We start from the raw sequence: 71,865 nt of genomic DNA on the forward strand, positions 1-71,865 counted from the left end.
TAAACATACCTACTTTACAATCTTACTGATTGTAGAGTCAGCTTTCTATGAGTCATTTTGGTGTGCCAGGTAGGAGACACTCTGCTCGGCTGCAACATTGGCTGCAGAGTGGACGCCGCTAGGTGCACCCTGAGTGTCTTACTCGGAAGGGACTCTACTCTCAGCTGCTCACCGCAGGAGCAGACAAAGACCTCCTGAAGCTGCGGACAAATGGTATGTTTTCAGCTGCTGGAGGGATACTAACTGGAGTGTTAATAATTGTATGTCTTATTCTTAAATGTCCAGGTATTTTGTGTTGAAAGTATTTGTGTAAGTGTAAGGGTTTGAAACAAAGTGGAATAAGTCACTCCACGAAGAACACAGTCAGAAACAATACTTGTTTGGTTGCTTATCATTCTAAACTATATTCTTGTGGTATGAATGAGATGTGCTAGAGGTCTCTCTGTGTGATTGCATGATTGTGCTGTGTGAGTGAGATGCAGCGTCGCTGTGAAGCGAGTGCGGTTTACCGATCCATGGTTCCATATTCTCTGTGAGGGGAGCGGCCGGAGACGAATGAAGTGCGTGACAGATGGAAAAGAAGTGCTGTTTTATCCAAGTTTTGATTGGTGGTGCCCAATATATGGGCCTGGAGGTGTATCTTGTGATCCTATTTTTGCTCTTAAATGCTTTGAATGTGACAAGAAAAAAGGCGGGAGCATTATCTAAGTAACTAACAGTTGAGAAATATTGGTGAATTTGCTGTGGCGTTTGGTCGGTTTCCCAAGTACTGGCGGGGAGGGGGCTGACATTACCAAAGCAGTAGAACGGAGAGAGTCATTTCTTTTGTGGTTTGTATACGTATAGGCGTACTGGATTTTAGTAAGTTATGGAACTTAAAGGATTGTTTGTTACCTTTCCTGATTGTACACATGTATAGGCATACTCGGGTTTAGTATGTAAAGCAATGTTCTGTATATTTAGAATGTTTGATGTTCGTGTGTGCATGTTGGAGTGTGGACTCCCCGCACACCCAGCGCTGTTTACTTGCCCTTAATACCTTTTAGAAATATTTATTTTATAAATATTACAAAATTCAGATTGAGTTGAGACCTCATTTATAACAGGAAAGGTAACAAACAATCCTCTAAGTTCCATGACTTAACAGTCTCCATTTTCCATTCCTTTTGAACAATATGTCTTGCTTTAAGATGTCAAGCAACTCGGTCTTCAGGCCTTACGTATCCTGTTCTTCCCAGATTGAAGAAAAGCATATCCATCTCCTTTTCAAGGCCAATAGGGCCTGGGTCAAAAGGCAAGTTCAGGTCAGCTGGGGGTGTAACAGCAAAAGCCTTCGATGGCTGTAGCAGCAGAGGGGCCCATGGCATAGCAGTCAGATCAGTGAAGGAGCCTGCAGCTCCCTCACTGTGGCAAACCACACGTTTGTGACTGTGGTCCCACATGGCCTCAGAGATTGCTCGCCAGGTGCCGAGCAATCCCACTGCAACCTTGTCATTTTTAGTTGCAGAGTCCCACACCTTGACCCCAGTCTGGTTCCATGTTTCAGGATCATATACTGTCCGATTGTTAATAAGGAGAATAAGCTGTAAGGTTACCAGGACAGTCTTTGTTTCTAAGGACGTAGGGTTCCCCATGTTATATATGAAGTGGTAATTTGTGTCGAGAAAATGGTTGATATTAATAAAGAAGGGGGAGATTTGGGAGTGTGGCCATGGGGGTTGGAAAGCCCCATGGTTGAAATAACATCAGACTCTTAACGATGAGGCCATCAGGAGTGTAAAAGAGTTTAGAGGGAACAAAGAAGGGTGATTCAGGAGACTCCATGCAGTGTGGGGTTGCTTGTTCTCCAGCCATTAAGGCATGGAAGTTTTTGGGTGTTTGCTGTTGTTATATTCAAAGTTGTTTGGCCAATGAAAAGTTGTTTTGAAAAGAACTGCTGTGCAGAGAAGGGTATAAGAGGGGTGGCTGCCCTCAAGATAAAAAAAAAAAAAAAAAGAGGCAACAATGTGATGAAGTTATGTCATCAGTAAAGAAGCAGAAAGAAGGAATGAAAAGGAACAGGCTGGCAGAATGGAGACCACAACAGGAACAGGCACATTGATCACCTTATGAAGATAGGTTCAGCAAGACTCAGCAAGCCGCTCAGAGAAGCTCATAGAGTCACTGGAAACAGGCGCACTGGAGCTGGGAAGAAGCTCAAGCTGAGAGAAGCGGTCCCGCACACACAACTGCCTCTTGCTGGTAAGCAGCTGTGCATTATGGGGAATCATATGTCCTTAAAAACAAAGACTGTCCTGGTAACTTTTGTAGTGGGTTTACATGGCAAGGTTTTGGAAGCAGGGGTCCATAGGGGTGGTGTCTGTGAGAAGGATCTAGAAGCTGCCCCATGTTAGGTAAGGGCCCCACTGCTGACCAGAGCCGAGCCAGTAAGCGATGTTGTTTTGTGCCTCTGTGAGAGCATATTTAAGACAGGGCAAAAAAAACGCTGTGCCAAACAGCAGCTGGGAGAGAGAGAGGAGTGAGGAACAGCCTTGCAGGCGCCAAGGTCAGTGAAGAAGGAGGGGGAGAGGTGCTCCAGGCGCCAGAGCAGAAGTCCCCTGCGGCCTGTGGTGAGGACCATGGTGAAGCAGGATGTCCCCCTGCAGCCCGTGGAGTACCACGGTGGAGCAGGGTTCCACACTGCAGCCTGTGGAGGAGACCACGGTGGAGCAGGTGGACCTGCACCGACGGAGGGTGACACCTATGGAAGACCCCTGCCGGAGCAGATTCCGGGCCGGACCTGTAGCCTGTGGAGAGGAGACCACGCAGGAGCAGGTGACCTGGCAGGAGCTGCTGCCCGGGGGGGACCCAGGTTGGAGCAGTTTTCTCCTGAGGGATGGACCCTGTGGTACAGACCCATATCTGGAGCAGCTCTGGAAGAGCTGCTGCCTGTGGGAAGCCCACGCCAGATCAGTTCATCAAGGACTGTATCCCGTGGGTGGGACCCCATAGCACAGGGAATGAGAGTGATTGAGAAGGAGCGGCAGAGAAGAAGCGCTGTAGACTGACCATAACCCCCATTCCCCTGTTGCCCTGCGCCACTCGGGGGGAGGAGGTGTAAGAGGGTGGATGGGGGGGAAGGTGCTTTTGGTTTCTTTCCTTTGTTTCTCACTTCTCTAGCTTGTTAGTAATAAGCAATAAAACATACTATCTCCTTCTGCCAAGTCTGTTTTGCCCGTTACAATAATTACTGCGTGATCTTCTTGACCTTATCTAAACCTTTGAGCCCTTTTCATCATATTTTCTCCCTGTTCCTCTTTGAGGAGGGGAAGTGAGAGAGCGGCTGTGGTGGAGCTTGGCTTCCCACTGGAGCGGAACCACGACAACCTTACAGCTTATTCTCCTTATTAATAATCAGACAGTTTATGATCCTGAAATATGGGACCAGACTGGGGTCAAGGTGTGGGACTCTGCAACTAAAAATGACAAGGTTGCAGTGGGATTGCTCGGCACCTGGCGAGCAATCTCTGAGGCCATGTGGGACCACAGTCACAAACGTGTGGTTTGCCACAGTGAGGGAGCTGCAGGCTCCTTTACTGATCTGACTGCTATGCCATGGGCCCCTCTGCTGCTACAGCCATCGAAGGCTTTTGCTGTTACACCCCCAGCTGACCTGGACATGCCTTTTGACCTAGGCCCTATTGGCCTTGAAAAGGAGATGGATATGCTTTTCTTTGATCTGGGAAGAATGGGATACATAAGGCACGAAGACTGAGTTGCTCGAGAACTTAAAGGGAGACATATTGTTCAAAAGGAATGGAAAATGGAGACCGTTGTTTGTAATCAGGAAAATGGAGACTGTTAAGTCATGGAACTTAGAGGATTGTTTGTTACCTTTTCTGATTGTATAACTTAAAGGATTGTTTTTTACCTTTCCTGATTGTACGTATGTATAGGCATACTCAGGTTTAGTATGTAAAGCAAAGTTCTATGTATTTAGAATGTTTGATGTCTGTGTGTGTGTGTTGGTGGAGCGTAGACTCCCCACACACCCAGCGCTGTTTACTTGCCTTTTATACCTTTTATAAGTATAAATATTACTAAATTCATATTGAGTTGAGACTTCATTTATAACAGCATGCACAAACACATTGGGGTACAAAGGCGTTAAGTGATCATTTTTCTAAAACAATTTGGTTGCATTGGGGTTTTTTAAGTAGCAAAGCAAATTAGACAACGTTGCTTAACTTATGAGAAGATAAATAAGAAAGTGTTTCGACAAGCAGCCATGGGAGGGAGAAAAAACAGCTTATAGGCCTTTTGAGAAAGTACAATTTGATTTAACTGAATTGCCCGTGGTAGGGAGGATAAAATATCTATTGGTAATAGTAGATCATTTAACACAATGGGTAGAAGCTTATCCCGTAGCACGAGCTACAGCACAAATGGTGGTAAAAATTCTATTAGAACAGCTGATAACCTAGATATGGGATAATCCAGTACATTGATTCTGATCAGGGCACATACCTTACTTCTAAAATAATAAAATTATTATGTCAATCATTAGGTATTCAGTGGGAATACCATACTCCGTGGCACCCACAAAGCTCAGGGAAAGTAGAAAGACTGAATCAAACAATAAAACAACAATTGGCTAAATTAATGATCGAGACACAAATGTCCCAGACAAAATGCTTACCATTGGCACTTTTAAACATAAAAACTAAACCACACAGTGAGACTGGATTATTGCCATATGAAATGTTATATGGTATGCCTTATTCTCAAGAGATGACTCTAGGGAATAATGTAGTTGAGGATTGTAGCATCCAGAAATATATAATTACTATTGGAAGGAGATTACAAGAGCTAAGAGAAATTAGAATGATGGCTCAAACACCACCTTTAGGATTTGCTATTCATAACATACAAGCAGGAGACAAGGTCTTAATAAAAACCTGGAGGAAAGAATCATTGAACCCCCGATGGGAGGGACCGTGCATTGTTTTACTTACTACTGAAACAGCTGTGAGAACAGCAGAAAGGGGTTGGACCCATGCATCCAGAATAAAAGGACCGGTAACTACTGAAACTTGGAGGGTTGAGTCCACTCCTGGGGAACTGAAACTAAAGCTAAAGAAGAACTAATATTCTGGCAACGAGGCTCTGCATGAATTAAGGATGCCAAATAAAGGGGACAAGCCTGAAGGGAGGAAAGGGAGAAGGCAAGACTGGCGCAGGACCCTCCACTGCGGTGTGTATGGTCTACCGAGGTAGGCAACCCCTATGGGTATTGTCTGCCGAGTGAGAGGGCCTCAACCGGACTTCTCCCGCATTCAGGTCAGGTTGTCCCGAGAAAATAACATAAGAAACTTTTTTTTTTTTAAACCCATATAAAATTGTGATTTGTTTTCCAGGAGCTGGATCACCCTGACAGGCTGAACAGTAACATAAGCCTGAATCGACCCTGAAAGTGGGCCCAACCCCTTGATTGATGGCGTTTGCCTCTTATGATCCAGCTATGTGGGCAGAAGACGGATCCTGGGGCTATAGGACCCTGAGATATATATGCTTAATAGAATAATTAGGTTACAAGCTGTAATAGAAATAGTTGTAAATAAAACCGGAGATGCACTTGGATTAATTGCAAAGCAAAATACCAAGATGAGGACTGCTTTATATCAAAATTGCTTAGCTTTGGATTATTTACTAGCACAAGAAGAAGTCTGTGGAAATTTTAACTTTAGTAATTGCTGTTTAGAGATTGATAATGAGTGTGTTTCTTCCTAGTAGCTGGTAGAATGCTATGTTTTGGCTTAGGATAAGAAGAGTGCTGATAACATGCTGATGTTTTAATAGTTGCAGAGCAGTGCTTACACCAAACCATGGACGTTTCAGCTTCTCACTCTGTCCTGCCAGCGGGCAGGCTGGGGGTGCAAGAGCTGGGAGGAGGGCCGGACTGCTCAGGGTTAGGCTGGGCATCGGTCAGCGGGTGGTGAGCAATTGCATTGTGCCCATTATTAGTAGTAGTACTATTATCATCATTACTGTCATTATTATTATTGGTATTATTATTTTATTGTCTTTATCTCAACTCATAGGCTTCACTTTCCTGTTTCTGTCTCCCATCCCAGAGGGGGAGGGAGGTGGGCGAGCAGCTGTGTGGTGTTTAGCTGCCAGCTGGGTTAAACCACAACAGAAAGAAAAGCTGTAAATGAACTTGTAAAAAGAAATGAAGAAAATTGCACATGTCCCAGTTCAAATTTGGAATGGAATCGATCTAAGAGGATTATGGGAGGGGGCTTTATGGGCGGTGATTGGTTTGCTAAAATAACGGTGATTGTACTGGGGATATGTAAAGGATTGTTAATAATTCCATGTTTAATACCTTGTATTACCAGACTAATACACTCAGTTATACAAGGAATGCAAATATCTGTGGTACCTGTTGACCCAGAACCAGGGAAAGTGAAAACCCATTCCCTGATGATAATAAAAACAAAGATCCAAAATTGGTATCAATTGGTATCAATTTGGCAAGTATTGACTTGATTAGAAAGGAAAACGCGAATCAACGGCATGAAAAAGGAGATGGGTGATTGTGAAATATGTTCATGTGATTCGTGTCAGTATGGAACGAGGGCTGCATGGTATGATGAATGTGACCTTCTGTCTTACATACCCTTGTATAAGCACAAGTCTAAGAAAAACAGAGTGGTTAATGTATATAGTTCTTGTATCTTGCAAAGGAATGTTTTAGCAATTCATGTCAACAGAGAGCTTGAAGGGAAATGTATTTGTAGGCTTTTCCTTGAAGTCTCTGATATCTGGGGGGGGTGGGGGGGGGTGTCAGAGTAACTGCTATTACAACTATTGCATGGGACACTATGCAAGTCTCTGATATCTGGCCAGATTAAGAAGGGGAAAGCTGAGGGACAACTAAAAGACAAAGCATGCAGGGGATGCTGCACAAGTCTCTGACATATAGCCAAGTAGGACAAAGGAGAAGGACAAGAGGGAGGAAGACTATGAGCCTTCAGCACGAGACCCCCAGAGGGACCACCGGAGACTGACAGGCATGATCCAGTAGCAGGGTTTGGATTCTGGAAACTAATTATAATAACCCTGTTTTTTTTCAGAAGTAGTAATGAATATGTATTAGCCTAGGAGCATAAAAATCAGCTGCTTGATGTAACTGGTGTGTGTCTTGGTGGAGCAGAGACTCCCAGTGCACCCAGTGCTGTTTGCTTACCTCTATTCATTTAATAAATTGTAAACATTGATTGTAACCCTATTTGGCACTTAGCCATTTATTACAGGCTATAACAAAAGCACATACAACCCAGCACCCGTACACTAACACCCGTGAAGCCAGGCAGCACACACTGGCATCCCCAACGGTCTTATCTCCCATGGCAGGCAGGTGTTTCAAAACGGGGAAGGGAGGCCACACGAGATGACATCGTGGTACGACTGCACCGTCTGCAGCTGACAGGAGGGCAACGGGGGGACAGGCTGGAAGCTCCGGGAGGACGAGGAGAGCCGTGAGGAGGGCGGCTCCGGGGGCTGCAGGTACCTCCGACGGAAGGAACGGAAACAGAGGCACAGCACCACGCGGGCGCGTGAGAAGATGGCGGCGGTGAGGCGCTTCCCCGGGGGGCTGCCTGTGGAGGGCGGGCCGCTGCCGGAGAGGTGTGACCGCTGGGCGTGCCCGTAACGCGGCACCACCTCCCCTCTGCCGTCATCCTGGCCCTTCCACTGATCCTGGCAGCCGGGAGAGGGACCCCGGCCCCGAGAGAGCTGAGACCGACCCGGCGCCATGCCAGCCGCCGCGCCGCCCCCGCTGCACGCCGCGGCGGGCTCGTGCTGCCCCTACGGCCGCTGCGCGGGTGAGTGGGCTCTCCGTCGCCCCCGGACGGTGGTGTGTTAGGACGGGAGTGTCTTGGGGGTCCTGGTGATCGTCCGGGGGGTGCAGGTGAAGGGGGAGGCTGAAGGAAGGCTGAGGTGCTCGGGTGGGCGTTGTTACAGGCGGCAGCCAAGCCACGTCGGGGTACAACGCCGGCTGTGTCCCTGGCTTCTGCACTTGGTCAAGTAGGTTTAACAGCAGAACAGGTATTTATAGGAAAAGTGCTTCATAACTTTGTGCTCTGCAGTATTATCTCCTGCCTTCCTTCGGGGACATTCAGTAGGTGATGGCAGTAAGGCTGGGTGGGCTGCTGATTGGAGCTAAAGGAACAATTTACAGGTTGCAAGACACCGAGCTGGGAAACAACCCCATAAACTAAAACTTTTGCTGCACTGTGTACTGAAAAGTTTAGTTAAAAGGAAAAAATAAGACCTCACACCAGTGTAACAAAACTCTGGCTCCTTCCTCTGAGCATTTTTACTGTAACGTTTTTGTGTGAGAGGATAATCGGAGTTTATTACCAAATCTCTTAGTTCATCTTGCATGCTTTTGCTACGAGCTTTATACAGACATAAAAATAAGCGCATGTCTGCATGTGAGTTTTTCTTCCCAGCTCCTCCTCGACTTTTTCTTCAGCCTCCCCTTTCTTCTCTTGGCATGTTTTTTATCCAGTTTAGGTGTGGTTTTGACTTTGAAATGTTGAGAACCAGCAAAGAGTCACAAGACAGTCAGCAAACCTAACAGTGTTTATAAAACATATTACAGCTACTCTGTAGAATTTTGTTTCTATGTGGAATTGTGTTATTATGACAACTCTGTCATGGTCTTCTCAAGAGGTGGCTGTGTTTTCTAGCTAAGGAAGCTGTCCTGTGGCTCTTTGGATAGAACTGATGCTGCAGAGTTTCTTTCTTGAGGTGTAACAGGTGTGAATCTCCTGAAATGGCATGACTATGAAAGCTTGTTGTAGGATGCTAGGACATCTCATCTGAGAGTTAGCTTCTGGTTAGCTTCCAATCTCCATTAACCTGAATTGGTTACTTGATCTTAAACTGTCAGCAAAGATAACTTAGTTTTAATTCAAGTTATTGGCAGCTGTTCAAGACTCTGAATTTGAGCTGTGCAGAAGTTATCTCTTCTCTGTTGTGTTGTTGTTGTTGTTGTTGTTGTTGTTGTTGTTTTTTTCTGTAAACTCAAGTAATTACCTTGGGCATGTTAAGCTGTGTTTTAAATGTATTTAGTAGCATCACTATATACTTTGTATATGTCTGCACTGCTGCTTTTTCTAGTAGTATTCTGCAGAGCCTCACATTTTTGGCATCTGTGGGGCTCTCAGCTTGTGGTGTCTATGGGAAGTTGTGTGGGATTTATTTCCCATTTCTAAGATCGCTTAGCTTAGTTTCTGTTTCTACAGAAACATGTATAGTTCTGTAGAAATCAGAGAGGCTGATTGTCCTTCCTTCTTTTCCAACAGCTCTAGGGCTGATTGAGTCAGTGTATGTTGCTGATTTTGCCCTTTTGCTTTGACTTGATTCCTAAATGCTTAAAAGCTTTTGAAGTCAGTGTTGTATAGATTTATTTGTACGTGCAATTAGCGTCAGAACATTACGGTGACTCCAGCAGTCTCACTTAGCTCTGATACCGCTCTCACTGAAGGTAATGTGAATCTTTTAATTAGCTTCAGTGTAACTTGGATTAGAGCTGAAAACGTAGTAGTTGAAAGAGGTGAATATGATGTTTCTGTTAACTTTGCTTCTTAAAGGTATACTGTTTTCCAGGTTTTTCTTGGTTTTAGGGTATGTGGTCTGTCCTTTTGGAAAGAATCCATTCAATAACTGGAAATAGTGAAAAATGGGCAGTAGAGCTACTGCCTTGATTGATTCTCAAGCAGATTTGAGGTTTTAGTAATGTTTGCAATTTGTTCATCTTGCATCACAGTAATTTGCATTCACTGCAAGTGAAAGACTAATTCACCAACTTTCTTCTGTTGCTAGTGTAGTTTACTCAGTCTAGTTATTGTTAGAATGCAAAACAATTGCCTATGTCATGCATTCTTAGAGGAAGCTCCCAGTCATCGTTCTGAAAACACTACCTCCTGCTCAATCAGTATTGCTAGCCTGTATGTATACTTTTTTTTTTCAGTTTTCTTGTCACCTCAAATAAGGTACTTAATAGAAATACTGGATATTGTCTGGCAGTGTGAAAATCCTCATTTTTGTGCTTATCATCATACTTTTAAGTATAATTAACACTGGCTTAGAGTTTTGTCTGAGAAACCCATTTTCTTTTAGAAGCGTTGTGAAACAATTTGTTTTGCAGTGTTAACTTCAGTGTATGTCTCTCTTCTGAAAATGTGTTTCTGTAGTAATGGGGTAGAAATTCTACAATTATATGGGAATTAATCTCTCTTAAATGTGCTAGATTTCCAAGCAAAATGTTGTGGTAATGGCCCCTTTTGCAAACCAGATAGAGAATCAGGCTCTGGCTGGGTCTTTCCTTTAGTTATACAATGAGATTATTGGTAATACAGAATCTGGAAGCCTAATTAAACCCTCAGTGACACCTCTGCAAGCTCTCTTATTTTTACTGGATTTGCTCAGTTGCAACTGAGTAGTCATCAAGTTGAGATTTAGGAAGCAATGGAAGTAAAATCCCACACCTAAGAAACAGATTGCTGCTCCTTTGGCTGAGACAATGCTGGCTAACAGGATTAAGAAGAAATGAAAGCTTGCTTTTGATGAAACATGAATAATTAATTTAAAATACATGGCAGTTTAGGGGGTCAAGAGCATCAACATGAAAGCAAAACTGCCTGTACTTTGAGAAATACACAGAGGACTTTGCCAGATGGATCCTGGCAAATCTTGCAGTCGTGTAAGGTGTTTTTGTTTCTCTCTGTCAGTTCTGTCCTCCCCTGGAATATTCCTGATGGAAGGCCCTGGACTGCAGAGCTCACGTCCCTGGTTACTGGGGCAGACCCTAAACTTGTCAAACTTAAGAAAGCAGGCATGGCTGATCCTAATAAAATACACAGCCTGTCATCTTTGAAAGAAATGAACAGTTTCATAAAGTTCTTTTTTTGGTTTTGTGCAGGGTTTTAAGTTAAACTGAGCCTCAACCTCTAAATGCACTGATTTATTTCACATGTAGTGCACTAAGTCTTTACAGATTATGCATCTGTATTCTTCTTTAAAGGGCTTTTTTTATGATCACTTCTTAATTTGCTACCCTTAAAATGTCAGAAAGGAAAAGTAATGAAAGTGGGGGTTTTGCTCTTAAAAAAAAAAAAAAAGAAAGAAAAACAACATAAAAATGATGGCACTTGTGACTCATTACCAGGCTACATGCAATCTTTACCTTCATCTGCTCCTCTGGGGGTGACTCAGCTCAGTTTAACACTAACACATGGCAATAGCCATCTGTGTTTGCTGTAAATATTTTATTTTTTTTTGTTAACAAATGGCTTGATTTAGATCTTAAACTGTATGTTGGAGTTGCTGTGGGCCTGCAGGGGGAGCAGGTGAGTGTCTAGAAAGGTAACTTTTGCCCATCGACCGTGACCGATGAGGAAAGGGAATGTAAAACCATCGGAGCAAACCAGGCTGCCCTGCAGGAGTCTCGGTCTCTGGGTTGGGAGGAGCAAGATGGGAGGGGACCAGGGTAGACTGCAAAGAGGCTCAGAGCATTTAGGGAAAGAGCAGGGAAGATGAGAGAAAGAGGAAAGCAAAACTGAATTCATCTTCTTTGAGGTGAAAGAAGGAAGGCTGGCTGTTAAATGTCATTTATCCCTCACGATTCTCAAATACAGTAAATATGGTCACATGTTCCTGCATGCTGAGCCTCCTACATGTGTTTCATTGCAGGTTGGCACCCACACTGGGCTGTTGGTGACACAGAGGCAGCATCTGTCCTCAGAGTGGAAAAATCCAGAGATCATAGTGAAGGATCCAGTGTGAGCATCCCACAGGCTTCCTCCCTTGGCTAGAGTCCAGCCAGCTGCAGGGTTTTTCATCCAGGCACTCCCTCCAGACAGACCTTCCCATCTGAGGAGCTCTCTTGCTATGTTTGCCTGCTTTTTAGCTTCTCTGGTACTCTTTGTCCTCTGTGATCTACCGTAAAGTCAGGGGTCTGTGTCCCAAAACTGGCAGTGAAGTGACAATGAAAGAACTGGGCAGGGAGAAGGGACTAGAGTAAATGCGTGAAATGGGCATTTATGGGACTGAAAGGTTTGGAGGTCTCTAGATTCTGGTTTGCATGATAGAGTATTTTATTCTTAAAATCAAAAGCTTATTTTTCTTATGTGCTGTCTGTGTATATGTAGAAGATTGGCTGTATGTGAGGTGCAAATGTTTTATTGCCTTCTTGGGGCTTATGAGACCAGGGAGTAGATACAAAGGTGTGTGTGTCTCAAACTTTTGTACTCCAGGATTAGTACTGAGGATGTTTTCTTTCCTCACGGCTGACACTTTGGCAGTCACTTAATGGGACCAGACATAATTTGCCCAGGAGAAGCTTTAGTTCTGTTGGTGATGTGTGGGAAAGGAGGAGTCCGATTTGACATGCAGCTGAATTTGCAGGGCTGACAGTTACAGGAAAAATAATACTGCATGTGAACTTAAGCAAGCTTGATGTGAAATTATGAAATACGATGAAGTTGAAGTCCCATCATATTAATTTTGTAGGACCTTTTAGGGCTAAATATGTATATTTGAAACAGATATTATTGTGCTTTGTCCTTTTTGTAGAAAAGCCCAAATTAGTTTTACTTCAGTGAAATTAGAATACTGCCTGAGCTGCCGGGGACTTTAGTTTTCTGCAAATTAGGTTAGACTGGGTCAGCAATTGATCTGTTACAGTAGTGCAAACTGAACGTGAATGTACTGACATGAGTATGACTGGAGATGACCATTAGGGTAGCAGAAGTAATGTTACAGAAATTAAACTAATTCCCTTTTTTTGATTGAGACAATATTAAAACTGTTCTTGAAAGAGTCCAGCTGATAAGTGGTGTTTGTAAGATTGAATGTATTTTTGTTTAACTTCCGTACTAATACAGACAGAAGTTCATGGAAATACCATGATTTGTTGATTTCTGATATCATCTGATTAAAAAACAAAACAAAACACATTGGTTATCTGAATGCACTTAGATTATGCTTGCTTTATTTAGTTTTGTAAACCATGTTTATGATACAGTATGATTTACAGTAATTCTTCATTGCACAGCGTGTTTTACAACAGTTTTACCATCAAATATATTTTGAACATATATCATTGCCCAATGCACTTCCACCAGGCTGATACATTATTCTGGTTACAAAGTCAAGCCTTTATGACTTGTTGAGCAGTGTTACCCACCTTCCACCCCCCGTTCCTGTGCATCATGATATAAACAACAATAAAATTATCAGATGCTCCTTTTTTCCCCCCAGGGTCTTTGGCTCCATCAGCGCATGGGATGGACAAAGCTTGCCTAACGAGCATCTACATGCTGTCTATCCTGGCTGTTCCTGCCTTTCACTGTGTGCTTTTTGGACCCTGCTTGTTAGTACTTGTGAGCTCTTCTGTCATGATTATTGTTGCAGTAGCAAACATGGACTAGTGTTTTTGTGAAACCTCTAAACAGGGGGCATTAACTGTGTTTTGTTCAGCTGGAGTCAAGACACAAAATACTCAATTCTTTAATGTAGGCAAGAATGCTGTTTGAGGTGCGCAGGACCAAGACGTTTAGATGGCTTAGTGTTATGCATGTGTTGTGTTATGTATTGCTTTGTTTTTGAAGTACAGCTTCCAGCAAATTTTCTTGCAAGTGAGAGCACTGAGGACTTTTGCAGACTGGGTCTCGGTGTATTGTTTTGGGCACCAGAATGTAATCCTCTCTGAAAAATTTAGATCAATTTGATTGCTCTGAAACTTTTATTTTATGGAATTGCTTGAGATACAATCCAGTTCTCCAGAGCTGTATTTCTGTAGGCAAAGAAACTATTCTTCCTGTATTCTTTCACTATACTCTAATTACAGATGTAAAGTTTCTGTAGACAACACTTTATGACCATACAGTCCTGATTCCGGTTCATCTGTAAAAGAGTAAAGCATAAAGTGACAACAGAAGGAGGTGGATATCCTTTATGAAAAATCACAGAGGAGGGACGTGAGGACAGTTCTCCTACAGCTCCCAGTCTTGTCCCTTTGCCAAAGTTCAGTATCCAACCTGACTTCCCAGCCTGCTCATATTCTCACCCTCACGTTTTACTGCTTCCCAATTACATTCTCCATCTGCTTCCTCTGGGTCATCAAAGTTTATAGAAATTGCAGTCAGCGGGTATGTAACTGTGGCCCTATTTGCCATGTTCCCTGCAGCCTTTCCCCATCCCTACTTGTGACTTCTTGGTCCTCTTTTATCTTCCCAGTCCAGATATACACCAGGTTTCCTTTTCTAGCTTCAGACTCTGGCCCTGCTACATCCAGGCTGGCTTCTGGACGGTGATACCAGAGGAGCAGTGTCCCCTCCAGTTCCCTCTCTTGTTCCCAGCTTTCTTGTTCTCTTCCTGCAAGCTTCAGCTCTTACTGCATTTTGTCTTTTGTCTGCATTTCCTCAATCAGATACCACTTTTAATCCCTTTGTCAGGGCTCCTCATCCCATGTTTTATAATTCCTAATCTTGTCTCTTTGCTGGGAGTAATTCATCTTCCACAGCACGTGGGAGTCCTGAGTGACTCCCCTTCTCCTTTAGTCCTGTGTATCTGTCTCTGTACATGTCTGTCTATAGACCTAGTCTCCTTTGGTAGCTAAATCCCTGTACTCCATGCCTTCTTCCAGGCTCCTACATTACGAGCCATTTCCAGTCTTCTCTGCTTCCCTTACTGACTGTCTCCTTCTGAGATGTTTCAGCCACATTTACTCAGTCCCAGGCTTTTGACCAACTGTTCATCTCCCACTCTTTTCTTATTAACAAAACAGTCTCAGCCTGATAGCTGGTGGGATATTTGAAAGCAGCCAGACACTGAACTTCCATTGAACTGGCTTGCAGATTATCTGAAAATGTGGTGTTTGGAGGTATTTCTTTCCTCCTTCCTCTGCTGCTGTCCACTGTTGTTTGAGTTATAGAATCACAGAATCATCTAGGTTGGAAGAGACCTCCAAGATCACCTAGTCCAACCTCTGACCTAACACTAACAAGTCCTCCACTAAACCATATCACTAAGCTCTACATCTAAACATCTTTTAAAGACCTCCAGGGATGGTGACTCAACCACGTCCCTGGGCAGCCTGTTCCAATGCCTAACAACCCTTTCGGTAAAGAAGTTCTTCCTAATATCCAACCTAAAACACCCCTGGCACAACTTTAGCCTGTTCCCCCTTGTCCTGTCACCAGGCACATGGGAGAATAGACCAACCCCCACCTCGCTACAGCCTCCTTTAAGGTATCCATAGAGTGCAATAAGGTCGCCCCTGAGACTCCTCTTCTCCAGGCTGAACAAGCCCAGCTCCCTCAGCCACACCTCATAAGGCTTGTTCTCCAGACCCCTCATCAGCTTTATTGCCCTTCTCTGGACTCGCTTAAGGACCTCGATGTCCTTCTTTTAGCGAGGGGCCCAAAACTGAACACAGTACTTGAGGTGTGGCCTCATCAGAGCTGAGTAAAGGGGGACAATCACTTCCCTAGCCCTGCTGGCCACACTCTTTCTTATGCAAGCCAGGATGCTGTTGGCCTTCTTGGCCACCTGAGCACACTGCAATGGCTGGCACCCCACAAACAGGAGCATGCCTACTAGTTCCAAAACACAGTTTACATACCTTTTGATGACAGGACCCTCCCCTGTTTCTCCACTGAGTGGGTAATCCAGGTTCACAATGTATCTGATGTTTCACATACAATACCTTCAGTTGCTAGCCTGTTAAATTTCAAATTTCTTTTGACGTTTTCACTGTTTGAAGTGGTAATGTTTCTTCACTGATCTGACTTGACCTGACAGTGTGACGTTCTCCTAATTGTTCTAAGGAGTCTGTTTGTCTTCATTTTACAAGGTCGCCTCCTAAGATTTCTTACAAGCATATCTAAATACCACATTCTTTACCTTTAAACAGTGTAACTGCAAAAACAACATTCTTATTCCCACAGTATTCAGCTGACTATCAACCAACACTCCCAGGTCCTTCTCTGCCAGGCAGCTTTCTAACCACTCATCTCCCAGCCTGTAGCGCTGCTTGGGGTTGTTGTGCCCCAGGTGCAGGACCCGGCACTTGGCCTTGTTAAACTTCATTCAGTTGGTCTCAGCCCATGGCTCCAGCCTATCCAGATCCTCCTGCAGAGCCTTCCTACCCTTGAGCAGATCGACACACGCACCTAACTTGGTGTCATCTGCAAACTTACTGAGGGTGCACTCGATCCCCTCATCCAGATCATCAATAAAGATATTAAAGAGAACTGGCCCTAGTACTGAGCCCTGGGGGATGCCACTAGTGACCGGCCTCCAACTGGACTTGACTCCATTTAACCATGACTCTTTGGGCCCGGCTATCCAGCCAGTTTCTAACCCAACGAAGCGTGCGCTAGTCCAAGCCAAGAGCAGCCAGTTTCTTGAGGAGAGTGCTGTGGGAGACGGTGTCAAAAGCCTTGCTGAAGTCAAGGTAGACCACATCCACAGCCTTTCCCTCGTCCACCCAGCGCGTCACTCTGTCATAGAAGGAGATCAGGTTCGTCAAGCAGGACCTGCCTTTCGTAAACCCATGCTGACTGGGCCTGATCACCTGGTTGCTCTACACGTGCCGCATGATGGCGCTCAAAAAAATCTGCTCCACGAGCTTCCCTGGCACTGAGTTCAAACTTAACAGGCCTATAGTTTCCCGGGTCTACCCTCCGGCCCTTCTTGTAGATAGGTGTCACATTTGCTAGTCGCCAGTCGACTGGGACCTTCCCTGATAGCCAGGACTGCCGATACATGATGGGAAGTGGCTTGGCCAATTCTTCTGCCAGTTCTCTCAGCACCCTTGGGTAGATCCCATCTGGCTCCATTGACTTGTGTACATCCAAGTACTGCAACAGGTCACCAACCTTTTCCTCGTTGATTGTGAGGGCCACATCCTGCTCCCCATCCCCTTCCACCAGCTCAGGGTACTGGGTATCCAGAGAACAACTGGTCTTGCTGCTAACGACCGAGGCAAAGAAGGCATTAAGCACCTCAGCCTTTTCCTCATCTCTCGTCACTAAGTTCCCTCCCGCATCCAGTAAAGGATGGAGATTCTCCTTTCTCCTCCTTTTTGTCTTAATGTATTTATAAAAACATTTTCTGTTGTCTTTAACAGCAGTAGCCAGATTGAGCTCCAGATGAGCTTTGGCCTTTCTAATTTTGTCCCTACACATCCCTACAACATCCTTATAATCCTTCTGAGTGGCCCACCCTCTTTTCCAAAGACCACAGACCCTCTTTTTTCTTTTTTTCCGTAAGCTCTAGCCACAACTCTCCATTCAGCCAGGCCAGTCTTCTTCCACGCCAGCTTGTCTTTGGGCATGTGGGGACCATAATGGCTCCTGAGCCATTAACATTTCCTTCTTGAGGAGTGCCCAGCCTTCCCAGACTCCTCTGCCCTTCAGAAGTGCCTCCCAAGGGACTCTGCCAACCAGTGTCCTGAACAGCTCAAAGTCTGCCCTCCGGAAGTCTAAGACAGCAGTTTTACTGATCCCCCTACTGAATTTGCCAAAAATAGAGAACTCTACCATTTTGTGGTCACTCTGCCCAAGACAGCTCCCAACCACCACATCTCCCACCAGTCCTTCTCTGTGTGTGAACAGAAGGTCCAGCGGGGCACCTCCCCTGGGAGGCTCACTAACCAGCTGCATCAGGAAACTATCTTCCACGCTCTCCAGAAACCTCCTAGACTGCTTCCTCTGAGCTGTATTGCATGTCCAGGATATGGCCGGGAAGTTGAAGTCCCCCACACAGACAAGAACCGACGATTTTGCAACTTTTGCTGGCTGCCTGTAGAATTCCTCATCCCCTCATCCCTGTTTGATAGTCTGTAAGAGCCCCCCACCAGGATGCTTGCCTCATTGGCCTTCCCGCTAATCCTAACCCACAGGGAATCAGCCTTATCATTCCCAGTCTCAGCCTCAAGTTCCACAACATCAAAACACTCTATCGTATAGAGAGCCGCACACCACCCATTCTGTGCTGCCTGTCCCTTCTGAAGAGCCTATAGCCAACCATTGCAGCACTCCAGTCATGGGAGCAGTCCCATCGCATTTCAGTGATAGCAACCAAGTCATAGCTTGCCTGCTGCACAATGGCTTCCAGCTCCTTCTGTTTGTTGCCCATGCTGCATGCATTGGTGTAGATGCACTTCAGCTGGGCCATTGCTTTCTCCCCCAGCCCTGACATTGGTTTCCCTGGCACACCTCTAACAAGCCTTATTCCCTCCCCATCCCCCTTCCTACCTAGTTTAAAGCCCTGTCAATGAGAGCCCTGCCAGCTCCTGGGCTGGTGTCTGTTTTCCCCTTTGAGACAGGTGGGACCCACCTGCAGTTAGCAGGCTGGGTACTGAGTAAAGCATCCTGTGGTCAAAAAAAAATAAAAATAATTCCTGTGTTGGCACCTGTTTATTAGGTGGCCTTTCCAGATCCTCTGTGCACCCCTCCCTGCCACTGTAGGGATGGAGGAAAACATGACCTGTACTCCTGCTCCATCTACTAATAATCTCAGTCCCCTAAAGTCCCGTTTGATGGTCTTCAGGCTTCTGTCTTCACTATCATCTCTGCCAGCCTGGACTGTTGAAAATAGAATAGTAGTCAGAGGGATGAACCAGGTTAGGAAGTTTTCTGGCAATGTCCCTGGTCCTGGCCCCAGGGAGGAAGCAGACTGCCCTATGGGTAGGGTCAGGTCAACAAATAGGGCCCTCTGTTCCCCTGAGAAGGGAGTCGCCTACAACAATCACCCTTCTTTCTGTCTTCATGGAGGCAGTCCTGAGGCATGGAGTCAACTTCCTCGCCCTAGGCATCCTTCTGGGTAGACTTTCTACCTCTTCCTCAGCTACTGGTCTCTCAAGCTCCAGGACCTCCAACCTGTTGTGTAAGGGCATCTGGGGAGGCAGAACCGGTAGGAAGGGGCATTGCCTGTTATGTCAAGCAGGGACCTGCTTCCATTCCTCCTCATTTCCTAGGTCCCTTCCCTCTGCTTGACAGGGACAGGGCAGGGGCTCCACCACTGTTTGGGGTGTCTCACCCTGGTGCCTTTCCTTCAGGCCTTGCAGGGAGTTGCTCCACGGGTCTATCTCCTGCTCACACTCCCTGATAGCCCTCAACCTCTCCACCTCCACCTTGAGCTGTGCCACCAGGCTGACCAGGTCATCCACCTGCTCACAACTCTCACACGCAGGGTCTCTGCTGCCCTCAGAGGGGAGCAACAAGTTCAGGCACTCTGTGCATCCAGAGACGTGAAGTGCCGCATTTTTGAGCTGGCACTCAGTCTGGGTGGCCACAGACTTTCTAAAAAGAGCTGTCTGGTTAGTGATGACCATGGTGGTTTACCTATAGGTAGGCGGCTGGTAGATGAGTTGTTCTTGTGAATAGGGCTGAACACTCTGCCCTGCCTACGGGCGCCCTGTCTGCACGAACCGCCACACCTGGCCCTGTTTGCCCGTCCTGGTCACTGCGCTCCCCAGGGGCAGCTTTTGAATGGCCTGGGAGGGGGCGCTGCTGGCTCCACCTACTCATCAGCCTCCCACGCGAGGGCCTCCAGGTCCTGGTGGTTCCAGCAGCTGCTTTGATTGGCTTCGATGCCACAAAAAAGCTCTGCCCGCCTCGATTCCCTGCTCCGCCTCAGAAAGTGTCTCCATGCTAAGGAGCAAGATGGGTTTGTCAGAACATTGGAAAGAAAGTAATTTACCTCAGTTCTACTATCTGACCACCGTCCTCTAATATTTACTGAAGTAGCTGTTACAGGGGAAAAAGACACTTGAAACTCAGGCTGAGGAATGCTCGAGTCCTAAAGGCCCACCATAGCTCTCAGCAGTGTGAGTGTTTTGAGCTTGCTCATACTGGAACTAGCTGGGATCATTTTGCTGTATGACACTGTGTTTATCCAGACCTTGTGAGATTAGACTTCCCTTCCTATGTAAGATGTTGTTTGGGCAAAACTGACACAGGGTGACTGCCTTTTGTCATTGCTGAAATAAATGCCAGTCCTGACTCAAAATCTCTGCTTTAAAATGCTATAAAGCAAGCAGAGAGACAAGGATGAGCAGGAGGGAAGAAAAGTTGGTATGCTACAGCTATGGCTATTTAGAGGAAAAATCACCAATAATGTTTCCAGTAGCAGGGCTGTAAATAATGCCTATGTAAAATTTACTTGAGGTAAAAAGATGTCTGTGATCATATTTTGTTTCCATGTAACTAATTTAGTACCTTAAGACTGGTTGTACTAATTCTTCAGCCTCAGACACTAACAGCATGCACTAGCTCTGAAAGTTGTGACGTTTAATAATTTACAGCAAGAAAAGGAGTTTAAGATAGCATGCTTCCAGAGGACTTGCATTGCATCCTGCAGGTGGCTGCTAATGCTCGCTGGTATGTGACCTATGTACTTGGCTGCTCTGAGTTAAAGGCCAGAGAGATTCTTTATTGCCTATTACTTTGAGATGCTTCTTGATACTTTGACATAAATGAAAAGTTGGGTTCTGATTAAGATTACATTTTTTTTTCTTGTGGTCTTTGTTCTGTGTATCCTCAACAGGAATTGCTGGAGTTTAAGGAGAATCATTTTTAGTGCTGCTCTTTCTCTTCCCATATGAAAGAACATCTTGTTTATGCTGTTTTTGGACTAATACATCAAAATCACTCCCGATACACAATTTCTGTTATGTGCAACTTCACTTGTGTGAGTAATCCTACTAATGTTTTCAGTAGCTTTCACAATTACTTTTGTGAGCAAAGGCTCTTGTATTGATCCAAGGCTCTAATATAAATTTCAGGGCTTAAGCGGCAACATCTTAGTGATGCCCATAACTAGATCCTACTTCAGTGTTTCCTTCTGTTTTTAATTGTGTCGTAATGGTCCTTGTAAAAATTTAATTGCATTGCAACCTGTGACTTGATAGCAGAATTAGCTACTGGGTAAAAGCATTCAGTTAATTATTGAAACTGTGATCTCCAACTGGAGAGCTTAAAAGGAAAGTAAGATGAGTGGAAATGTTTTAATTAATGAACAAAAACTTAGACTGGTCAAGGGAAGGGATAACTTTTGAAGGAAAAATAGCAGCAATAAATTTTTAATTGTGATGGTTGATGACCTTTGGCAAACCCCATTACGTTGCTGTTGGGGGAGAGGAGGCGTTGCCAGGCAATTCATTAAGATATTGTGGTTGAAACTCTGTATATGCATGTTATGCAGAGCTTAGGTGGTCTGAATTTATTTTATTTTATACCACTTCCAGAGTATGAACCAAGCGTCTGCCAGGAAATGTCTGGTAGAAGCTTTGTGCTTTCCTCACCCTGTACTCTACACCTGGAGGATTGACTGTAGCTTTCACAAATGCTTTGTGAACTGGCTTTTAAGAATGAGAAGCTGTGCTCCATGCAGCAACCTCTTTTTCAAGCTGACCTGTGCTGTGGTCAGCAGATGGCTAAACTTCTTATGCCTGCAACCAACTTGGGCTCCCATTTGTGTTGATATTTGGTGATACACAAGTGTATATTGAGGGGAAAAAAGGCTTGTTTGCATGAATTCATACATATTAAAATTTGCAAGAAATATATGTATTTTATAACCATTAGCTCTCACTATGACACTAAAAGGAAAACCACGTTTTATTCTCAGATGCATCAGTTGCCAGCACTCAGACTCCAATTGAAGTGTTTTTGATCCCTCTTCCTTCCTCTCCCACTTCTGTATAAATATGGAAACAAGATTTTGAAGCAGTATGAATTATAGTTATAGGAGTCATGCGTGACCTTTGAAGGCTTTCTAGAAAAGCTCGTTACTGCCTTGTGTGTGCACTTTCCTGAAAGATTGGAGCTTGCTTCATATCTATCAATTAAAGTAAATTTAGCATAACTGGAAAATAAGTAAAATGTGTAGCTGTAACAGGCAGTTGAAATTAATTTTAGATTTTGTAATACATAGATTAGTCATTGCAACCACTTTGACAAAATTTGGCACTTCCCCCTTTTCTCAGAAAACAGTAGGAGGTACCTTTGTGTTCATTTAGACGCTCAAGTAACTTCTTTCTTCCTGTTAGAAAAAGATGTGATATTATTCTTAATCCTAAAATGTTTTTTTTTTTAATTGAGTAAAACTTTTAATTCATTAGTTATAGAATAAAAAGTAAATCGGATTTCCCTTTAAAGTGTAGCTGACTTAGTGAAGAAAGGGAAGGTTATCGATATTTGGGTAACTGAAACAATGCAGCCAGGCACTTAAAATAAATGGTTTGCAGAAAGGTGTGATAATAGCAGCATGGCTGGGAGAAACATATATCTGTGGCAAAAGTCATTATTAGTGCAGCATTGTTTTTATGTTGTACAGCGATTATAAGCCATAAAAATGTCACGCACTGTTCCTATAAGCAAAGTAGCACTTTGGGTACACAGGAATCTGGAAATGTTGATTAAATTCAGAGCTTCGGCAGTTCCTGGTAACCAATATGTGCTAGTGTAATTACAGCTGAAACACCCCCAATTCACAGTCAGCTTTATTCTGGGTAGAATGTAAATATCTGATTGCTGGAAACCTGCTAGCACATATGTTGTCATCTTTTGGTAACAAGAGATCATCCTTAAAAAGTAGAATGAAGACAGAAATAACCTGTGCAACCACCAAGCATTAGTCATATAGCTCTTATATAATGCTTACGTCTTCAATCAGCATGCTGACAGCTGGGCTTCTTTGTAATATTTATCTGGTTCTCCAGTATCTGTCTCATTTGGAAGAGGGAAGGAAATGGATCCAAGTGCTAAGGAGCATGCTGAGGTACACGCAGCACTTAGTTTTGAGAGTATTGCAACAAAGGAGCATCCTCTATCGCAGCACTGGACAAGGCAGTAGCAGAATGGAGGTCTGTAGCAGCTTCTCCCCATGTGCTCCCCAGTGAAGGTGGCAGTGCTTGGCATAGTTTTCCTTTTCCTCATCCTAGGTAAGGAGGTGTATTTCCTCTGCACTTAGTTTTTTTGCCTTGATGGAAGGGACAAATTAAAATATATAGCTTGAAATACTGAAAATGGCATTTCAGCAGTTGAAAGCCAACATGTGGTAGACTTCAGCTTGCCAGAGCTCTTGAACGTGCATCTCTTAGACCTAGCCCCAAGAGGAGTGCTCATATACATAGATTTTCCTTTGCGGATTTTCACATTGCTACTTGGCTATGGCTATGTAGTCATAATAATGCATAAAAAAGAGTGGGATTCTCTGGGAGATAAGCCATTTTTATATAGGAATTACCTTGTAATGGTTCAGTAATCATTGTGGCTACTCTTAGCTTGATCTAGGATCAAATGTTTTTTAGTTCAAATGTATTGGATGTCTGTTCTCTATTGAACTGTAAAACTACTAACAGGAGTTGGAAGTACTCTGTGATGTCATTATGAAAGGTTACTTGTTGAGGCTGAAAAGAATTGTGTGGTAATCAAGTTTTAATAAGTACAAGAGATCTGTGTACTTTAAGGTAACATTATTCTTAGCTTATTCTTGTCTTTACAGACTGAATTTCGTGATAGCTTGGCCGTAACCATGTATTACATTTTTATCTTTTCCTTTTTAGAAATACATGCAAAAAATGGTGCTGCTTTCTTTGTTGATTGGTGTCCTACACTGAAATACTGGAGGAAAAATAGTTATTGTCCCTGGAGGATATTTATGACCTCCTGATTTTACATAAGCTTCTAGTGTAAAAAAGTCAAACCAAAATATCAAACAGAACTAAGATGCCTTTCTTTAAGGAAAAGCTAAAAGCACAACAAAAATCGCTATAAAATTGCATAAGTAATACTTCTTTTTTTTTTTTTTTTTTTTTAAAAAAAGCATCTTATTTACTTAAGTTGTTATAGAAACCTAGAAACTTAATGAATGGCCTAGGGAACACGAAGGGGAGGTAATTATTTATAAGAATATAAGGTTGCACACACCCATCTGGTAGCAATTTAAAACCAGGATTAATTAATTTATCTTGATTCATGCAATATAATTGTGGAACTTGATGCTGCAGAGTTTAGTGACGCCAAAATTATAATTGGGATCAGAAAGGTATCAAGTGAGTTCATGGAAGGTAGGTTTGTGCCAGGATGTCAAACAATCTGGATGCAGTCCTAGTCCAAGTAACCCCATTTTTTCTGAGATGACTAACAGATGAAGGCAGTTAGGAGAAAAATCTGTTTCCAGTGTATTTTTTTGAATAACATCTCTTTTTCACTAACTACTTACTTATTTTCTTTCAAACCTAAGTATGTATTTCCTCACCATGTTTGTAGTTGCATGAATATGGAGATACTCTTTAAGGACAGTTAAAGTTCTTTGAAAGTACCCTTACTCCCTGAGTTCATGTACTGATACACAGAAAACTATTACTCTGAAAGATCTGATGATGGACAACGAATAACGTGCCTGCTCTTTCTTTGCTTTAGGACACCGAAGCATGTTTGACCACTCATCTCACAGTGCAAGCTCAAAAGTAACAGAGAGGAAACTACATGGGACTTGTCCTCCAGTTGGTCGTGGAAACTGTGGAAAACAATGTGTGAATGTGAGCAGCTATAGGTCTTCATTTTTTAATCCCTGGAATGGTTTTCATACGATACATTCAGAGCACAGTTCTCTGAAGCCAACGATTATTACAGTGGTGAAACCCAGCAGGCATACACTCAAAAAGATAACCTTGCTTCTGAACAGGAGATCTGTCCAGACCTTTGAGCAGCTGGTGGCTGACATTTCAGAAGCTCTGGGATTTCCACGCTGGAAGAATGATCATGTGAGAAAGCTTTACAGTCTGAGAGGCAGAGAAATCCGAAGTGTTTCTGATTTCTTCAGGGAAGGCAATGCATTCATAGCTATGGGGAGGGAGCCCCTTACGTTGAAGAACTTGGAAGTGGCAATACAAGAACTTTGTCCTGAAAATCCTTATGCTGTCAGTGCAATTCAGCAAGATGAGGAGCAGTCCCAAAAACTGAAGAGCAGGCTGTATGACGAAGCATCAAAAGTGGACAGTGGATTTGATGAGGTAGAGATTGCCAAGAATTGCGGTGATGTTATGTCTCCCACACTGGTAGCTAGAAAAAGTCAAGCCAAGACAAAGCAAGAAGAGAAAATGAGAACAAAAAAAAAGTGGACTAGAGAGAGTTGGGATGGTGAGCAAGGAGTGAGGCCTTCTAGAAAAAATCGAGAAAGTGAGAGGTACCTTAAGCAAGAGAGGAGCCCTGAGAAGGGATTAGAAGAGATTACAGTGGAAGTAGTGAGGTGTGAGAAGTGTGAACAGGAAAGGCAGGCGAGGCAAAAGTTACAAAGGGAAAGGCATGCTGAGTCTTCATTTGAGAACACAGACCTGGACGCAGGTGCATGTCAGAAGTATCAGTTAGAAAGAAATGCAAAAATCAGGAATAGCCGAAAATCTTCTGAAATTCCTCTAGAAGGTGAAGAAGTTGGCTGGAAAGAGAATGGCTGCAGAAAGACCTGGAAACCTCTACATAGGAATGTTAATGAAGGGCTGGAAAAGCAAAAAAAGAGCATTGAGATAGAAAGAAATCCAGACAAACATGAAAACCACGAGAAAGAAGTGGTGAAAATCAAGAAGAATGCTGTGGAAAGGCTGCAAATAACTCATGAAGTGAAGGAAGAAAATGGAAGTAGCTGTGTAACTAATCAAAATGGTTGGCTAACGAAAGACACTCCAAGAGATGCTGAGAAACCATCTAAAGTACATAGGGACAGCAGAGAGGGTCAAAGGGCTAAAGAGGAGGGTGCCAGGAGAGAGAGAAATATACATAGAGAGAATGACGTGACTCGACGAGAGAAAGCAGGAGAGCGTAGAATGAATAAAGAAGAAAACAAGGCTCTGGGACTGGAAAACACAAGCCGGAGGCATGCCATTAAAAACAGAACTGATGTGGAAAACCACTATGAGATTGGCAGGACTATTGGGGATGGGAATTTTGCAGTGGTGAAGGAATGTCGCCACTGCAACTCTAATCAGATCTATGCCATGAAGATTGTGGATAAATCCAAGCTGAAGGGGAAAGAGGACATGATGGAAAGTGAAATTCTGATCATTAGGAGTCTTTCTCATCCCAATATAGTAAGCTTAATTGAAGTGTATGAGACGGAAGCTGAGATCTACCTAATCCTGGAGTATGTCCCAGGAGGGGACTTATTTGATGCAATCATAGAAAGTGTGAAGTTCACAGAGCATGATGCTGCTGTCATGATCACTGACCTGTTTGAAGCCCTGGTGTATATTCACAGCAAGAACATCGTCCACAGAGACCTCAAACCAGAGAACCTTTTGGTAAGTATGGGCAAACACACTCTATATTTGCAGAAGTGGGATTTATTTTCATTTTTGTTATGGTTCTTTGAATAGTTTTAAGCAAATAATATGTGAAGAGAATGTACTGTGGCAATACTGTTTGGAAAAATGAATATGATCTTGACATTAGCATGACAGTCTACTCTGTGTAGATCTGCTCTAGGCTGTAGATCACAGTGCTTGCAAACAGAAATTCAAATGAAAATGACCTGGCTTTCAGGGGCAGTGAGCATTTGTATTCTGGGAATCAGGCATGCTATTTATCATCTGACTTCTTGGTACACAGGTTTGAATGTTTTGCACTGAATCATCAGGTGTTTTCCTTGCAGACCAAAATTTATTAAAATTGCTAATTCCGCTTATTTGATGGACTTCTTGTCCACTACCGACCACTGTGGCAATCCTCTACTGTAGTGATTTCAATTCTGTGACAATTTTACTTTCTTAGGAGCAGAAGTACAATGCATTTATCTGAAATAAGCTGATGGCGATATACAGACGTTTTGGTGAAATATAACACCAAGCACTAAAGTTAACTCATACTCACATTGTGCTAAGGAGTTCTCTTTTCCAACACATTTCTGAGGCTATATTCCTTGCATCCAGCACTGAAGTCAGTAAAGTTACTCACGTGTAAGATAGGGTAGAAGTGTTTCCAATATTGACTCTTGGTTAGCACACCGATTATAACAGGGTGAAAGTAAGCAATTGTCCCTTGCCAATCATTTGTTATGCTCTTCTCCTAGTGCTCCAAATTTCTGAGCAGAGTTACCAAATATCTGCCTGACTCTAACAGACCTAATTTCTTCTGTTGGTGGAAGATCATAACCAAAAAATTGTTAACAGATTATTAGACCTATGTGTCATTCAGTTCTTTAAGGCAATTAACTCTGGGGAAAAAAAAATAAATCTGTATTTCTGGAGAAAGGACATACAGAGGTTGAGCAAAGCTGGGTCTGAAGAATTTGCATCCAAACCTTTTGACTAACCAATGGACCTATACTAGGTCCTGCTATGCATTCTGCCTAGTCTGATGAAAATCCTTGGTATGTGGTGTGTTTGTATAAATAAAAGATGGGGAATGCAAGTGGTTCTGGGTCCTGCCATGCCTTGTTTTGCTGTTTGAGCAAAACTTCACTCAGAACTGAAGGGATTTCTACCAGAAGCTAATTTTCCACTGTAAGCCAGGCTTTGCTCCTTCCTCTTGACTGAAAATAAATTGCTGTATATGAAACACCTGAGACCAGATGCTTTGTTTCTCTGCATAATATGTAATCTTTTCAGTGCTGCAGTTAAGTGAAAAGAGAGATATGATCCAGGTCTCACCTGATGGTTTTCACATGTAGTTCGCAGCACTGCAGAACATACTGGTGAGCAAAGTTTTGTAACACTGAAGAAATTGTGTTGCCTGCTCTGGCTGAATTACAGAAACATAGAACAGCATTACCAGAACTAACAAGAAAAAGATACCTCTTCTGGTTTCACCTTGCTTGTTAAATGACTGAATTCCATGTTTATGCACTGTTTATGTGATGCTTCTTTTTGAAAAGTTACTGTGTTCAACAAGCTATGTGAGCTTGTAAGTTGTTGATACTATTGAATAGCTCATCTGCTATCTAATAATCATCCCTAAAAATACAGGTGAGCTTTCTGAAATTTTATTATGCTTTCTCTGACTCCTTAGAGTGACTGGAGCAGTAATAGCAGAACAATGTGGACAGCTGCCGCTAATTTAGTGTTGGCCAGATCTACACAGTACCAAACGTTACTGAAGCAAGTTTATGGGCTCATCCACTGTTGGTGGGCCGGGGGCTTGGAGAAGCCTACTGGAAATGTTGGCATCCTGTGGTGTCTCCACTTTGTCCTTTGTTGTGGGATAGCTACCTACTGCTTCACTTCACATTCCTATACCACAGATGTTTGTCTGAATTAGTCTCCCTAGGCTGTCTTTGATCAGAGGACAGAAACAGGCTCATACTTTTTCATAGAACCATAGACCTATTTAGGTTGGAAAAAACCTTCCAGATCATCCTAACCAAGTCCACCACCAAACCATGTCCCAAAGTGCCACATCCACATATTTCTTAAATACTTACAGGGATGGTGACTCCACAATTTCCCAGGTCAGCCTGTTCCAATGCCTACCCACCTGGTCTGGGAAGAAAGTCTTCATAATATCCAATCTAATCGGTTTTTGGCTGTTGACTCATTTGGAATACTTTGGGGTCTTTTGGTCCGGTGAATCCTGTCCTTTCTCTTTCTTGTCAACCATTTTTTTCCATATTTCTTAAACCTTCCCAGCAAATGGAGACTGGCAGAGAAAGGATCCTTAGCCTGTTTTCCTAAGGGAATATGTTTTGTCTACTGTAAGTCTAGACAAAGACTTTCCTATTTTCTGTGGGAATCTAGGCTTGCTCCTAATGACTTGAACTTACTGGAAAATAAGCAGCTGGGGAAAGAAGGGAAACCATGTTTCTGTCTCTACAGAGGATAAGGTGGAAAGATACTTTGATGTCTAGTGAGTTATTTACGCAGAGCTGAAAATCTAGTTTTGTTAGTTTGCTCATGTGGCGCTGTCCTCTAGTTACAGACTTGTGTAGCAGCCCACCGTTAAATCCTTTTTGCCTTTCATCTGCCTCTCCCAATTTCATTACTGTGCCTGGCCACAACTTTCAGACTCCTTGCAGTGTAGCTATGAGGCAGAAGACTTGCACTACCAAAACAAAATTCGTTTGACAGGTGGCGTGAAGACAGCTGCTCTGAAGTCCCTTTCCACTAATGGAATCAACTGGCATAGTATGAGGTGTTTAGCGAGGTAACCTTTGCTACCAAGGCTGAGTGATGTGGTATATTTGCCCCACAGAAGAAGCTGGTCACTACTTTAATGCTAGCTGGAAGAGCATAGGAGGAGTAGAATTTGCCACCAAGGTTTTTAGTTAAGGGACTGTTTAATTCCACAGGTGGTGGCATTTCTGTGAGTCAGAAATTAATTTCAAACCGTAGAGGCTATTCTTCCAGGTTATAGCAGTAAAAGATGCAGAGTCACATCCTTCTCCCCTTTTTTTTCATGGTGTAGATTTTCGTATTTGTGATTGTGAACTCATTTTCTTGTATTCTACCCCAAAATGCTAATATGGTAACTGGGCTTTATAAGTGTTGCAGCTTTTTATGCATTTGAGTTTTTTCCTTTCCTTTTTCCTTTCTCGTTTCTTTCAAGTTTTCAAATGTGTATGAGAACTTCAAGTGTTGCTGTTTTATCAATAAACTTTGGTTTTGTGACCCTATTTACAAATAGATAAAGTGCTGTTGAAGGTCTCCAAGTGCATTTCAGTTAAAATTCTATTTAACCAGTTACCTATCAGTATGTTAAACCTATGCAGGTTATTTTCTGTAAGATTTCTTTTATAGAGAGATTGTTCTAGCTACTATCCATCAAGGGATGTCTGAAACTCAAATGTAGAAGCAGTGCTTTCTTTCTATCTCTGCTTTTAATATGCAAAAAGTTGCATGGGCTAGCTTGATATCATTATGTCTGTATGTAGAATCTGTACTTCCATACATACATGCATAAAGAGGAATATTAATGCTATAAAACATCTTAAACACATTGGATTTCACAATGTGGATATGAAAACAAGAACTTCGGAGTCATCAACAGACAGAAAAAAAAGACCAGTTTATCCCTTTTTGAAGATGAACTTGTCTTTGTATTAGTATATTATAATCTTTCAGGTGTATGGCTGCAATAGCTAGAAATCCATAAACAGTATTTGGGTATCCTGCTATCAATTCTGACTATCCTGCAAACAATTCTGACTGTCCTGGTTCAGGACTACCAGATGCTGGCTTCCCTTACAGATGATGCATGCAATTAGCTGTATGGCTTAAATTGGGTGTCTACAGACAAAATCTGCTGGATGGATGCTGCTCTTCTTCGTGGTAGTTAGCTCTGTAGGCAGGTAAGGGCAGCTCTTTTGGAATGAACTTTTAGAACCAATCTTTGTAGTCTTGAATGCAGATGCTATAACAGGTGTCATGATAAAGCTGGGATGATCCTCTAGCGTTACTATTTTTTGCTTTGTTTGTCCCATTTCAAAGTATGTGGGATATGTCAAAGGCTAGATTTCTCTTGGGAAGATTGTAGATTTCTGTGATACTGCTGTGAGTAAAAGCTCTGGCCTCAGGAGGGAATACAAGCAACCTGAGCGGCTTTTCTTTCTGTAATGCATATTTGCCTGCTATTTTTGCTGCCAGGTGATGGAAAGGTGGACTGGAAATTGCAAAGTTTGGGATGAAGGGAATGGAATGCTTGCTTGATCTGAGCTGACTTTGAGTTGTTAGTGAAGAGGCTGAGGAGATCTGGGCTGAGGTTTTCAGGCATGTCGACAGGTTACACACTGGCTTTGAAATGGTTGTCACAGGGCTGTAAAAATACACCCATGTTGCATACTGTTCCTACCTGTTCAAATGTCAAGTAAACTGAAAACTAAGTGGTTTTATCCTCAAGAACACATGGTGCAGTATTGCTACCTTGTGCTCTGATGAGAGGTTAGGACTTTGGCTTCTATGTGAAAAGTACACCAGTGTGTTTCATCAAGCAAAATGACCAGACATTTCCTAATGGCTTTCGTGGGTTGGGATTAAGACCAGGATTTCTCCCTTCACTAGTTTCTTTAACGTAAATAAATTATTTTTTTTAAAAAGAGTGTTTCAATTAGAGGTTTTGTAGCATTCTACCACTGTTAACCATATAGTTAGAATAGAAATCTTGTGGATAGATGCAGTTCTAGAAAATAACTGTTACTTTTGTCATTTTTCATTTTGTCAGCTGTTGAGTCCATAGTGAATGATGACAACAAATCCTCATGAAGTTGACTAATGCAATAGAAGAGAAGATAGCTATGGCCTTTTAGTTTTCTCCTACAGAATTTTTGTCCGTGTGGTCATAGGAAACTTTTACTTTCAATTTCATGGTGGCAAACACATTTTTCTCAAAACAGGGGGAAAAAAATCACAAAACTCTCGCTTAATCAAATCTGGATGAGTGCTTGTAGTTTTCATAAAGAAGAAAAACGGGAAGTAGTTGGCTGTAATGTAGGTGAGCAAATCTTGTCCCATCTGTGTTCTTAGTTGTCTTGTAATAGAGACCATCTTGAATTTTTGGCTGTCTCAAGCACTGCCTGATGGCAAAGAATGAGGTGTTAAAGAGTGAAGTATGCCTGTCACCTCATTCTGGCTTGTCTGCTCAAAAACCAAGTGCAGATTTTCTTGGTTTCCCTATATTCATGTTAGATGCTGGTCTGTTCCCCACAGTTAGAGACAGATAATTTCGCATTAGAAGCAAGTTTATGACATTTTTTACTTAAAGAATATCTGAGTATCAGTCACCAGTTTTAAGAATAGTAATGTGTTTAATTACCCTGTTATCTTATTAATGACTTGACCTTTCAATATTTTTTCTTAAAATAATGTTTCATTAGCTGCATTACAAATTAATGCTAAAGACGTGTATACAACATTAGAATGGGAACAAGTGTTTTGATTACCTTACACACAAATGCAGGGGATAGGAACTGATGGAAAGGCACACTTACAAGGATGATTTGTTGGATTCATTTCTCCAACTTGTACTGTGTGATTTCTGCAATTCATTTATTTTCAGAGCAGCAGGTAGAGTGGCAAAATAATTTGCAAAGAAAATAAAGCCCTTTTCTTTTCTTTTCTTTTCTTTTTTTTTTTTTTTTTTTGGACCTTTGTGATGGAGTTACACTCTTCAAGTGACACTGTAAAGTCAGTGGCATACGTGGCAATATCAATTACCATAAAATCATAGGATCATCTAGGTTGGAAAAGACTTTCAAGACAACAAAGTCCAGACATGAACTTGACCTAACAATTCCTATCATTAAACCATGTCCCTTAGTGCTGTGTCCACACATCTCCTAAATACTTCCAGGGGTATTTAGGGGTAGTACTCTACCACTCCCCTGGGCAGCCCCTTCCAATATCTGACCACCCTCCCCACGAAGAATTTCTTTCTAATGTCCAGTCTAAACCTCCCTATGCACAAGTTGAGGCCCGTAACATTCTCCTTTGCTTTCCTAAGGTGAAAAATAAATGTTTAATTCACTCTCACTTATTTTTGGTCTTCCTCCTTTTTGTTTCTTTGAAATTAGTGTGCCAGAGTTTGAAGAGCAAAATTTTCTTTTTTCATTATTACTTTTCCCTCTTATATACATGTGCTGTCTTGGTACATGGAGAAGAGTAAACTTTCTGAATACTGTTTATCAAAATATGTTTTCCATTTCATTTTGTTTTGGTTGATGGTACCATTATTAGAACCTCTTCCTCTGGCATCGCTAGTAGGTCAAGGGAGGTGATTGTCCCTCTCTACTCTGCGCTGGTGAGGCCTCACCTCGAGTACTGTGTGCAGTTCTGGGCACCACAGTATAAAAAGGACATGAAACTGTTGGAGAGTGTCCAGAGGAGGGCTACGAAGATGGTGAAAGGCCTGGAGGGGAAGACGTACGAGGAACGGCTGAGGGCACTGGGCCTGTTCAGCCTGGAGCAGAGGAGGCTGAGGGGAGACCTCATCGCAGTCTACAACTTCCTCGTAAGGGGGTGTCGAGAGGCAGGAGACCTTTTCTCCATTAACACCAGTGACAGGACCCGCGGGAACGGAGTTAAGCTGAGGCAGGGGAAGTTTAGGCTTGACATCAGGAGGGGGTTCTTCACAGAGAGGGTGGTTGCACACTGGAACAGGCTCCCCAGGGAAGTGGTCACTGCACCGAGCCTGTCTGAATTTAAGAAGACATTGGACTGTGCACTTAGTCACATGGTCTGAACTTTTGGGTAGACCTGTGCGGTGTCAAGAGTTGGACTTGATGATCCTTAAGGGTCCCTTCCAACTCAGGATATTCTATGATTCTATGATTCTCTGTATTACTAACTATTTCATTTATCTTTTGCAATCTAAAAATGCATGTGGACTAAATATATATTTCATCGAATGTAGGTTCAGCACAATGCAGATAAATCTACTACACTGAAACTAGCAGATTTTGGCCTTGCAAAGCTGGTTACAAAACCTATATTTACTGTTTGTGGAACACCAACGTATGTTGCACCTGAGATACTTGCTGAGAAGGGTGAGTGTATACATCTATAATTTCTAGTAAATCATCCAATTGCTCTTAACTTTCTAATCATGGACATATTCCATAATGTTTCAACCTACTGATATGTCTGTACAGGGTAGGAGGTTGGCTAGCAGCAAAATCAGTGAAAGGAAAGAAAACCTCTTAGCTTTTGACAAACACAAGCATGATATCAGTCATATTTACATTATTGTCTATGTGATATAATTGTGATTTCCAAGCAGGCAACTTACTAAATTACCATAGAAAATAATTGCTGAAGTGATGAAATAAGCAAGTTTGTCTTGCAACCTCAGGATAGTCACCCCCATTTTGTGACTGTAAACCAAACAACTTTCCAAGGCCCTCTGATGCAAGAAGATGGTGAACATGTATGCTAAATACATGTAACAAGCCAAAGCATCATTCACATCAGAGAGAATTTTGTTGATTTCGTATCCAAAAAGACTCAGACCTGGAAAGGAGTAAGATTTTGATGACTCAAGAAAAGCTATTTCTGTGTCTTGTTCTGTAGAGCTGGGTTGAACATCTCCAGTTATAGTCAACTTCAATGGAAACTTGGCACTCTTAGTACTTTTTTTTTTTAAAAAGAGAAACTTTTAGAAATATGCCTCATATTTTCTCAATTAGTCTCCTGTTGACATTGGCCTCGTAAGACAGACAGTGATTGTGAAACGTGTTGAAGAAGAGAGGCACTGTGTGAGAGCTGTGAGTATTAACAGAGCAGATCCACTTGCAGAAGTGGTGTACCAGCCACTTACTCTTCTGCTGACCTTGTCTTTCTAAGAAGCTAAACAAAGCTTCTCTGTTTCGTAGAGAATAAAATGAAAAAAGAAACAGCTCCTACCAGTCATGAGTTGTGTTTTTTGTTGTTGATGCTGCTGTTTGTTTTTGTTTATTTTCTAAAACAAGACTTAGTAAAAGATGTTTAGCCATGGTTTGTATTTTCTTCCTTAGGCTATGGGCTCGAAGTAGATATGTGGGCAGCTGGTGTGATCCTTTACATTTTGCTCTGCGGTTTTCCTCCGTTTCGCAGTCAGGAACGTGATCAAGAAGAGCTGTTTCAAATCATACAGCTGGGTCACTATGAGTTCCTTTCCCCATACTGGGACAATATTTCTGCAGGTAAGTGTGGTGGTTTTACTCGGGTGGGCAGCCGAGCTCCACCACAACCTCTCTCTCATTCCCTCCCCTCCTCAAAGAGGAAGGGGGAGAAAATACAACACAAAGAGCTCGAAGTTTGAGATGAGAATGATTTAATTAAAGGGAAAGGGAATGGGGAGAAAAAGAAACAAAAGAAACTATAAGGCCGCATAGAAGCACAGAGAGAAAGAAAAAGTTACTCTCTACTTCCCATCAACAAGTGATGTTTGGCCATGTCCTGGGAAGCAGGACCTCAAAATACATAGCGGTTGTTCAGGAGGACAGCCCCATCCCCAAAAAAAGCCCCCCTTTTTATTCTTGAGTGTTACATCAGGTGTTATAGAATATCCCTTTGGTTGGTTTAGGTCAGCTGCCCTGGCAATGTTCCCTCCCCATCACTTGCCCACCCCCAGCCTGCTGGCTCTTGGGGACTTGGAGGGAGTCCTGATGCTGTGCCAGCACTATGCAGCAATAGACACAACACTGGAGTGATATCAGTGCTGTTCCTGCTACGAGTGCAGAGCACAGCACTGTGTGGGCTGCTGCAGGGAAAGGTGACTCCATCCCAGACAGACCCAACACAGTAAGATTCAACATGTATACCAGCTCTAAGAAGCTCTTCCCTGGAGTGGCTTGGACACAGAGAAGCCTCCTTTTGTTCATGACAGAGATGTCCGTCAACTTTGGGGTGTCTTACAGGTCTGTTTTATATGATGATTCTGTATTTGCTTTAGATGTCAATTTAGTCCTCTGGTGGTATCAGTCATGGTGAATCTGAATATCAGGACTAATTGATGTAACTGTTCCTTTTCTAAGGCAAGAAAAAAATTTTGCTCAGCTGACTTGTAAGAATTATCTCTGTAGGAAAAAAGGCACCAAAATTACCTCCAATGTTATGTTACCTTTCTGTAAAGATGTGTTTAAAAAAATCTCAAGAGATGAAAATTAATTCTTTTCTCTGCAGAATGCAGTGTGAATTTTCTATTGAGATCAATGGGGTCATTTCTTCCCTCTTGTAGGCTAGTAGTATCTTTTCTGCAGTCTTCAAAATCAGACAGTAAAACCCTTGTCTCCTTATAAGATCTTTTAAAGAGCATACTCAACAGAGTTCTATGACTGTTGTGCTCTGAGGTATAAGATTCCCATTGCTAGTTCCTGTGAATCAGAATACCTAGCTGCATGCCTTCAGCATTCCTTCAAGATTAAATTCTCTTCCCTTTTCTCTTTCTTTGGGGGAAAATGGTGTGGAGATTTAACATCTGTCACTAGTTCTAAATCTAGTTGCTAAAATATTTCCTGGGGATAGCCACAAAAAAAATGTTACAGTAAAACTAGTAAGAAAGATGCTTTGTGTAGGAATAACCACCAATTTTATTTTCTCTTCTTTTCTTTCTTTCATAATAGCAGCAAAAGACCTCATAGCCAGGCTGTTGATAGTGGATCCCCAAAAGCGCTACACAGCACGGCAAGTACTTCAGCACCCTTGGATCAGAACAGCTGGAAAAACTAATGGCAGAAACTTGCAGAGGGAAGTAACAATAAATATTGAGCGTCATTTCCGGACCCAGCGCCGAAAGGAAGTTGTAGATGAGGACACATGAAGTCTCTTCAAGCTCATCTATTTGTCCCTTTTTATTGATTAACATATTATTTGTTTTCTTTTGTAAATGAATTGAGCCCTTAGTGTATAGATTTTGCTGGCCATCATTATAACTCTCCTTGATTCTGAGATTCTGAATAAGGATAGAGATCTAATTTGCATCCCCACCCTTGTGATGTCACTTGGGAGCGTCTCTGACAGCAGTGGGTACTAGATATTTCCTGGAGGGTATACATTATTTTTCTTTAAATGCTGATTAGAACTTTTACATTATATAATGTATATCTTTTTAGATGGCAAATGTTTGCTTCTGCAGCCAACATTAGTGGTGACTGAAATGTGTTTTCTTGTCTCATTTTGTATGATACCTTCAGGCATTTTGTTTTTTATTTTATAATGTTTTGTGTTTATAACATTGTCAAAATGGCTGTCTGCATACACATCCTGCACTAATTCTTAAACTAGCTTTTCACAAGTTCCTGCAAGCAGTGGAGAAGGTGAGGGAATTATTTTTGTGTGTATGTGTGTGTATATATATACACACACATAAAATATATATATTATTTAGCTGTAGGATATGTTAAATAAAATGTAAGATACTGTTTATTATTAAGTTGTAAGTAAAGAAAAATTGTTGTAGGTGAAATGAGATATTTTATGGGAGATATTATATTTCCCTTGGCAATATATTTTCTTTGGATGTTCTCAGGGACGGGGCAGTAGGAATGTACAATGTTTCTGTTAAACTATCATGGTTCTGTATAGTATGGTAGTTTCATTTCTTTATAAGAAGAGGTGGGAAGATACCATGACTGATACGGTTTCAAGGCTAGAATAATAACTTTTAAAACATTTTTGTTCCTACTCTGGGAAGTAGGAAGTTAGCAGTTTTAAGGAAACTATTCCTAAAGGTATACTTACAGAATGATATCCCAAGCTTTTTTTTCATACTGAATTTTTTATTAAGAGCCATCCACATCCATGTGTGACTCCCTCATGCTGATGGAGAAGAGAGAGCTGGAAAGCTCCTTCTGTGACTTAAGTTAGCCCTTACTCTTGTGGTTCCCCTCTCATCAACGTCCTTCAGAGCTGAATTGCTTTTGTACACTTGTCAGTGTAGGGTTTTTGTTTGTTTGTTTGTTTGTTTTTTATGTTGCCTTCCCTTGGGTCTCTTTTTCCTCAATTCTGTAAGAATAGGCAATGTAATGAAATTACATTAAAATTCAACTCAGGAAGAGCAACTTCTTGTTAGTCTGTGGGAAGGTCTCCCAGGGGACATGTCATATGCTTCGTTGCTTAAGTTATTTTTAATTGGATTGGATGGAATTTTAAAGAAATCCTTAGGGGGGAAAAATGCAGCCCTGAGAAGGGCCGTGACCTTAAAGAGCTTTTGAATCTCAGAAATTTTCTTTAACTAATCAAATCCAAGAAGCACTCTAGTTGTCTGTTTTATAATGTTTTGTCCATGAATTACATGTGCTAGCAAATAATATTCACAATAAAATTATCAGTAGTATTAACATAAAGTTCATAGCTTGTAGAATTGAATGAAGGTATCTTGTAATGAGATATCAGAAGCATTTCAGAATCAGTAGAACATGTTCATAACTATAAGAAACAGGATATTATTTTTGCTGAGTGCTAAAATTGTGTGTGAATTTTCTGAATTACCAAAAAGTGTGTGGTACTGTCATCATGTTTCTGTTTCAAGCTGTGACAATTTTTTCCTCAAAAATGATGTATGAAAGTAGAAACAACTTGGCTCTTACAAGAGAATTGTGTTTTCAGTTAGTTGGCTTGTTTTAATACGTATTGAATTAAGACTTGCTGTGGAATCCAACAATTTGTAAAACAAATGAGTCAAACCTTTACTGTATGCCCAAGTAGTATTTATGACATGTCATACCTTTGCTTTAGAGACTCTGAGTTAGGAAGACTTTTCCTGTTGAAGAATGGATTTAAGTGCTTTCCTATGTGTATCCTCATATTCTAAATCTGTTACGTGGTCTTTGAATACTAATAATAACTTCTCTGCTAATTTAAGTCTGTCTTGGATGTGGAAAAATAGCTTCTGACTTGCAATATTATATTTTGTAATTATTTTTAATATAGTAGTTCAGGAATAAAGTTTGAAATGACAAAAAAGTATCAGCAATGAATCCGATGGTATGGAGTTTACTATGGGTTGCCTTGTTGCCTTTAAGAACACGTCTACAGCCTTAACCCTGGTACAGAAGATAAAGAATTTATTTGCAATAAATATAAAAGTAATTATTTTATCAAAGATCTTGTTTTTCTCTCAAGTTCTCTAGGTTTTAGACTTCTTGAACACGGACTGTGCTGTGTGCTGCTATCACATAGTGTCTGTAAGCACCAATGCTCATGTGGCAGTACTGTAGGACTGGATTGGTGATGCTAACAGACCAGTGGCATTAGGCCCTCCTTCAGGTTGGAGGCTCAAAAAGCTGCCAGGTGCTTCTCAGGGCTTTTGCCACCAACTGTATCTATCGTATTTAGATGATCCTTCCTTTCTTCCATTGCTTTCAATGTTCTTGCTCTGCCTCTGTTCTGCTGTAAACTAGTTTCCTAGTCATTCCAGATTACATTACCTGAAGTCTTGGGAATGTGTGTGATTTTGATGAGTTCAGCCGCAAGCATTGCTTGCTGATGTTGACAGTTGGTAAGATTAGAGAGGACTCAGACAAATGAAAAAAAAACTTGGTCTCAAAGATCTCTAGTGTCCCCCATATCTCCTGTTGTCTCTTCTCTTCCTACAGCATGACATTCCAATATAGACCTCATCTTTACTGTCTGTAAGACACACTTTCTTCTGCATGAACCTAATTCATGTTACAGAGGTGAGTTTTTATTTGCAGTTTTTCCTTTCCACAGGAAATGAGGTAAGAGCTGTAAGATAGCAGTAACAGGTCAAACTGCAAGACTTTACAGACTTCTAAGGTGTCAAGATCCAAACATACATTTAAAGAAGCAGATCACCCATATTTCATTTCCTGGTGACGCACATCTGTCAGTTTTCTTTTTACTGAGCCAACACTTAAAATCAGTCAAAGCTTTCAATTACAATAGTCACAGTGCAGAATAGCTGGGCTCTATGTGAGGGTGTATGTGCTACCAGAGATTATCAAAAGGATTGAAACATTTTGAACATCCTTGAAAGCCAGTGTAAATACAATTGTGTCATAATCTTTTCATGACTCTATTAGGAGTTTCTCAACATTAAGTCCAGGCTTTCAGTGCCCAGATTTGGGGCATTAGTCAATCTGCTTGCGAATGTAGTAAGTTTGTTGTGCTTATAAACTGATCTTCCCAAAGAAGAGTATAAGTCTCTCTCTCTCTCTCTCTCTCTCTCTCTTTTTTTTTTTTTTTTTTGTTTTTGTTTTCCTCCTGTCTCCTAGATTTATCTTAATTTCAGAAATGTATGGACAATGTTTTTCATTTTCTGGCTGTGCATTCTTCTATTCTGTGCAAGTCTACCAGTACAATGAATTACTATTGATGTTTTTGCTTGTGAAAGTAACATGGGCACGTTAGCTGGACTGGCAGGATAAGTTAATACTTATTGGTATTACAGTATATCTTGTATGCAACTATGCCAAAAGTGTTGTTTTTTCTAAATTAAAATATAACTTTTCCATTGAAGTCTGTAAGATATTTTTTCCCCTGAGAAAAACAAGCTATACAGTGGATGTTATGTTTCAATATTTCCAATAAATTAGGAAACAATTGCCTGGGCAAGTATTTTGAACCTTTTTTTATTGTTATTATGCCCCCACCCTACGCCCCCTTAATTTATAATTTATTTATTCGGGTAATGTTTCTTGTAAAAGTTGGCATGTTCATTAAGTATTGCGTGTGCTTTCATTTACACATAGAAGAACCCCTTATAATGCAGTCTTCTGAGCAGTTACAAATGTAAACAAACAATCCCATTAAAATCAACACAAGTCTTTGCAAAACTGGAGCTGAGAGAGGTTCCAACACTATTTTTGTCCCTGTATGTCATGAATGGTTTCCAGTAGGATATTAGAGCAATTGTGATAAGCGTAGCTAGTTTCATTGAAGCATAATGCACACAGTACTAAATTTTATAATAAATCCTTATTCTGTAAAATACAAAATTATTTAAAAACATGTTTTGTTTGTAGAAATGGGCATTGTAGTTGAAATTGAGTTGATTGCAGAAATGGCTTTTTCAAAGCGTTTTAGTAGCTTGTGTATTACTCATTTCTGTTGCTAAAAAATGTTTTTCTGCAGGCCTGTAGTCTTGGTAGAAACAGTAGAAATAAAAATGCATCCAATATATTGACGGTGTTTTAGAACAAAGTACCTTCTCTCTGAATGTGAGCATGTGAGATGAAGTGGCTGCTACTGTGAGAATCAGTACACACTCTCATTTATTGTGTATTGGTACTTAGAGACCACAGCCACCTCTCTACTCTGAGAATTTTAAATACACTGCAATTTAAGGGGTGTACATAGGGGTCTGATTAAAAGTTATTTAATTCTTCCTTGTTAGGAGTGTGTTTCCCATGCTATTCGTAGTTGAAGTCCACCAATGTTTATTTGTTTTTTTAATTATTTTTTTTGAATAGGCCATTAATGTCACTGCTACATGCAATTTGTTCAGAAAAGATGACCCCTTGTATCATCCAGTCTGGTGATTCACTCTGTTCTTTAGCAGTATAAACAGCTGTTGTATTCCTGCAGAATTTTATCTTTTGAAATTACAGCTGTTTTTGATAACGTAGAAATTAGAAAAACAGGAAAAAAGTGAAGCTAACAATCCTAAATCGTCACTGGAAATATTTTTGTTTTTGAATGCAAAAACTGAAATGAAGAGCTGAAACTACCTAAAAATGTGAATAAATTTAAAAAGTGTTCTTGTAGTAAGTGTTTCTGCAATCCGAGCAACGTGAATACTTTGCCTGGTGAAAACACTGAGCCATGCAGTACCTTAATAAGGATAAGTATTTAGGTGCAACAACAGTCAACTTCCAGAAATGCTTTAAGAATGCTGTATTGAATGAGGGGTGTAGGACTGAATAAGTTCTTCTAATCAGTGGAAAAAATGGTGTACACTGTAAGCAAAAGTTTCTTTCTGTGTTGTTATTGCTGTGTTAGTTGGTAATGGTTTCTAGATTTCAGTGACTGACATTATATTGTGAGATGGCATTTCTAATGGAAAAAAAAAAGCGTACAACATTATCTAAAGTGTTTAATGACAAGGATTTCAGAGGTGGTGTTTTTTCTGGAAAAAACAGAAGTGTATGATGGTTAACTGATATAGTTGTTAAGCAAACCCTATCGCTGCCTTTTCAAAAAATGCAATTCTGTCATCCTGACATTGTAATGCTTCAACATATAAGTTTATTATTTAACAGGCTCAGAAGAAACCTCTGTGCATAGTGTAAGGATGGATTTAGATGTCTCAGTTAAATTTTTACACATTTCAGCTTGTTGGAAGCATACTGGCAAATGTAATGTTTGTGTGGTGACTGAAATATATATTATGGACCTGTCTCTCAAATGGAAGTACAATGTTGCACCCTTACAAATGCAAGAAAGTCAGGCTGTTTTGGAAAAAGGCCAGCATATGTCCCACTGGGTTTCTTTTGTTTTAGCTTTTCCTCTTAACGTTTTCCAGTCCTCTGTTTTCTTTAAATAAATGCTGTAGAGAAGTTGTAAACAAGCTTTTATCAGTGAAATAAGAAAAAAAAAATCCTTACCCTTGCTGGTGTGTAATGTTCCTATAAAAGTTCCCCAGTCATTTTGGTGTGCCTGGGGATAACTGATTCTAAGCAGATGCTATAGCAACTGCTAATGTTTTCCCACCTGGATCATAATTCCCTAACAATAGAACAGGAAGAGTCCCTTAAAAGAAATAAAAACAAACTGCTCCACCATGTAAATATGTGATAAATTATTCAACCGCACAATAGTTTTATGGAAGTTTATACTTAAATGTTCTCATAACTCGCACAGTTAGTGTGCAAGGGACAAATAGTTAGAGCTTGGTGCTAGAATGTAATAGTAATAAACTTATGACAGATGAATCCTCACATAAATTTGTCAAATGTCTGGGAAGGTTGTAGAACAAAAATATTTCAAAACCTTGTTTTTCAGTTCACATGGAGAAGGGATGCAGGAAATACGAGGAAAACTTGAACAAAAATACTCAGGTAAAGCTCTTAATGGCCAGGAAAATGAATCATTTTTCTGATTGGTGAATAGATTGCTGAATGTGGCAGTCACTGCAAGTGATCCTGCATTTCTTTTGTATTGAAATACTCATTTTAAGCTCTGAGGGTGGGATCTTAAAACTTACTAGCAAGAGGTTCTGATGATCACTTTCTGTGATATTAATGTTAAGATGTCGGCAAATGATAAGGTTTCTGCTTCTGCAGTAATTAGTTTTGATATTCCCACCCTTCATTTAAAGTATCTCCTGCTGCTTGATAATGTAGTTTTTCAGGAAAACAGAGACAGATTTCTATGTCATTAAACTTTGTTCCTTTGTACTTCCCATCACCAGATTCCATCACAAACATCTTACAAATATGTACTTTGAAATTTTAAGATATTTTAGTGTTTCTGAGGACAGTTCTGGGAGTTTCCCTTGGTGTACACCAACTGCAACCCATTGAGACTTTTGCCCCTTGGTTGTGTGTAACTATTCCTTGTAGGGTGATACGTATTCCTATGAGGCATCTTGGGTCAGCAGCTTCTGTGGCGAATGCATGTTTGTGGTAATTATATAGATGTAGTATTCTGTGATTGCCCCTTTTTGTGGTGTTTGTACTGCTGCTGGAGTCATGTTATTTGCCAGCGTTACTACTACCTTTCCATACAGAGGAAAACAAAACAAAACCAACAAACCAACAAACGACAACAACAACAAAACACAACAACAGAACACCCTAAACACTTTTCAAAATGAGCTAATAAAAAGTGCCATTAGGTCATCGTTTTAATGAATTTGCGATGGGACTGGTATAATTTGTACTTACAACTAATCAGCCTATATCAGGAGGATAGTTTGGATGAACTCTTGGACGGATCCTGTACAGATCCTGTGTGAGAGATTCTGGGAAGATGACAAAGAATTCAGGCACTTTATTCTTTCAAGGTAAATCATCAGGGACATGGATTTGCTGCCTTTCAGTTTGTTTTCAATGTCAAATGAGCTGGTAGAGGATGTGCAAGGATGAGAACTGTTTGCAAGTGGAAGGCTTCTTATTGGCAGGCCAGAGTAGTTTTGATTCAAGGGAATTTATTTAATGCGAGTCCAAACTAGACTTAGTGAGTCCAATACTAAAAGCTTTTCAGTTCACATATTCAAATATGCAAATGGATATGCATAGGACAGGTATGTATGGGCTGAAAAAAACATTCTTTACTTTCATTGTTTTATTAGCTGTTTTGCTTAGTAACATTACTAGTTTTCGGGTCTGTTCTTTTTTAGTGAGGAACACAACATGCAAAACTGGATTTATATTTAACCCCAAGGTGACTCATATCTGCTGCTTTGTGTGGAAAGATCCTTTGTATTGCTGAGGTGTGTGGATGCATTTTGTTAACACGAAGCTTTCCTACCTCTGTGCTAACTAGTAACAGTAATGGTAATACTTCTGGGGATCCTAGGAAGCCTTAATGAACTTTAGCTCCTGCTTATTAATTAGGTATTAGTATCTTGATGCCTCAATAAATGGCTTTGCAATGGGCAGGCTGTTAAAGCAGAGCAACCTTAATTCTTTCCTGGAGCAGTGCCAGCCTTGGCAGGAGGACAGTCTTGGCTGTCAGGAGCAGTGCTGTCAGCAAGGGTAGTGGTAACAAAGCACAAAACCATGAACCTCCTGACTCCTCAGTAGTCAGAAATTAGAAGGAAAATACCTATGAGGCAGGTGGGAGTGTGATTTGCTTGAGGTGAATCTCTTGCTTTCTCTGGAGCAAGGGGTGCAGGACAGCTGGGATTCAAGATTCAAACCTCTGGTTTCTCTCTCATTCATCGATGGCACCTCATGTGTTTGCAGCACATACAGCTTTGTGCCTTCTGATCCGGCTTAGTAGCTCCAAGGACTGGGTAGTCTCTTGTCTTGGTTTCAGTTAGAACAGAGTTAATTTTCTTCCTAGTAGCTGGTACAATGCTATGTTTTGGCTTAGGATGAGAAGAGTGCTGATAACACCCAGATGTTTTAATTGTTGCAGAGCAGTGCTTATACTAAGCCAGGACATCTCAGCTTCTTGCTCTGTCCTGCCAGTGGGCAGGCTGGGGGTGCAGCAGGAGCTGGGAGCGGACAGACCCAGGACAGGTGACCCAAACTAGCCAAAGGGGTGTTCCATACCATCTGAAGTCATGCTAAACAATATATAGGGGTGGCTAGCCAGGGGAGGGGGACCGGACTGCTCAGGGTTAGGCTGGGCATCGGTCAGCGGGTGGTGAGCAATTGCATTGTGCATCACTTGTTTGTACACATTATTAGTAGTAGTACTATTATCATCATTGTATTGTTATTGTTATTATTATTATTATTTTCCTGTCTTATTAAACTGTCTTTATCTCAACTCACGGGCTTCACTTTCCATTTCTCTCCCCCGTCCCAGAGAGGGAGGGGGGAGGGTGAGCGAACGGCTGAGTGGTGTTTAGCTGCCTACCGGGTTAAACCACGACATCTCTTTGTGAGCTGACATCAAGGTGCTTGGCATTGCCAGCTGTAAAACCTGGGGGAAGCTGCAGCTGGGGGCTCTTGCATGGAGCCCTGCAAGGAGGCCTGGTGGTCTCCAGGTGGGACAGACTCCTGCTCTGCCAGCCAAGCTGGCACCGTGCTGGCTCAGGGGCAGAGAAAAGGGCTGGGGTAGAGGTCTGAAGGTCAGAGGCTGCTTTCATCCTGCAGAGAAAGGACAGAGATTTTTAGTTAGAGCAAAGTCTGATACCAATCTGTTCTCTCACTTCTGTAGCTGCAGTCTACAGCAGACCTGGGACAGGGTCACCTTCAATCCTTGAAATCCTCCCACCTTGTGTCTGCCATGCCAACTTTGAAGCCTCTGCTACTAGAAAAAGTAAGAATAACACTTAGTGCTTGTACAGGACAGCGTACATTTGAATATCTTCACAAACTAAGTCTCACCAAGTCCTTATGAGGTAGGCATTTATTCCAGCTGAGTGCATTCATAATTAAAATATGCTAGACATAATCTTGCTGTCAATCAGCATAATTGACCTAAATATCTAATTGGTACATTCCCCCAAGCAAGTTCAATTTCTTAAGGCAGGTCTTCAAGTGGGGCTCAGCACAAGAAGTTTACGGAGCTGAGGCTTTAGCAGCTTTGGAGAAGAGGTGTCTGAGGCTCTATGTAGGCAAATTTGTGGAAACTTGTATGCCTCCACAAAGCAGTTACTGCCTGAAGACTGTGTGTATCAGTTATGTAGTCCTCACTGAGATTGTACTGCTTTGTGGAGTTTCCTTCATTTCCTTTGGGAGCAGGGAGGGAGAGCAGCAAAGGGTGGAGGGAGGCTGCTATGTGCACAAGCAATGGTACAGACTTCCTCATCTGGACTCTTGTTCTGTTAGAGAATGACAGCTTCCCTCTATATCTTTCAGGAAGCCATCACGTAAGCTGCTTGAGGCTGACAAGCACCAACACAAACATTTCTTCCTGTAGTGTTGAATGGCAGTTAATCTGTGAAGTGTCAGTAGTTGGTACTCAAAAGATGAAACATCTGTCTGGGACGTGTGAGTTTAAGGGCAGTTGGCAACTGACTGACAGCAGCAATTTTGAGTGATAACCACATAAATATATCAATGGGCATTATAAGCATTGTGTATAAGATGGATACATTGAACAAATACAGTTATTAGTCATTCTTTCTAACCAACCAAAGGTATTGTTCTGAGTTCTGGTCAGAAAATTACTGAACAGATTCACCAGATTTTGTGCAGTTTGTGTAGGACTCGTGCTCGGCTCCCTCTTTGCACTTCCCACTGTCTGGGACACCCCCCACATGCTCAGGTATGTGAGCTTGGGTGCTGCAGGTCCAGGTGGTCTACCACTGGGATGTGGAGAAGGGAAAAATATGTCACCTGAGCTGGCAAGGGTTGCCAAGAGAAAACCCAGGGCTTGAAGAGGTACCTAAGAACTAGTTTGTCTCCCACAACCTTCCCTAGACCTTTTCTGTGACTTTCCAGGGGACTTGAAGGTACTTCAGGAGGAAACTGCTCCATCCTGTTCAAAGGTAAGATGCCTGTGGCTCCCCTGACAGACACAGGCTAGCCTGTTCTTAAAAAGCTTGGAGAAAAAGACCCCATGTGCTTTTCAGGCAATCAACAATAAACTTTGCTGCTCTTACTCTTTGAAAAACTTTTCTAATTTTCTAACTTTCTGTGCCTGATAGTTGTTCCCTCCACAATCATCTCCTGTGATATATGACATGGCTGCCTCATGCCTTTAGCCAGAAAATACTTGGGAGATGGGTAAAAGATTTGACACCTTCAAGTCCTGTTCTCTTGTAAGTTTACTGTCATTTTCTTAGGTATTAACAATGGCCAGAGATGATCAAAACTCCAGTGGCATTGGTATCTATGCTCAAGAGTATGTTTACTCTTCTTTTGGTGCCTACACCTCATTTGACTACTGTCTGTAAGCTGCAAGAAATCTCCATGTTCAGTCTTGCTCCCAATTTTGCCCCAGCTTCATTCCTTTATGTGTGGCTGCAGCACTGTGGACACATAGAAACATTTATAGCCAGGAACATCATGGCAGGTTAAATACTTTGGAGAGGATTTAGTGGCACTTAATATGAAGCTTTTAAGTACTTCACTTAGATAAGTACTATGAGCTTTCAGAAAAGGAGGTCTACAGAGACCTCACTATCATTAACATTTAAAACACCTTCTGTGGGGCAACATCCAGAGACCCTCTATAGTGAACTCTTGTGCTAGGAAATGTGCAAACAAGGTGTAAACTGCAGCTTACAAACCAACAAAAATCCATCGCATTTACTCAAAATTTAACTGCTGAAAGCAATCTTTGTGGAAATTCACAGTAACAGTGAGCAGGAATTCATATTTTTGCAGTTGCTGCAGAGATACTTTTTTTTTTTTTTTTTTTTTTTTTTTTTTTTTGGTCTGCATCCTTTGCTAAAATCTGCAGATGTGGCTTTAGATTATGGCTGACATGCTAAAATATGAAATGCATTTCAGAGGGGAAAAAGTGACAATATGAAAAAGTATGTTTAAGAAACAGTAGCTTAAAATACTATATTAACCTGTTGAAAATGTTTCTTTACATACTGTGAAATCAAGAACATTTATGTCAAAATAAAATACAATGTTACTGTGTTTTAGAAGCAAATGTTGCTTTAGTGATCACTCATTTCCTACACTTGAATGGTGTTCTGGAACAAAAATATCTAAATAAATTCCCAGAGCTTAAAGCAGGAGACAGATAATTTGGTGTTCCTTCTTCCCTCCTTTTTTGATATACTTTGATGACCTTTCTGACATGAGGGTCGTGAGGATGAAGTAAGATGTCTTCATCAGGGTCGAACTTTTCACCTTGTCTCCTTGCACATGCTCTCTGAGGCCTTGGTCACAATCTGGGCCATAAGGTTGGTTTGGTCCGGTTCTCCGGGTCTGAGGGGCTCCTGTTATCTCGAGGCCTTGCATGTTTGACATTTTTTATCTTGTCCTTTTGTGAACAGTCCTCCTTATCTCTGAGCCCTTGATCACAGTCCAAACCATAAGGTTGGTTTGATCTGGTTCTTGGGGTTCCAGGGGCTCCTGTTATCTGGAGGCCTATGCGCAGCACAGGCACATCGCAAATGCAGCACATATTAAGCATTGAGTGTTGCCTACATAATTCATTCTTAATCAATTACTCTCTAATTTCTAATCCCATGTTTCACTCTATAAAATTGAGACCTTGCAATTTTAGAAAATTAAAACTCGACACTACATTTTGTCACTTAGCACATGCATACATGTCCATGTTGACTTTAATGCTTGTATGTATTTGTATGGTTTTTTTTTGTTTTGTTTTGTTTTTTTTTTTTTTGTTTTTTCTTCCCTCCTTCCCTCAGGCATGCTGACTTATTCCAGAAACTGTGCTGCTCACCATATAAAACACTCCAGAAGATTTTTCCATTAACTAAAATGATACAGGCTCACAATGCTGCAGTCTCTTGAAGCATCTCTTGAAGTTAAGAGCCTTCTAGGTAATTCTAGCTTTCCTACAGCACTTTGGATATGTTAGCAGAAACCACCTCTTATGATGTGGCTGCGTTTAGGTGAAGTAACATCCCCGAGACAAACAGGGCAGGCAGAAGCTGGATGTATTTATTGCACATCTGTCATAGCTATCCCAGGAAGGACCACACAAACAGCCAGCTGGTTGGATTACAGATGGTATAGCCCTCTGCATCTAAACTCACACACACCAAGAAGTGGAAAGTACAGGAAAGAGAAACAAAACAGGTGAAAAAAAGAGAAAGTATTGCATAAGCAACACTTTTGATGTTTTCCCTGTGACCTATAGGCTAAAGGCAAAGGGGAAACCCAAGCTTGCACATCATCTCGTGCTGTTCAGCTCTTACAAAATCCCCAGCGCAGCATGCTAGAAACACTGGAGCTTTACAGGTAGGGCTCCTAGCACAGCTACTGGGAATTACTTCTTAGATGGGCGTGCTTCTTTTTCGTCTTGATAGAGATATATTTTTTTCTCCTTCCCAAACATTTCCATTAGCAGTCAGTAACACTTGCATGAATTATTTCCCTCCAGGCCACAGCTGAGTTATTTAACGTGTTCCTTATGAGGCAGCTTGAGAATACACACAGAAACCCCACCACACTCAGGACTGTATCCTTTGTGTAGGAGGCCCTTGAGTGCAAAAGCCCTAGCCAAAGCATGGGAGCTGTACAGAAATAACTACTTATGGATATGTGCTAAACTCAATATTAAGCCTCAAGGTCTCCAAAAGTTCAGAGAAACTTGCTGAAAGCCCACAGCACACCCTGTGTAGAAGTGAGATCACTGTGCTGTACTTTGGGATTTTATTCATTGATCTTTGACTGGCCGGGTTTCATACAACACAGGGCTTTTACCCAGCTCTCTGCACAACTCTAAATTGATTTTCCTTCCCCTTCAGGTATTTTGTTATGGTTTTGCGGGAAAACAGCCATGGCCGGGACAGGCCACCGGGTGGTGCTCTTAGCACAAGAATACGAGAGCTTGAGAGCTACTTCAGTGATGCTCCTGCCCGGGAACTGGCTTTATAGGAAGGGTTTGCTTTGGCTGCAGCATTAATTTACAAATGAACTTCGACATTAGCAGCTGGCTATTGTTTTTATTTTATTTTATTTTATTTTATTTTATTTTATTTTATTTTATTTTATTTTATTTTATTTTATTTTATTTTATTTTATTATTTTATATTTTTACAGGATGTGCAGAAGTATGACTTTAAAATGAGTCCAGAAAAAGCGGTTTAAAAATAGACATATTCCAAAGTCTCCAGAGAGAGAAAAATTATCAGTTTAAAAATGGGAGTTTTCTTGACACCCCTTTGTCAGGGAGCACCAGAGCACCAGGAGTCCAGAGGATGGCCCTGATGATGTCCTCTGATGATGTCTCTATTTCTGTGTGACAGAGGGCTGGGCTGCTGTGTGCGTTGACACCACTTTTGGGACAAGTGCCCCAGTCCTGTCAGGGTGTCCCAGCCCTCTGAGTATTACATCTCCTTAACGACAGCCGTTAGCTAGGTGATAATGGTCTCCACCAGGCACAGTGCGCTCTCCAGGAAGTCGGTACACACCCAGACCGACTACCCGTTAAAAAATGCAGCAGTTCAGATCACCGGATGCAAGGAGTGTCTGAGCTTGCTGCTGCCATCGGCGGGAGGCAGAGAAACTGCGTGCGTGAGGTGCGAGCAGGTGGATGACCTGGTCTGCATGGTGGCGGAGCTCAAGGAGGAGGTGGAGAGGTTGAGGGTTATCAGGGAGTGTGAGCAGGAGATAGACTGGTGTAGTAACTCCCTGCAGGGCCTCAAGGAGAGGTACCGGGGTGAGACACCCCAAATGGGGGTGGACCCCCTGCCCTGTTGCTGTTGGGCAGAGGGAGGGGATCTGGGAGTTGAGGAGGAATGGAAACAGGTCCCTGCTCGACATCGCAGGCGATGCCCTCCCCTTCCGACCCCACCTTCCCAGGTGCCCTTATGCAACAGGTTTGAGGCCCTGTAGCTTGACAGACCAGTAGCTGAGGAAGAGGTAGCAAGTGTTCCCAGGAGGATGCCTAGGGCGAGGAGGTCAACTCCACGCCTCAGTACTGCCTCCATCAAGAAAGACAGGAGGGTTATTGTTGTTGGAGACTCTATTCTTAGAGGAACAGAGGGCCCTATTTGTCGGCCTGACCCTACCCGTAGGGAAGTCTGCTGCCTCCCTGGGGCCAGGGTCAGGGACGTTGCCAGGAAGCTTCCCAACCTGGTACACCCCTCTGACTATTATCCTCTTTTGATAGTCCAGGCGGGCAGTGACAACATTGAAGAGAGAAGCCTGAAGGCTATCAAAAGAGACTTTAGGGGGCTGGGACGGTTAGTGGATGGAGCAGGAGTGTAGGTGGTGTTTTCATCCATCCCTACGGTGTCAGGGAGGGGTACAGAGAGGACACGGAAAGCCCACCTGTTAAACACGTGGCTCCGGGGCTGGTGCCAACGCAGAAATCTTGGGTTTTTCGACCATGGGGCAGTTTACTCAGCACCTGGCCTGATGGCCGCAGACGGGTCCCTATCTTTTAGGGGATAAAGGATCCTGGGCCAGGAGCTGACAGGGCTCATTGATAGGGCTTTAAACTAGGTAAGAAGGGGGATGGGGGTGAAGCAAGGATTGTTGGGGCTGTGCCAGGGGGAACAATGGCAAGGCCGGAGTATAAGGTAATGGCCCAGCTGAAGTGCATCTACACCAATGCACGCAGCATGGGTAACAAACAGGAGGAGCTGGAAGCCATCATGCAGCAGGCAGGCTACGACTTGGTTGCCATCACAGAGACGTGGTGGGACCAGTCTCATGACTGGAGTGCTGCAATGCCTGGCTATAGGCTCTTCAGAAGGGACAGGCAGCATGGAAGGGGTGGTGGTGTGGCTCTCTATATTAGAGAGTCTTTCGATGTTGTAGAACTCGAGGCTAGGAATGACAAGGTCGAGTCCCTTTGGGTTAGGATCAGCTGGGACAATAAGGCTAGTGTCCTGGTCAGGGTCTGCTATAGACCGCCGAACCAGGATGAGGAGATGGATGAGGCGTTCTACAGGCAGCTGACAGAAGTTGCGAAATCTTCAGCGCTTGTACTCGTGGGGGACTTCAACTTCCCTGACATATCCTGGAAACACAACACAGCCCAGAGAAAGCAGTCTAGGAGGTTTCTGGAGAGCGTGGAAGATAGCTTCCCGACGCAGCTGGTTAGTGAACCTACCAGGGGTGGTGCCCCGCTAGACCTTCTCTTCACAAACAGAGAAGGACTGGTGGAGGATGTGATTGTCAGGAGCTGTCTTGGGCAGAGTGACCACGAAATGGTGGAGTTCACTATTTTTGGCGAGGCCAGGAAGGGGACCAGTAAAACAGCTCTATTGGACTTTCGGAGGGCTGACTTTGAGCTGCTCAGGACACTAGTTGGTGGAGTCCTTTGGGAGGTGGTTCTGAAGGGCAGAGGGGTCCAGGAAGGCTGGGCGCTCTTCAAGAGGGAAATCTTAATGGCGGTCTGTCCCCATGTGCCCAAAGACGATCCAGCGGGGAAGAAGACCAGCCTGGCTCAACGGAGAATTGTGGCTTGAGCTTAGGAGAAAAAAGAGGGTTTATAATCTTTGGAAAAGTGGGCAGGCCACTAGGGAGGACTATAAGGATGTAGCGAGGCTGTGCAGGGACAAAATTAGAAAGGCCAAAGCTCATCTGGAGCTCAATCTGGCTACTGCTGTTAAAGATAACAAAAAACATTTTTATAAATACATCAACACAAAAAGGAGGACTAAGGAGAATCTCCAACCTTTACTGGATGCAGGGGGAAACTTAGTTACAAGAGATGAGGAAAAGGCGGAGGTGCTCAATGCCTTCTTTGCCTCAGTCTTTAGCGGCAATACTGGTTGTTCTCTGGATACCCAGTACCCTGAGCTGGTGGAAGGGGATGGGGAGCAGAATGTGGCCCTCACTATCCATGAAGAACTGGTTGGTGACCTGCTACGGCACTTGGATGTGCAAAAATCAATGGGGCCAGATGGGATCCACCCAAGGGTACTGAGAGAACTGGCAGAGGAGCTGGCCAAGCCCCTATCCATCATTTATCAGCAGTCCTGGCTATTGGGGGAGGTCCCAGTTGACTGGCGGCTAGCAAATGTGACGCCCATCTACAAGGGCCAGAGGATAGACCCGGGAAACTACAGGCCTGTCAGTTTGACCTCAGTACCAGGGAAGCTCATGGAGCAGATCCTCTTGAGAGTCATCATGCGGCACTTGCAGGGCGAGCAGGTGATCAGGCCCAGTCAGCATGGGTTTATGAAAGGCAGATCCTGCTTGACGAACCTGATCTCCTTCTATGACAAAGTGACGCGCTGGGTGGACGAGGGAAAGGCTGTGGATGTGGTCTACCTTGACTTCAGCAAGGCATTTGACACCGTCTCCCACAGAATTCTCCTCAAGAAACTGGCTGCTCTTGGCTTGGACTGGCTCACGCTTCATTGGGTTAGAAACTGTCTGGATAGCCGGGCCCAAAGAGTCGTGGTGAATGGAGTCAAGTCCAGTTGGAGGCCAGTCACTAGTGGCGTCCCCCAGGGCTCAGTACTAGGGCCAGTTCTCTTTAATATCTTTATTGATGATCTGGATGAGGGGATCGAGTGCACCCTCAGTAAGTTTGCAGATGACACCAAGTTAGGTGCGTGTGTCGATCTGCTCGAGGGTAGGAAGGCTCTGCAGGAGGATCTGGATAGGCTGCACTGATGGGCTGAGGTCAACTGCATGAAGTTTAACAAGGCCAAGTGCCGGGTCCTGCACCTGGGGCACAATAACCCCAAGCAGCGCTACAGGCTGGGAGATGAGTGGTTGGAGAGCTGCCAGGCAGAGAAGGACCTGGGAGTGATGGTTGATAGTTGGCTGAATATGAGGCAGCAGTGTGCTCAGGTGGCCAAGAAGGCCAACGGCATCCTGGCTTGTATAAGAAGCAGTGTGACCAGCAGGGCTGGGGAGGTGATCGTCCTCCTGTACTCAGCTCTGGTGAGGCTGCACTTCGAGTACTGTGTTCAGTTTTGGGCCCCTCACTACAAGAAGGACATCGAGGTGCTTGAGCGGGTCCAGAGAAGGGCGACGAAGCTGGTGAGGGGCCTGGAGAACAAGTCCTATGAGGAGCGGCTGAGGGAGCTGGGCTTGTTCAGCCTGGAGAAGAGGAGGCTCAGGGGCGGCCTTATTGCTCTTTACAGACACCTTAAAGGAGGCTGTAGAGAGGTGGGGGTTGGCCTGTTCTCCCACGTGCCTGGTGACAGGACGAAGGGGAATGGGCTTAAGTTGCGCCAGGGGAGTTTTAGGTTAGATGTTAGGAAGAACTTCTTTATCGAAAGGGTTGTTAGACACTGGAATAGGCTGCCCAGGGACGTGGTGGAGTCACCATCCCTGGAAGTCTTTAAAAGATGTTTAGATGTAGATCTTAGGGATATGGTTTAGTGGGGACTGTTAGCGTTAGGTCAGAGGTTGGACTCGATGATCTTGAGGTCTCTTCCAACCTAGAAATTCTGTGATTCTGTGATTCTGTGATATGCCAGCCCTGAGTCAAGTCAGTTTGTCACCTCTGTGGAAGCAGGGCCAACACCACAAAATGTGGGCACAAAGGTAGCCTCTCCTCTCTTCCTCCCAGTGATGTCCCTTAGGGTGTTATTGTTGGGGGAACCAGACCTGCTCCCCAGTTTTTCCCAACATGGTCTTACTGGAATAAACTGTTCTTGTAGCAATGCCCCTTCTCACAGCAAAAAAACTTGGTTGATTTTTGTTTGATTGCTGTTTTATTGTTCTTTTCAATTCCCAGGTTTGACCAGTTTTGCCCTTACCTCCTATTGAGCTTGTCTGCTTGGGAGATGAGCACCAGGACCTGTGTTCCTTGCCAAGACGAGCAGAAGAGTTGTCAGTGAGGTGCCATTGGGCACCATCAGATACCAGGGAGGATCCAGACAGAGATGAGCAAGGGGATGGTCTTATCAGTCATGCTTTGGAGTGATAAATAGATCGAGGGTGGATGGAGATGGTGGATATTAAATGCGTTATTTTTGTTCTGCATCTTACTAAGCTCTGTGGGCTGTTTTCTTTCCTCTGAGTCAGAGCTGAGGAGAATCATTTCTGTGCCATGCTAAGCCTGACCCTGTGCTGTTGGAGCTTGGATACTGTGGTCCTGTTTCTTCTGAGCTGGGGCACAGCTGAAAGAGGGGGTTATCTCCAGACAGGGTCTCAGCAACTCCAGCTAGACAGAGTTTCTGTCCCTCTGTCACCAGATCACTTTTCTTTTCAATCTCCCCTTCTGCTAGGAGAAAACACTTGATTTTATTGTACTTTGCCTCTTCGAGTTCACGTTTCCCCGAGAAGCCCCCAGAATCAGCATGAGTTACCGAGGGGAGAAAAGGCCTTTGAGATGCTGGTGAACACTCCTCTGCTCACCGCAGGAGATGGCAGCCCAAGATGTGGCTACTAGCTTTTATTTCAGGCACAGTACAAATTACTGCCTGTATATGTCCCGATATAGAAAGCATTGACCACCAGTGCCACTTCCATAGTATATCGCATTAAAAATGAACAGAGACCAGAGGGAAACACTGGAGTGTCTGTGTGCAGTCATCCTGTAATGGCTCACCACTGTGCTTAACCAGTGAACAGCCAGCGTCTGACAGTGAATTTATTTCTTCCTCTGTTTTCAGGCTGTACTTGGGAGCCTCATCTCTTTATATTTCACATTGTAATGTCTAGTAAAATGACTGCAGACACCTGCATTCTGGAAACAGCAACTCTTTAGGACATGCGGCGTATTCTGCTGGGTGATTTTTAGCCCAAGTTCTGAGACTGGATGTCTCAAGTCACAGACTTAAAGCCATCTAGGCTACACTGAGGCAGTGCCAAGGTGCCTGCTGCATGTTGCTGCCCTACATGGGCAGAAACTGGCATTTGAACCTACAGAAGAAAGGACCACCAGTGAGCTCAGTGGAGTGCATTTGCTTTGCAAGGCTCAGCAACTTAACTTTGCACTGTATATATAAAAAGTTTTCTGACATGACAATGAAGCTGTTCTTAGACTTGGGTTAGGATATACAAGCTATTGGAGCATTGATATGCAGACAACTCACCTGATGCTGTTGTAACATCCTATTTAGCAGAGGCGTATGTCTATACTTCCCTCATGGGAGCTAGATTTACAGAGACACCTGCTCACTGTGCCAACCACTTTTTCTGTCACTGTGTAACACAGCCAGCTCCACAAGCAGCCAACTGAAGCCAAAGCTCTGTAATGTTTTTTCATTTTAGAGCAATTAATTTCACGTTGTTTTTTTTTTTAATCTTTTTTAGTGTCTATTGTTTGTCCCAATATTTTGTTTTCCCTTGCCTTCTGACATGCTGATATTTTTATGTTCTTCTTTCTTTTAGAGTCAAAATAAATAAATAAAAATTAGGTGGTTGTAAAGCATTTTGAAAATATATACGAATCTGATTTCAAGTCTTTTGAAATAAATAGAAATTTTTATGATGGGTGAATATTTATTCTCCTTCCTAGGTTAGAGTGACCTATTGGGCTGTCCTTCTGACCAGGCAGGGCAGGACAGGGACAAACAGGTCCTCTGAGGATGTATCCTTCTTATTTGAGCACAAAATCAACTTACAGTAGAAGCTGTTGTTGTATATATACTTGCAGTGCATCCCTCTTTCACAAGAGGTCTCTCTGTCTTCTTCCAAAGCTCTGGTAATCTGCATTTGGTAATAAAAGCTATGAGGAAACCCCTCTACGTTTTTTGTTTGTTTGTTTGTTTTGTTTGTTTGTTTTTCTTCTTTTAATCATGTGGATAATTAAAATGGTGCCAGAGTATGACAGGATATATATTTTATACATCCCTCTGATCTTTCTTTGTGGAGAATCACCTTGTAGCAACATACATCTTTAGAATTTTTAGACTTTAAACTCAAATGGAATTAAAGTGATCCAGCATAGGCAGCAAACAGGTTATATAATCTAGTAGATCATTTCTATCTTCTAGTAGATCAAGACTTCCCAGTTCTTGAGACTGAATCTACTGCTCACTTGCAACTGAAAAACTTAAATTCGTCTCTTTGTCTTCTTCCTGGCAACTCAAACTACCAAAATGAATTCTGTGGGCTCCTCAGCAGTTGAAACTAGCTCAGGCTGTAAACAGCTTTGCTTTTTCTATGCGTATCTGTTTTGTGCTCTGCTGAAGGGGTGGTGTGTGCCCAAAAGCAGGACCCAGGACCTCTAGTCTGCTATGTTTCTCGTGGAGAGAGGCACTGTGCAGGGCTGCTGCTGAAGGGATGGAGGCAGGGGCAGACTTGGGATCTGAAGCTGGCCATGAGCTTGATGAACTCTCCACAACTAGCTCCTGCTGTGAAAATGCTCGTTTGGAATTAAGATGTACAAAAGGAGAGACAATGTTCTGTGAAAGTGATGAGTAGAGCAGCTGGTTTTGTTGTTGTTGTTGTTTTGTTTGTTTTTATTTTTGTTTTCTTTAAAGATTTCTTTTTTTCAGTTGCAGGTGGAAGTTGGAGCCCTTCTTGTGTGGAAATGCCTTGATGTCTGAAGGGCCAAGGGCCGAGTCCTGCAGACAGGGCATGAGGGAGGACTCCTGTCTGAGACCTTTGGGCAGCCTGCTCTCTGTGCTGGAGATGGGCACCGAGCTGGTAGGCGTTTGAACCCCTTTCTCTTCCCTGCTTAGCCCTGCAGTATCTCATCTGGCTTCTTGGCACTGCTGGTTGGTTCTTGGCAAAAGGCACAAGTTTTAGGCTTTGGGGTTTCTACATGGGTGAATTGGCTGACAAATCCTGTGATGGGCATTAAAATCTGCCTCTGAAGGCAGGACTCCATGTGCATAGGTGGGAATACATCAGTGTGGATAAGTGAAAAGACATTTATTTGGGTATTGAAAAGACTCATAATTGCACTGATTTGGTGGCCTGGAAATTAAAGTGCTGACTCGAGTTGCTGGTAGGTAATCTGCTTTAAAAGGAATTTCCTGTCTAGAGTATACTTTCAATGAGAAATGATGTTACTGCTGATGCTTTCAAAAGAGGTTCAGGGGCTCTTCACGTGCACAGCTTAGGAAAAAAAAAAGCCACACACAAAATGTAATTTGCTTTGCAAGCCTAGAGGCAAAAGTGACCTGAATATTATGAAACTACAAAGAAAATATCAGTGTTTGTGCTATAGGCATTTCCTACCTGGTGTAAGTGTTAATGCCAAGAGAATGATGAGGTTGAACTTCCTAGTTTTGCTGTGGATAAGTTATTTAAAAGTAGGTCACTGCAGTGCCCAAAGGTTCATTAATAGCTGACAGGTGTCAGATGTGTCCCTGTGACCCTACCAAGGTTGTGGAAACAAAGTGAAGGGTCTTAATTTTCTATTAATAAAGGGGGATTTGCTGAGCATCAGTGTGCCTACATCATCTGTGAGTATTTCTGCTCCTTCTGTAGAAAGCCAAAAGGTGTGTTTAGTGGCCTGCTTTGCAGACCACTGAGTTGCTTTCAGGGAATTTTCTGGGAGTGAAGCATTTTGGAGAGACCTTTTTTTAACCAGGTGAAACCAAGAATCCTGAGAATAAACACATTTTGTTGCAGTCCTTTACATCATCGGAAAACCCAGAGGAGCTTCAGAAGAGAAAACAAAGTCTCCTCTCCTTCCTTAATATCTCTCCCTGTCCCCCTGTGTTATAGGCACTGGCTTTGAGCTGTTTTTTTTCCTGCAGTTCATTTCCTACCAATGCCTTACTGACTCCTATCATCTCAAATCTGGGTTGATATTCAGTTGAAACACTGCCCTATGTCTAAAAATTTATCCCTGGTGTTTTTTTGTTTGTTTGTTTGTTTGTTTTTAATATTAGCTTTATAATCCCCTGGAAAACAAAACAAAACAGTGGCTATAAGACACTTACTGAAAAAAACAACACTCAATGCATAATTATGGGGGGTTGAGGTCAACCATACTCATACAACTTCACTAGAATAAAAACTTCAGTACTGGGTCCTTTAATCTGAATAGTGGGAAAAGAAGGCTGCCAAGTAGTCTCTATTAGAAAATCAGCTGATTGTACAAGCTCAGAAAATGCCTGGCTTACAGCAGACTTTATTAGCTAAGCATATTTGGGTTTGGTACTGCATTTGTCTTGCATTGAATGGAGCATAAATGGAAATATGGTTCTGCTTGAAGCCACAGAAACCCCTAAGATTTATGTAGGCTTTAAATGTTGAGCTCTGAGTTTATCTGTTCCCATTTGAAAAAGCACCTGAGTTTAAATATCTAATCCGACTTCTTTCAGCTCTTAGAAAAAAATAATAAAATGAAACGGATTTGAAAGAGCTTCAAATATAACATTTTAAAAAATCCTCTGGATGGTTTTTGTTTTTCTCTGTCTGACTTGCATGATAAGCGCTTAAGCTCTGCTGGGTTGATTCAGAAGATAAAATTGTAATGTGTTATCCTGTATATATCTCTGATTATCCCTTACTAGATGGAATGTCACACCTGCCAAAGTGTTAAACATAAAATATTTTTATATGGCATCTTTTATCTCACTGCGTTCTGCAAAGCACTGAAGTGGCACTCTGAACTTCCAGATGATGGTTATCGTTACTGCTGGGTGAGTCATGATTTCAGAGATGAGTGAAGGACTTGGGATTTGGATTCATAAGCCTCTTATGTTTTCCCCTGCAGTCAGGAATATTTCTGGAGTGTTACAGGGAAAATCTGCTCAACGAAATGGTTTAAATCAATTTGGAATCAAAGCATTTCCTTGTTTCTGTATGGGTATTTCATAAACTGTGTATCTGTGAACTATATGTTCACTGTCAGTATTAACAATACAACAGATAAACCATGATACTAAATACTTACAAGATGTTAATTAATGTCTATAAATGTCTAAACTACTCTTGTATCTAAGCCCTCCTAATGCTCACTCCTTTCCTCAAGCCTCTTAGGGATTTCCAACCCCCCCAGCTTCTGTTAGATCCAGCTGATCACTGTCTTAAGCAAATTTTGCTATCGTTCATTTCCTTGGGGAAAGATGAATTTTGAGAATGAATTTTGGGACAGGCACCCTCTCAGCCCAGGTGTTTCGGGTCTGTATTCCCAAGTGTTATTGACACTTGCATCCCTCTAACATCATCCCTTCTTACCCAGGAACCCTTTCCAAGGGGGGCCACTCAGGTACCTCCATATTAGGGTAATTTCTGTTTCTCCCTAGAGTTGGAAGTCTTGGCCCTTCACCCAACAGTGTCAGTTCCTGGGTTAATAGTAGAGGCTCAGCAGTCCTTGCATTGATTCTGGTGCAGGTGAGGCTGCTCTGGTTCTATAGCTTCCTTAGAGCTGTATGCTCAGGCACATGGGTGTTAACAGACCCCATGGAACTAACAGGGTGAAGTCCTGCCAGAAAATGCAGTGAGCTTTTCAACTTCATGGGAGTATGGAGGCAAACAAAAGGAGGAGCATGAAAATCCAATTTCCTTTTCAATTCCAATGGCAGGGAATGTGTGATCAGCTTGCTACACAATTGTTTTCTGAGTTTACCTGTGGGTCCTTGCATGGAAATCTGGTATTCCTGGTCTAGAGAGCTCATATTTTATGAGCCAGTAAATAGTCAGCATTAATAAAGTTCTTAAGACATCAGTTTAATAAACATCCGGCTGTTCTTAGGGTAGCATATATTCCTTGAATAAATATGCATCAAACTTTAATTCCTGTGGTGCAGATCAGTCCTTCAAAGTTATATATTTTCCATGCAGCTGCTTAGAATTTTGTGTGTACTCAAGTGAATCTTGCATTGAATTCAATGCTGGAGATGATGATAAGCTTCATTAATATCTTTGCAAAGAAACCTAACTGCAATAGTCTGTCCACTGTGGTCTAGAGAGCATTACTCCAAAGATGTATTTATCCTGCAGTGAATGGCTCTGGCAGTACTCAGGGGTGATGTGGGTGCAATAAGGCACTTGCTAATGATGGTTTCTCATAATGTCTATTTGTCACTCAGAGGGAAGCTGCAGGGAATGAGAAACATCCACTGTTTCATTATCTCATTGTCCTGCCTTGGATCTCTCCCATGTTGGGAGCTCCTGTTTCTTCATCCTTCACCAGTCTTTTCCATTGCAAAAGGAAAAGTGCAGCTCCAGTTCTTAGGCAAAATGACAGCTGAGATACTTGTGAATGGCAACAGCACTGCAGCTGTGCAGAACATTACTCCCAGTTGTCCTCCATCTCCTCCTTTTACTCCCATGTCTTTCTCTCCTCCCATGTTGGTGTTCATGTTGTACAGCCTTCTGGGATGCATTTTAACTGCTGCAGGCAGGGGTGCTATGCTTTTTGGGAATTATGCTTTTTGGAAAACATAAGCAACTTGCTGATTCTCTTTTCTGCCAAAATCCCATAAAAAGTGTAAATAAGCTTTTTGTGTATTTATTGGATGTGGTGAAGGAGTACTGGCTTGTTTGAGATAGAGAAAACAGATTGTTTGCCTTTTTATTTACTTGTTTTCTCTTGATTGAGTAGGTGAGAACCTGCATGTCTACCTCAGACCTGAACTAAGCCTGAATACAATGCTTGAAAGAGTGACTGAGTAGTTCAGGTATTCACCAGGAGAAAAGGGAGCCCTTTCACTTTCCAGGACCTACACAAAATTGCCTTGAGACTCTGCCCCTTTAATGCATACCCATGTATTTTGATGAGTGGTGATAACATGTTTTCCTTGCAGCTGAGGTCAGGATGTGCTGTAGACACTGGATCAGTTTATATCCTTCTGAGGCTCTTATGACAGATGGTTTAATGCCAACCTGCATAGGAAGGAAACACCCTCATTATATCCTCACTATCTTGAATCTGTCCCATCTCTGCCCCTAGGAAGTCCATCCATCATTAACGGATTGTGAGCACTTATCTGCATGGAGGCCAGTGTGCTGTTCATTGACAGAGCAATTTAACCATTAGGAAAATCTGTGTTTGACTGGAAGTCTGTTTGATCTGTTGAAATGAGTACTTGCAGCACGTACAATGTCTTGAATTTTGACCTTGCTATGAATTACAATTTATTACATGGTGAGGTGTGCTATGGAATATATCTGAGCTACCCACAGTCAGCTGGGAGTGTTTCTTCACAATCTCTTCTTCTTGGACATAAGGATTTTCAACATATACTTTTCATTGTAGTCGATACCCTATTAAGGTGATGACAAACCTTAGTGACTGTAATTTAGCACTGGCTCTGAAGTGAGGTAACCAATTTGCTTACCTAATGATATAATCGATAGGCACAGAAATGTGCAAGGGTAAACCTGCATTTTTCTGCTTGCTGCTGGCAAGAAACACAGTGATGTAGCTGGGTGAATTACGTGAACTGCCTGTTGTGTAACTTGAGAGTCATTAAAGTTAAAAAGAAAAAAAAAATCACATATATTTTGGGGAAGAATGCCAAAGTGTTTTGGAGGACAGAGCAATGTTGCTAATCAATTGTCATTGGCAAAATACCATGTTGCGTTTCTTATGATAGAATTGCATTGTGCACGCACATTTTTTTCCTACCACTTCTGTGGTTAGTGAGAGGTCTGATGGGTTTCTTAGATGGGTTTCCCAGTGCTGAGACTTTTCTCAGTAGTAGCCAGACCAGCATTCAGGGCTTTTATTGCATTTCAAGGATGTTCCTGTTCACTTGAAAGCATTAGCAGCGTTGTTCAGGAAATACAGAAAATATATAAAAAGCCTTTTTATCCCTTTCTTTGCTAAATCAGTAGGAGGAAATGATGCTTCCTCACTGTCCAAACCAGTCCAACACTTATTGTCCTCTGGGAGGGCCTTGCTCACTTCAGTTGCAGGTGTTAGTGATGGTCTTTAGTCCCATCATTTTGTTGGTCGTTTCATCAAACCAGTCTTGCCAATTAATTAGTGCCACATCTATGCCCAGGGAAGCTGGCGAGTTCTGTGTACCTGCAGTTCCCACAACACACTGTGGTGGCTATGGTCACTCTGACCACTACCAAGTCAGAGCCAGCCTTACCCAAATTAAGCTAACACTTCTTGTTACATTTTTGTGCCTTTCCAGCCAGCTCTGACGTCCTCAAAAGGCAGAGATATTCTGCAAAGCTTGTAATGTATTTGGGCACCTAGTCTGAAGAGCATAAACATCTATTCTGAAATCAGTGACACTTAAGCATGTTCTAACTCTAATTGCTTATTTATGACACTTTATTTAATAAGCACACATTCCTGAACAGTACAATTTTCTGCTATCTTATTTTAATAGACTATGATAATTTCAGGGGTATGACATAGCAAAAAGGAAGCATTTTTCACCTGAAAAATCCTTACTCTTATCAAAAGGAGTAACTAGTGCATTTAAAAATTTTTTTGGGCAGATTCGTGATTGTCCGACACAGGTAGCTTATAGCAATTATATTGTTTTGCATTGCTATTCTTTCAATTAGATGTAGATTGCTGAAACTTGGGACAGTTCTTTTGATACTGATCAGATTGAGTTCTAAAAAGTTAAGGTCTCCTGGGAGGGTGGGCATGGGGGAGAGGAAGCAGTAAGTTTTTCTCACTCAGTAAGTGAGAAAAAAATAAGTCGGTGAGTCTACTGGGCTTTAACTCTAGTTGACTCACTTCAAACTGGGTATAAACTAGGCTGAGAACTATTGTGCATTGCTATGTATCTATATTGCAAAAAGTCAGTGTTTTCATTCACTGACTTTCATAGTAAAGATAGTATCACTGAAGATCGTGCCATTGACTGTGCAGGACAGGGCAGGAGAGTCCTGTATCTTGTAAGGTTTGGGTAGGGAATGCAACCTCTGTGCACTGTGCAATGTGGGAAAAGTTCAAGCATGGGCTGAACTTTCATTTCTATGAAGACATTGTTATTTTGTGTTCAGTACTTATTTCTATTTATTCATCTCATCTGCAATGAGTTTAGAGGTTTTTCATTAACCATTTAATCTTTTTTTTTTTTCTTAAACTTAATTTTGTGAAACTTAATACATCTTAGTGTGTTGTTGGTCATTCCCACCTTTTTTTTTTTTTTAATTATTATTATTATTTTTTTTTTTCCTAAGAAGTCTGTCTCTAGCTTCCATGGTACAGCTTTTACCTTTAGTGGAGATGAACTATGAAAGATGTGAGTAAACCCTGGGGCAGACTTCCACTGAGATGTATGATATACTCTAAACATGTTGTGGTACATGCTGGAGACTGCTACATCTCAGGACATTTTAATGTGAAGATAACAAGTTCATTAAGAGTGGAGAGGGGACAGATGCTTAAATTAATTTCTCTATGTCTGTTGGACCTTCACAGTTCCCTTCCACCTTCTCTGTTAGAACACAGAGAATCCTGATATGTTGGTACAAAGCAGAAGCACGCTGTTGAAATAATGCTCTTGCCTATCTTCTCCAGGGTTGTCACAAGACCCCAGTAAACTTTTTGGAAACACTGGTTATAATTACCTCCATCTGACTGGAGTGGAGAGTTAGGTGTAGCATCAACTTTGCTGACACTGCTGTCTTCCTAAAGTTAAGAGCTATGCCACCAGACAATCTTCCTGAGATAATGGCTACTCAGGCTCTCTCTGGCTGAAAACTAACAGCCAGGAGAGAATAAAGTCAAAGACACATGAGTGTTGGCTAGAAGAAACAGCATTGCTTTAGTATCAGACCTTCCCAAAGATGCGCTTGAAGGTACTTGGAAAAATTTCCTGCTTTGTCCCTTCCAGACTAACCTGGGGGACTTCATGATGCATAGAGCAAAACACCTGTCTGGAGGTAAGCAGTCACCTGCAGTCTCCTTTACACCTCCTTCTAATCTCCTTTGTGGCTCCTGATTATCTAGCTATTGTGCTGATCTTCTCTCCTGTTCGGCTAGACTGAATTGAACCTGCAGCTATTTTTAGAATACTCCCTTGAGGTACCCACTTGGAAGCTGCCTGTTAGCCTTGTATTAATGGAAGTCAGGCCCAATTATATGCATTTGGGGGAGAAGTTGTTTCCTCTTACTCATAATGAATCCTGAGTTTTCCCAGGGTCTGGCTTGTCTGTTTATTCAATAACACACTACCCATCACACTGAGAGAAATGGAAAAAATCCCTAAACCTGCTCAATGGCTGTCATCTGTCTTCTGTTTAAGCAGCTAAAGTTAACAAAGGTTAACAAAGCACATGTAGTAAGCAAGCAGATATGACTATCCAAGTATACAGGTTTGACCCTTTGGAAGGAGGAGCACTTCAGCTGCAGCAGTCGATGTGAACACGCAAAACATGCTCCACATGGAGAAGCAGTGCAGTTGTGGGTGGGGATGGCCATTTGGCTCTATGAATGGGGTTGTGGTGCCAGCAGGGGAACTGGATTTCTGCACAACGGTTTGCAGGAGAAGTGTTGTGGAAAGTTAAAACTTCAGCTCTTGGGTAGGATGTGAGTGTATAAGCCACACAGGATGTTTGAAAATTTCACCCTCTAGCCTTTGGCCATGGTAGCTTTGAGCCCAATTTTTCTCTAATTGTTTTAATCCCTGTGTGTGTATGTGAAGACGAGGCAGCTGCCAGCTGCTAAATTACTGGATCAAAGGCAAGTTTTCTAAAGCGTGTTATGTAATACTTGTTCCCTTTCATTTGATGAATGATTCATTAATGTCTCTGTTTGAGACAATTATTGCAAGGTCTCCAACCTTTTTCATTATTTGAAAGAACACAAAGCATTACAGAGTATTCTAGAAGGACCTAATTCCTGCCCGGCAAAAAAAGAGGTGATGTTCTCATGCACTAAACAGCAAAAAACATATTTGCCTCCTGAGCTGTAGAGCAACATAGTCTTCATAGAGGTAGATTGAAGAAGCTGATGCAATTTTGTTGTTGTTCAGAAAAGGTCTCCAGTCACTGCTTCCTTGTTAGTGCTTGTCTGGGTTTTTGTTGGCTGCTCCTGCCCCTGCTAGGCTTAAGTCTGAACTGACCAGCACAGTAAAAGCACAGATGCTAATCTAATGGTCTGTTAGTTTGACCTCAGTGTTAAGGAAGTTCATGGAGCAGATTATCTTGAGTGTCACTATCAAGAGCGTAACTTGCAGAGCAACCAGGTGATCAGGCCCAGTCAGCATGGGTTTATGAAAGGCAGGTCCTGCTTGATGAACCTGATCTCCTTCCATGACAAGGTGGCGTGCTTAGTGGATGAGGGAAAGGCTGTGGATGTGGTCTACCTTGACTTCAGTAAGGCTTTTGACACCGTTTCCCACAGCATTCTCCTCGAGAAACTGACTGCTTGTGGCTTGGGCTGGCATCGTATGCTTCATTGGGTTAGAAACTGTCTGGGTAGCTGGGCCCAAAGAGTCGTGGTGAATAGAGTTAAATCCAATTGGAGGCCGATCACTAGTGGAGTCCCCCAGGGCTCAGTACTAGGGCCAGTTCTCTTTAATATCTTTATTGATGATCTGGATGAGGGGATCGAGTGCACCCTCAATAAGTTTGCAGATGACACCAAGTTAGGTGTGTGTGTCGATCTGCGCAAGGGAAGGAAGGCTCTGCAGGAGGATCTGGATAGGCTGCACCGATGGGCTGAGGTCAACTGCATGAAGTTTAACAAGGCCAAGTGCCGGGTCCTGCACCTGGGGCACAACAACCCCAAGCAGCGCTACAGGCTGGGAGATGAGTGGTTGGAGAGCTGCCAGGCAGAGAAGGACCTGGGAGTATTGGTTGATAGTCAGCTGAATATGAGGCAGCAGTGTGCTCAGGTGGCCAAGAAGGCCAACAACATCCTGGCTTGTATAAGAAGCGATGTGGCCAGCAGGGCTAGGGAAGTGATTGTCCCCCTGTACTTGGCTCTGGTGAGGCCGCACCTCAAGTACTGTGTTCAGTTTTGGGCCCCTCGCTACAAGAGGGACATCGAGGTGCTTGAGTGGGTCCAGAGAAGGGCGACAAAGCTGGTGAGGGGTCTGGAGAACAAGTCCTATGAGGAGCGGCTGAGGGAGCTGGGCTTGTTCAGCCCGGAGAAGAGGAGTCTCAGGGGCGACCTTATTAGACTCTACGGATACCTTAAAGGAGGCTGTAGCAAGGTGGGGATTGGTCTATTCTCCCACATGCCTGGTAACAGGACGAAGGGGAATGGGCTAAAGTTGCGCCTAGGAGGTTAGGTTGGATATTAGGAAGAACTTTACTGAAAGGGTTTTGGTTGTTAGGCATTAGAATGGGCTGCCCAGGGAAGTGGCTGAGTCACCATCCCTGGAGGTCTTTAAAAAATGTTTAGATGTAGAGCTTAGTGATATGGTTTAGTGGAGGACTTGTTAGTGTTAGGTCAGAGGTTGGACAAGGTGATCTTGGAGGTCTCTTCCAACCTAGGTGATTCTAATATGTGACCATCAGAACCTATTCCTATACTTTCTCCCTAACTTGCTTTCCAGTCCTGGGAGCAAAAGTTTGCCCTTTGGAAGGCAGTGATGGCATCTGTTTTACCCCAAAAACTGTGAGCATGAAAGGGCTGACAGCCCTGTGGTCTGTGTGGGAGAGTGAAAAGGGAATGACCAAGTACAGAGGAAGAGAGAAGGGGGGAAAAATGAGTCGAGCAAGAAGAGGAAAGTGGTAGTGCTGAGTACGTTGATGTCACCTGAGATGTCATCACAGGAACACCTGAAACAGGAATTTTTCTTCATGGTGTTGATTGGGTCCTTATTCCTCTTATGAGATTAATACGAATAGGCCACACCATAAGAATGATTCTCTCCACAGGAGCTGTGGTTTACCCTTATTTTTCTTTTCCATGCTTGCAACTGCATGTCCTCTTTCACTGCCCTCTGTGCCAGCTGTTACCGTGATGGGCAGCATAGTGCTTCCAAATATCTTGAGGTGCCAGGCTGGTCCAGCGATGCTACCCATGGCCATCCAGAGGAGGATAGCTTGCTCTGCTTGGAATATCTGAGCACAGCAAGAAAATCATCTCTGCTCTGCTCTGTTAAACCTGAGCTGGGACTCTTTGTCAGTCTTTGTTTTGTCTGATGGCTTCTGTGCTTCCACAGGAATCACTGGGGGAGCACAGACATATGCTTCAAGCACAATGTCCCTTCTAGTGTCCTGGATATTTCTTGACAGTTCAGGTTTAATTTTACTGTGTGTATGAACAGTTAGAAATGTTTTGAAACATTAGTGTCCTAGCCAGTAGGAAAAATGTGAGATGATGGCATCAATGTTCAAAATCTTAACTGAGAATAGTGTTTTCTAATCTGCTGCACAATTTCTTTCAGCTGAAATTTTTCCTCCAATGAGTTTCTTATTTAGTATCAGTTCTGAGTCACAGACTAGAAGGCCAGAGGATAAAAACACAATTACAGTGAAATATTCCTTGAAAGTATTCTTTTTGAGTACTGAAGCCTCAGATGGCAACATCATTTTCCTGAAAACAGAAAACCTTTATCAACGTTTCTAAACTTTTATTGCTGATTTTGCACAACTGAACTTTCCAGATTTTTTCTAGCTAAAGCAAGTGTCCAATGGGTTGCTGTCATCACTTTGTAGAGAGCCTAGATATAGATTGTTGGTAAGTGATAACTTAATAAAAGTTTGTCAGTTTTGATAGGTTGTTTATAAACTTGCCTTATAACTGTGTAGTATAACATAGATATGTTACTGACGTAACATCTTTTTAGAAGATCTGCTAGTGGTTTTAACAATTCAAAAATGTAAATTTAATGTTAAATGTAATCTTACTACATTCAGTGTCATGCAAGCTATAGAGAACAGTATTGCCTCATTTTAATGGATGCTTTCTGCTCCAGGATTGAGCAGCACTGCCACAGGTGACTGCGAGTGGGGTGTGAGGACTCTAGGGAGAGTTTAATGCCAGGTTTACCACTGATCTGTCATGTAAACACCAAACAGTGATTGTGTTCATATGTCAGTGATGATTAAGGTTCACAGCATGCAGCTCTTCCTTAAATTGCATGAGTGGTACTGCTGAAAAAAAACATGTACATTGAGGAAATGGGCTCTGTGGAGGGCAGAGCATGGCAGCCTTGCTGATACAGCCACAGTGAGAGGGCTCTGACACCAACCAGCAAACTCCCTGGGTAAAACCTTCTGGGAGGGATTGGTGTACCCAGGGATCAGCTGTGGGAGCACCAGGAGCATCAGTGGGATCACAGAGCTGTGGGATAAAAATGATTTCTGAGCTCCATCATGTGGAAATGAAAGGAGACTGAAAGAGGTTAAGAGTCAGGGTATGGTTCATACAGGAGCACTGTGCACACCTCGTGGCTATCACCATGCATTGTATGCTAGGTGGACTGAGGAGAAAAATACTTCCAGGAGCTTGATTTCACTTAAACCTACCTTTCTTCTTTTCTGCTGGACTGGGTAATGCTGAAGGGTCCAGGCACAGCAAATATCTTCCTCTCTTGCCTTCTTAAGCATGATATTTATGTCCAACAGTAGTGGAGTTGCAGTTTCCTGATGCAAAGGGATCTGGTGGGGAGGAGGCTGAACCCATATTCATTCAATGTGCCTGTTCCCGTCCTGGTCTCCGTTCTGCTAGCCTGTTCCTTTTCATTCCTTCTTTCTACTTCTTTATTGATGACATAACTTCATTATATCATGTTGAGGACAGTCTCCCCTTTTATACCCTTCTCCCCACAGCAGTCCTTTTCAAAAACAACTTTTCATTGGTCAAACAACTTTGCATATAACAGCAACAGCAAACACCCAGAAACTTCCATGCCTTAATGGCTGGAGAACAAGAAACCCAAGACTGCATGGAGTCTCCTGAATCACCCTTCTTTGTTCCTTCTAAGCTCTTTTACATTCCTGATGGCCTCATCGTTAAGAGTCTGATGTTATCATCAACCATGGGGCTTGCCAACCCCCATGGCCACACTCCCAAATCTCCCCCTTCTTTATTAATATCAACCATCTTCTTGACACAAATTACCACTCCATATATAACACTATTGGAAAAATAATTGTTTTTATGTAACCAACAGGGTAGAAGCAGGTTTGTGCCATCAAGAATGGCCCTTTCTTGTAAAACCTGTGCCTTGAGTGGACCTGCCATTTCACCTGCCTTTCAAACTATAACTGTGCAGATTCAGGCCTCTTGTTCATGAACTTCCAATGTAAGAAAAGACCAAGAAATCTGAGGCAATGTTTTCTTTGACTGAAGGAAAACTACACATTGACTTCTGGTCCTGAGAAGTCAGGCAATCAGAAACGGACATGTACAAATGGAGACCTAGCTTGAGGAGGTGACAGCTCATCCTGTCTTTGCTCAAGACATGAATATGAAAAAAAGGACACATGATTTGCTGGGTCCTCGGGCCAGGAACAATGCCAACAGCTGAACAAAAGCTACCCAGCACTTGCAGTTTTACAGACAGGCAACAGTTGATAGAGAGACCATCCCCCCCCACAGAGGCAGAGGTGTCCTTGGCCTAGGCAGAGGAAACCTCTGCAAATCAGGGCACTGTCTGCATGCTGATTTAGCTTGCTTCCTCCAGCAGCAATGACCCAGTTCACAGACCCTCGATGATGCTCCCACAGACGATTTAGTGAGCTGCTGGCAGGGAGTATCAACGTGTGTACCGTACACTTGTCAGAGCAGGACCAACAGAGTCATTATGAGAAACTGTGACTGTCATCCTTTTGTGAGGCACAGAGCTGCTTTCAGTGTTTGCTGTGAGCAAGATAAAGAAGTAGGGCTTTTATTCATTTTCCTCTTGTTCCTCAGGAACATTCTATTTAGCAGAGTCTATGAAAACTGACAAGTGCTGATGTTAGGAAGCAGGTGTGCTTGTGGCTGACAGTGTGCTGAGATGCTCTGTATTAGTCCTGTCATTAGTGTGTCACTTCCATTTTTTCCAGCTAATTGAATAATGAGCCAGAAAACTTTTCAACTCTTCTAGCAAACTTTCTTCACCTTTTCTCAGGCCCACTAAACACACATTAATCCACACCACACATCACTGTCCCTCACTGACCACTCTTTACTCCAAAAGGCATGGGCTGGTTGCAAGAGCAATTTAGCCAAGATGAAAATTCGATACAGGCTTAAACTGTTATTAAAAATACCATACATGTCATTGGCATTTCAGAGCAAACCAAGGTGGCTGAAAAGAAAAAAAAATAAAAATTAAAATTTGTCTGAATTCTAATAGTGTCTCTTTTCTACATTTCCTACAATACTTTGTGCCTGGAGACTTCAAACTGCTTTTCAGATGTTAATATATTGACTTTGTTGATCCTAAATATATCTTTCCCCATCTTGCAGATGCTTGAAAATGTCAAATGAGATTGCCTGATTTCCATTTCTGAAAGAGTGAAGAACAAACTTGGGCTGTTCCAATTCTCAATCCCATCCTTGTGGCATATGCAAATATTTCAGAACCAGAGTACAACATTGGATTAACCATTCACATCATATTAAAACAAATGTTTCACTGGATATATGGACTAGGATGAAATATTCTTTTTCTCCTTCCTATCTAACACAAAAAGACCAAGAATGGACAGAAACTGCATTGGTTTAATGTCAGGAAAGTAGCTCTACTTCCTCTGGCTCAACCATGATCTGACAGCAGTAGAGACAAGAAACTCTAGGTCTATGATATTTGTTATACTTCCATAATTTTGATGCTATCCATGTATGTGTTACATATACAAGGGGGGGGGGAGGAATGGGATAGGATGGGATGGGATGGGATGGGGGACATGACTGTTAAAAATGGAAGAAACTTTAACGCAAATAATTTAAAGCTTTAGAACTCAAGTTCAAAATTCTCACCTTGAATTGTTTCTCAGTATAGGCAAGATGGTTCACATATTTCTAATCCTGTATTGTGGATAAGAGGTGGCAGACCTCACTAGATATCTACCAGGCAGGAATCAAAATAACAGCTGTCAGTTTACATCTTATATTTTTCTAAAAAAATAATCTTTCTTTTTTTACGTGCTCCCAAACTGATTGAACAATCAGTTTCCCAATTAGAAATCCATTTCTGTCAGATACAATGAAGTGCAGACTGCAAAAGCGTTAAGATGCCACCAAATCTCCCATTTTGGCAAGTGAATGAGGACCCTCTTCCTTCTGTAGAGCTTCCTGGAGTCTTCACCAGCGAAAAATGATACTGAATCAGCCCTGAAGATATTCATAGCACTGTTTTCCCTGATACTCTTTTCATCCTTTGGCGCACACAAATTTCTGGAAGTGTATTTTATGTGCCAATCAAGCCTATTGAAAAGGTTTCTCAGAAAGTTTAGACAGTAGTTGTTCTCCACTAGAAACTTCATATAAACCCCTACTCAGTGCTGGGATAGGATAACAAACCCACTAAA

At 42.5% G+C, this 71,865-nt stretch overlaps 1 protein-coding gene across 8 annotated transcripts; it reads left to right on the forward strand.

The window, feature by feature from the left end:
* Positions 1 to 7,397: 7,397 nt before the first annotated feature.
* On the forward strand, positions 7,398 to 38,445 carry DCLK3 (doublecortin like kinase 3). 8 transcript variants are annotated; one of them, XM_068670662.1, is made up of 8 exons: positions 7,401 to 7,868; positions 11,746 to 11,834; positions 20,611 to 20,754; positions 22,787 to 23,008; positions 24,492 to 26,365; positions 33,402 to 33,534; positions 34,501 to 34,668; positions 36,091 to 38,445. In XM_068670662.1, exons 4-8 carry the CDS (start codon positions 22,951 to 22,953, stop codon positions 36,285 to 36,287), a joined length of 2,430 nt encoding a protein of 809 aa, XP_068526763.1. In that variant the 5' UTR covers positions 7,401 to 7,868; positions 11,746 to 11,834; positions 20,611 to 20,754; positions 22,787 to 22,950; the 3' UTR covers positions 36,288 to 38,445. The 8 variants fall into 8 exon arrangements, with proteins under 8 accessions (XP_068526762.1, XP_068526761.1, XP_068526763.1 ...); XM_068670666.1 differs by lacking the exon at positions 22,787 to 23,008; XM_068670664.1 differs by lacking the exon at positions 11,746 to 11,834.
* Positions 38,446 to 71,865: the final 33,420 nt, after the last annotated feature.

This window comes from Anas acuta, chromosome 2 (genome assembly GCF_963932015.1).
Source record: "Anas acuta chromosome 2, bAnaAcu1.1, whole genome shotgun sequence".
NCBI lineage: Eukaryota > Metazoa > Chordata > Aves > Anseriformes > Anatidae > Anas > Anas acuta.

What these genes read in the sequence shown, in the direction of transcription:
- DCLK3 (XM_068670660.1), top strand. Translation starts at nt 7,799, where the DNA reads ATGCCAGCCGCCGCGCCGCCCCCGCTGCACGCCGCGGCGGGCTCGTGC. An exon ending in CCCCTACGGCCGCTGCGCGG is followed by an intron (nt 7,869 to 24,491) that starts GTGAGTGGGCTC and finishes TCTTTGCTTTAG; the next exon opens with GACACCGAAGCATGTTTGAC. An exon ending in TGAGATACTTGCTGAGAAGG is followed by an intron (nt 33,535 to 34,500) that starts GTGAGTGTATAC and finishes TTTCTTCCTTAG; the next exon opens with GCTATGGGCTCGAAGTAGAT.